The sequence below is a fragment of the Poecile atricapillus genome, chromosome 27, assembly GCF_030490865.1.
Source record: "Poecile atricapillus isolate bPoeAtr1 chromosome 27, bPoeAtr1.hap1, whole genome shotgun sequence".
Lineage (NCBI taxonomy): Eukaryota > Metazoa > Chordata > Aves > Passeriformes > Paridae > Poecile > Poecile atricapillus.
Window position 1 is genome coordinate 2,199,709 of NC_081275.1, and position 53,162 is coordinate 2,252,870.

Sequence of the window (53,162 nt, forward strand, 5' to 3'; positions counted from 1 at the left end):
AAAAATAAACCATTTCTCAGAGCCCGAGCACTGACACCCCAAAGCCTCTGTGTGGTCACACACACCTCAGCTCTCCCAGGACTGGAAGGGGACAGGGCACCAAAATGGGGTGAAAAGCTTTAAATTTGGGACTCGTGCCTCCCGCAGTGGCCGGAGGAGACGTTGTTCCCTCTGTTCCCGCCTTCCACAGGGGGAATTTTGGATACTGAGCTTTGGTCTGGGTGAGGGGAGAGGAAATGAGTGCAGCTTGTTCCTTTAAAACAGGTTTTTGTGTCGATTTTGCTGCTGAACGGGGATTCCCAACTTTTAGCATGCTGCACAGCAGGAAAACACGGCTCTGGCTTAGGACAAGTGCAGGGAGCCATCCTGGGGGGATTCCCAGCCTGGATTCCACTTGAAAAGTGCTTCTTTTGGAAGGCTGGCTGTGCCCTCGGCACAACTCAGAACGGATTGAAGGGGTTTTCATCAAAAAACCGGATTAAATAAAAGCAGGAGAGAGGAGCAGGCAGAGGCTGAGCTGGCACCATTCCCAAGGGAGCCACTGCAGCAGGGTCTCCAGCTGAATTCCTCTGGGATTCCTGGCATCCTCCTTGCAGCACCCCACAGCCGCACGACCCCGACACCGCCTCAGCTGCCGGCCTTTGCTCCAGGTTTGGATTTAGCTCCCATTTTCCTATCAAGCTCTGCTGAGGGGGAGGTTGTGGCGTGCAGGACACCAGGAGCAAGGGATAAATACTGGAAAATAGGAGAAGGGAAAGTTCTCCAGAGCTGGGAGAAATTCAGGCTCCCACGCTCTGCAGGAGCCCTGGAATTAAACTGGAGGAAGGGGTGAAAAATCCCTACAATTAATGGGACAGTTGCCAACCTACTAAAAAGACTTTCCAAAAAAGCTGGAAACCAAAGAGCTTTCCTGGGATATCCCTGGGGTCAGCCCAGGATGGGAAATTTCAGTGGTTTAAAAGAAACTCAAATCCTGGACATCTTTTCATCCCCAAAGGTGAAGCACAACCTCATTCCCACGGGGAAATCCTGGCCTCCAGCACCGACAGCAAAATCCAGTGGGAGCAGGATCCTGCTCAGTACATAATTCCAAAGGAGATGTGTTTGCAGAGCTCCTGATTTCCCACATTCCTCTTCAGTGAATCAGATGAAACTGCTTTTAAAAATAAAACACTCTCCTGAGTCTCTTTTCCTTTCAGGGACCACAAGATCGGCCTGGAGAGGATGCCTGAGTCATGCTCCTAATTCCAGCCAAAAGGGGAAAATCCATCTTTTAAGGAAATCCACACTTCTGCTGCAACTCTGATCCCAGCTGAGCCACTCTGGGACTGTTTTCCAAGCAGGACAAGCTTCCTCAGCCTGACAATCCTTCCCAGGGAAGTGCCCTTGTGTGTGACCACAATTCCCAGCCCAGCAGCACGAGGAGATTCCAGGGAAGCTGCTCGGTGCAGACAGGAGTCCCTTTTCCACTGAGATTTGCTGGGAATGGCACCAAAGCTGCAGAGCTGCCCAAACCCACGGGCTCTACCCAAACTGGGGGAAAACAAGGAGCAGGAGGTGTTCCCAGATGGAGGTGAATAAATAGGTGAAATAAACAGGGAGGCAAAGGCAAGGCAGCAGCAATCCCTCAGAGCTGTGAGCCGAGATCAAATCCTGATTTCCACGAGGAACCAGCGCCCAGCTCGTGCCAGAGGCACCGTGCTGGGCTGGGCATTGAATGAAGGAATGCCGTGGGAATAAAATAAATTAAAAACTTCGTGGTTTTCCTTCTCCCAAAGAATTAAAACCCAGCCTTAAAACGTTTCCTAAAATAATTACTTTAAAACTTCCTACATCCAAAAGGAGCTTATCCTGAATGGGAAGAGGGCAGAGGGACTGGGATGTCCCAGACCAGCCTATGTCTGTTTGCCCCTGTTTGGGAGCTGCTCTCACCTTCCCACACTCGGCTTCATCCCCGTTAATTCCGACAGGGATGATAATACTCAGAAATTCAGCAAGAGTGGAAGTGCCCACAGGATGAAGGCCAGAGCCTGGCTGGTGGCACTCACATCCCTCTGCACAGACCTTGGTGGTCTGAAAATCTTGGAAATACCTTGGAAATACTTATTTTTCCCCCTCTCCAAACACGCCCCGTGAAGATCCGCGTGGCAGGTTTGGGATGAATCCTTCCTTCCTTCCCTCCAGGACCTGCAGACAGCTCAGCAGGGAGAATTAATTACCAATTAGAGCAACATCCATGAGATCATCATCCTCCTCCCCGATCAGGAACTCGGGGCTGGCCCGGGAAGGCCGCTCGGCCGCGAGGATCGCGTTGCTGGCCATGGACAGAGACTGATCCGCCGAGATCGGGGACTTGGACCAGCTCTCGGGCTTCATGCCGTGGGATTTCTTCTTGTCCCTGTCCTTATCCCGCTCCCGCTCTCTGTCCCTGTCTTTGTCCTTCACTTTTTTCTTCTCCTTTTTGTGCTTCTTGTGTTTCTCGGCGCTGTACTCGGGCAGGGGCCGGATGCCGTCGTCGGAGCTGGGGCTGTTCTGGTAGGATTTCTCGGCGATGGAAGAGCCCGACTCGCTCTCGCTGTCGATGTTCTGGGGGGTGTAGGCCGGGGATTTGCTGTGGCTGGGGGAGCAGCGCTCGTGTTTGGGGGTGGAGCCGCTGATCAGGGGGGATCCGTAGCTTTTGGAAGAAGCCATCTGAGGCCTCAGCCCGTCCCCGCCCCCTTCCCCGGGTTTCTGCAGAGTTACTTTGGCTTTAATGCTGGGGGAACCACCATCGTGTTTGCTGATGATAATTTTGGCCACTCCAGTGCTTCCAACGTTTTTGGAATCCGAGTTCTTCTTGGAAGAGTCAACGGATCCTCCCGAAACAGAGACCTTGGATTTCTCCTTGTCGCTCTTCTCCCGCTTTCCCTGGAACTCCCCTCCAGACATGTTGTGTTTGGAGGACATCGTATGGCTTGAGGAATTGGAACTCGGCCCCATCTGTCCATCCATGGGGTCGTCTCCGCCAGGCCCGCTCGTCACCACCCCGTGCTTCAGCTTGTCGATGACTGCCGTCAGAGATGGCTTCTTGTTTCTGCTCGGGGACTTCCCTTTGGAGCTTCCGTGCTGGTTCTGGGATGAGGACATGGAAGACCCGCTGGATGAAAAGGAAGATGAAGATGCCGTGGAGGAATTGGACGAGGGAGGCGGTTTCTGTGACATGGACCCGGAGGATCCCATTCCTGAAGACGATTTCATGCTCGAGCTCGATCCAGTCCCAGACATGTGGGACCCACCAGAACCTGAACTGATGGGCGACTTCGCTTTAGACGAGGGGGGAGTGCCTGGGACAGGCTTCATGGGAGAGGCGAGTTTGTCAGAACCCCCCGAGGGCCTGGAGTGGGACGGGGAGATGTTTGGTTTGCTCATGGAAGGGTTCATGAGGGACGATGGCTTTCCTTGAGGTTTCATCTTGGTGCTGCCAGAGCCGGTGCTGAGGCCGTGCTTGGTGATGGGGGAGGATCCCGGCTTTCCCACCGACTGGGCCGAGCCCTTGGACTGACCCGAACCGGAGCCGCCTTGGCTGGAGTAGAGGCTGCTGCTCATCTTTGAGCCAGAAGACCCTTCTGATTTGCTTTTAATTTTGCCTGAGGTTGAAGAGGAGGAAGAAGAGGAGGAGGAGGAAGAATGGCTATGATGGCTTTTGCTGCTGGAGGAGGTGACAGAACCACTACTCGTGTACTGGCCGTGTGAAGACGGTTTGCCAACAGTCACCGTTCCTTTTGGGATCTGAATGGTTATTTTTGGAATAGGAGGAGTAGCTACCCCGGGAGGAGTCTGGGATCTGCCAGAACTCCCGGGAGATTTGGACCCACCTGTGCTTGCTGGTGGCGTGAAGGGCCTGTTGGACGAACTGTGGGATGGAGATTTCCCATCCGTCTCCTGCTTCTTCCGCTTTGGAAGTTTCTCTTTGCTTTTGCCATCGCTGGACGGCGTCCGGCTGCGCTTCCCTGGCTTCCCATCCATCCCAGCACCTGCCATGGCACTCCCAGACCCATTGCCTTCCTTTACCCGTTTCTGAGACTTCTCTTTTCCTAAATCCCCCGTGTTCAGCAAAGGGCTCTGACCTCCACTGTGGTGCTCCATGATGTCAGAGGACCCCAGTGCTTTGCTGGCAGCTGCAATAATACTAAAATCCACCGTATCGGATGGAGCGCTCCCCTTAAATTTATTTTCCCCCCCGTCAGCCCCCAAGACTTGCACCCCCAAATTAGTTAGAGCCTGGGGGGCATAGCCCTTGAAATCATCGGTGTCCCCGCTCTGACTGCTCTCATCGAAGTATTCCTCCCCAAAACCACTCTGGCTCTGACTGTTCAGCAAGTCAGGGTTGAAATCTACCCCGTCTGGAAAAAAATGGTTGGAGGAGTCGCTGTTGGGGCTCACAGCGGCATCCGCGATCAGGTCTGCGGGGTCTGTGTAGGGGTTCTCACCGCTGTTGGTCTGAAAAACATCGGGGTCAAAGAGGGCACTTTGTGAATGTCCTGAACTAGAAGAGTCTCTGACTGGAGTCCCAATGGGTGGGCAGTCCTCGGTACTGGTGGGCAGCTTGGAAGCCTCCTCCGCTATATCCGAGAGGATGTCGGTGACATCGGCCCCGATGCTGTCCGAGCTGGACAGGCGAACCATCCTCTGGATACTGGGCTGAGCGTGGGGGAGCGCCTGGGGGTAGGTGGTGGGAGGAGTGCTGCACTGGCTGGGTGCTGGAGTAATATGAGGGGTGTCCAGAGTGTCTGCAGTCATGTTGACATCAAAAATGGGGTTCTGGGAGTCAACATCCATGGAAAAGAGCTCCCTCTGGAAATCATCCTCAGTCTGGTGCTTGGGCTTGTCGGCTGGCATGCGGGATTTTTTTTTCTTTTGCTTATTCCCCCCAGGGCCCATTTCCATTCTGGGGGAGCCAGAGGAAGAGTTCTGCCTTTCCAGAGGGCTGCTCCCATACAGAGTGGAGAAATCCTGAGGGGGATTCTCCTTAAGAAGGTTCATGAGCATGGGGTGGTTCTTGGTGTTGCTGGCTGGTGAGGATACTGGTGGTGGTGTGTGGTGGGGGGGGGTTGGACTTGAGCCAATGGTAGACCCCACATTCCCTGTGATCTGCAACAAACTAGTGAGAATAGGGTTCTGAGACACTTTGCTGAAGTCCTCCCCATGGCCCACCGAGTCATGCCTCTCTTTCATGCTTATGCTCATGTTAAACAAAGTAGTGATGGGCCCCCCAGGAAAAGTGTTGGTTGGGGTGGTGGTCCCACTCATTGGGTTGCTGCCTGTGGTCATGCCATACCCTGGGCTGCTGGCCGGGGGCAGGTTTTTCTTCACCATGTCTTCAACTGTCTCTGCAATGAGGGACAGGGCTGGCGTGTCGGCTTGGATGGTTTCTGCTTTCCTGCGGATGGCTCTCATGGTGACAGGGATGGACATGCACCTGCAAGACACAGCACGGGGTCAGCAAAGGTCACCGGGGAGGTTTCACACCCCCAGCACTCGGGGGAGAGCAGCAGCTCCAGGTTTTGTGTCCTGCTGTTCTGCTTGGATCCACGCTTATCCCACCACTCCCAGCCGGCCACGAGACACCTTGCACTTGCAGTCGCAGAGAGAGAATTAATCAATTATCTCTAATAACTGAGAGCTGACAGGTCATCATCTGGCAGTTAAAGAGAACAGGATGCAATAGCAGAATCATGGAATGCTTTGGTTTGGAAGGGGCCCTAAAGCCCATCCAGTCCCACTCTCTGCCATGGGCAGGGACACCTCCCACTGTCCCAGGCTCTCCAAGCCCTGTCCAGCCTGGCCTGGGACACTGCCAGGGATCCAGGGACAGCCACAGCTGCTCTGGGCACCTGTGCCAGGGCCTGCCCACCCTCACAAGGGGGGATTTGCCCCCCATACCCCATCCAGAACTACTGTTCCACTTTAAAGCCATTCCCCCTTGTCCTGTCCTCATGAAGGAATCTGGGTTGTTACTCCAGTTCTGGCAGAAAACACCTTTAGCTAAACTTGGCAAACCGGATTTCCTGCAACCTTATAAAGATCCCAGGATGGGATTGGAAAAGCTTAAAGCCCATCCAGTTCCATCCCTCCACCATGGGCAGGTTTTTGAGCCCAAAAATCAGTGATAACACCACATTTTCCTCAGGGATAACAAGTCCACAATGTGCTGAAAGCAAAACCAGTGGTTGCCACTCAAAAGGTGACAGGAGAGTTGTGCCCTGTGAATGTCCTGCTCTGTTCTGGATGTGACAGAGGTGAGGGAACCCGGATAAAAGTCACGTGCAAACAACAAACTTAAAAATAAGCAGCTACACTTCAACGTTTGGCCTTGAATTTTCAGCATGGCTCTGAGTTCTTCTCTTAAACAAGCACAGAACAGCTCCAGAGCTGCTGGATAAACACGAGATGGAGCAGAGCTCATCTGTGTGACTGGGAGCGTGAGGTGGGACAAAATCCCAGCTTACCTCTGAACAACCTTGGCAATGAAATCATCTGTGCAGATGAGGGCATCGGAGAGCCCTTTGTACAGCTTACAGTTGACATGGCTGGAGTCCTGCACGTCCATCACCACTGCAGGAGAGCAGGGAGAGATCAAAATCCTGCACACAGGGCCAGGAAACCCTGCCAGCCCTCCCAAAAACGCTGCTGCTGCTGCTGCTGCTGCTGCTGCTGCCCCTGAGCCCACTTACCACACACCAGGGAGTCGTTCACAGGGTGCTGGAAGGATACACTGAAACAGGAGTCAGAGAGAGGACAAACTTCAAACTGCAGGATCCCAGGAGAATCTGAAAGACACGGGAACTGTTAACTGAGGGAACAGTGGAGATGAACCAGAGCCTCAAAACACCCACAGAGATGGCAAAAAACCACGGGAATCAGCAGAGACCTCATTTCTTACAAGGAAAACTCCCCAGAGCTCATCATTCCCACTTGATATTCCTCTGGAGGTGGCACCCACCTTCCTTCAGGACTGTCCTCTTGACACAGCTGCCGATGAGGGTGTTGTAGGCCACCTGGTGCCGGATCAAGTTGAGGATGAGGGGCACCCTGCCGGGGTGCTGGAAGGCGATTTTGCTGATCAGAGTTCCCTGGAGGCTTCGTCCGTCCGGGAGAGGAGCGTCTTTGTTCAGGAAGTAACAGTGCTGCTGTCCTGGAAGGGCCTGACAAACAATCCCTGCTTTAGCCCAGCTGGGTACGAGGGGAGAACAGGCATCCAGTGCCCTGACACCACATCACCTTTCTGCCTGACAGGGACAAACACTGACAACATTTTCCTTCCACTCTGAACAAGGAAAAGGTGATTTTTCTTTTTACTTCTAGCTCCTCAGAAGCAGTACTGCCCAACAGCATTCACTGCTCCCACTAAAGCAGTTTCACACTTCCACAGAAAGGAGATTCTCTCCTTTCTGGGGAGAGAATCCTCTGGAGTCAACACTCATCCACAGATTTAAGGATTTCTCCCAAAATGCTGCAATTCATTCAGCCACGCCTCACTGGAGAGAAGGAAGGGACAGATGCTGGGAAGGCTCAGCCCCTCTGCTCTCCTCCCTGCAGCTGCACTCCAACAGCAAAACATCTTTCAATACCTAATTTTCCTCAGTACCATCACAGAATCATGGATTGGTTTGGGTTGGGAGGACCTTAAACCCCATCCAGCGCCACAGACTGGGACACTTCCAAATATCCCAGATTGCTCCAAGCCCTGTCCAACCTGGCACTGGACACTGCCAGGGACGGAGCAGCCACAGCTTCTCTGGGAACCCATACCTGAATCCTAATGCTTGGAGAACAAGTTTTGTCTGTGAATACAGAACCCATTTTGTTTATCCCACTTGGAGGACAGCTGAAACCCCCCGAGATGCTGCTGGGGAGGTGTCCCAGGCGGGCTGGGAGCGCACACTTACGGCGTAGAAGCGCATGTTGTGGTTCAGGGGCAGGGGATCAGCCTCCTTGGACAGCTCAAACTGCGTGATCAGCTCGTACAGGGGCACAAACGTGGGTGGTGTGTCCAACAGTGGGATACCTGAGGGGACAAGACAGCCTGGAATGATGGCACCTGGGAGCCAGGGTTTTCCTGGGTGGGAAAACTTGTCCAGGTTTTACTGAAAACCCCAAGTAACTCCCTTGGCACATGTTAAAAACCACCAGTATTTACTGACAGAAACGAGGGAACATCAATAAAACCCTAGAGACGTGTCTGACAGGTCTGCAACCCACCTGTGCAGCTCTGGAGTTTCTGGATGAAAGCTCGAGACACTGGAATGGGACGTGGGAATTTCAGGAAGAAACAAGCGGGCAAGTCCACGCTGTTGGCACTGGTGATCGAGGAGAAAGATGGAGTTCTGGAAAATTGGGGGTACAAAAGGTCCTGTGAGCTGCAGGGCTTCTGCTGCCACCTGACACAACATTTATGTTTGCTCTAACACACACTGTCACACCTTAAAAACGAAGGCACCGCTCAGAAGCACCTGCCAGCCCTGAAACAGGGTTTTTTTAGCCTAAAAAACATGTGGAATTCCCATCACGCTGTGACAATCCCCCAGCTGAGTGCTGGCCTCGTGCCCTGCCCTTACCCTTTGCTGTCCACGGGGTGGGAGCCCATGATCAGTGGAGCAATTGGAAGTTTGTGCATTGCCATGGTTCCCTCCACCGTCACCGACACGTTCATCCCCAGAGAGCGAGGAACTGCGGGGGGAAGCAGGAGAAGAACCCAACAAGGACGTGAGCTGATGGAGGGGAAAAGAAACAAACCCCACCAGTGGCAAGTTTTGTGGATTAAATATGAATTAAATATATTCTCCATCCCTGAAAGTGTTCAAGGCCAAGTTGGATGGGGTTTGGAGCAACCTGGGTCCCTGCCCATGGAACTGGATGAGCCTTAGGGTCTCTTACAACACAAAATATTCTGTGATTCCATAAATTACCACTCTCGCTTCCCCTACAAGGCACTGAGCTCACTGCTCACCTTCAGGACCAAATAGACAACAGCCAAACTCACTGTTCTACCCATTTCCCTCCATTTCCACCCATTTCCCTCCATTTCCACCCATTTCCACCCATTTCCCTCCATTTCCCTCCATTTCCACCCATTTCCCTCCATTTCCCTCCATTTCCCTCCATTTCCACCCATTTCCCTCCATTTCCCTCTTGCCAGGTGCACCAATTGTGTCACTCTCAAAATATTTTCCAAATGCATTTCTGAGTTTGTAGTTTGCTCTTTGCAAAGCAAAACAAATAATGATTTTGGATAATTTCCCCCTTGTTTTTCCTGACAACTGGAGCTTGGTTTTGGCTTTGGAACAAGAGCCAGATGTCCATGCATAAAAACAATTTTCCAGTGTGATGGGAGAGGCTGGATGGGGCTCTGAGGAACCTGGGATGGATGGAAGGTGTCCCTGCCCATAGCAGGGGATTGGAACTGGGTGAGATTTAAGGCCCCTCCAAACCCAAACCATTCTGGGATTCTGTTTTTATTCTGACAACAAAACGTTTCACAAACTTTAAAATGAGATTCACTGCAAGGGAAAAGGCTCTGCCTGCAAACTCTCACCCCATGAGCCCACAGGAGCCCAGCTCCAGCACAGCCACAAGGTCCAGTGGTCACCTGGGGCCAGTGTCACACCACAGGACAGCCTGTGATTGTCCTGCTGGACAGGGTGACAGCAGAAGGGAGCTGGGCTGGAAATCTGCTTCCTCCCCTCCTTCAGGCAGCCCCCAGCAGTTCCACAGCTGACCTACCATTGTTCTCGTGCAAAACCACAGGGGCTCCAGTGCCATCCTCAAATAAATCATAGGGGGAGATGTAATATTTGAGGTTCATCAGGAGACCTGGGGGAGAGAAACTCCTGGTGAGGCTTCCTGAGAGGTCAACCTGATCATCCCCCACCCCACAAAGCCACACAAACACCCAAAGGCTTATTTGTCCCTCTTTTACTTTATTATTTTCCATCAGTTAATGAACAATCACCCATACTGGGGGCCAGGAGCAATTAAATTTTTGTTAATTCATTTTATTTAAGAGTGAATCACGGGTACCTCCACTCCTGGGGGTGAGATAGCCAACACTGCCATGGAGGATCTTGTCCAGGGGGTTTGCGTTGGTGGCTTGCCTGCAAGAGAGGCAGTCACAGGCTGAAACAAGCCACAGCCACACCTGAAGCCAAAATTCACCTGCTGAGACTAATTTCAACTCAAAATTCACACCTCTGGGACCCAAAGAGGGATGGATCCTAAACTTCACAAAACAAAAGCTGCTTTACCCTCTGCAGCGTGGCTGGTTCATCACTGAATCTACAGCAGTGAAACGTGGCCAAAGCTTCCCCAATTTAAAACACAGAATCACTGAATCCACCTAGTTACAAACTTGTTATTTTGCCTTTTAGACTCTCTTCCAACCAAATCCTGCGGTTAAAAAGGAATTTCTCAGAGCTCCAAGCATTTATAGATATTTACAAAACCACACAGACACCACAAACTTACCAATACATCCCAGCCATCTTTTGGAGATCCAACTCCAAGGACTGCAGAGCCAAGTACATTTTAGTTTTAAGTTTGCTTAGGGGAAAAAAAACAAAACAACAAATAATAAAACATAATGTAAGAAAACTTGAAAGGAACTGTGCAGTGCAAACCTACAAGCTTGGAGGTTTCTTTTTTTTCATTTTATATGTGGGGATATAAATAAATGTATTCTAGACTTTTTATTTAATTTTATATATGGGGATATAAATATATCCTGGACTTACTTGTCCCCTGGCAGCTTATACAGGTTCACAAGTCCCCTCAAATGCTTTGAAAACTCATCAAAATTTTTCTCTCTGAAAAGAAAAAGAGAAGAAAAGTTATCAAGTATTGGAATTAGTAACAGAGAGGTTTCATTTTAAAAAGTGACATTAATAAAGATGCTGAGCCACTTAAAACAAAATACTTTTAAAGAACACATGAAAATGTGTTCTTTAAATGATTCAGCTTTAATGTGCTGTGGGCTTTGAAGATACCTTGCACAGCAGCCAGAATCACAAGATCTGAGCCAAAGCCAGAAAATCCCCTGGAGAAGTGAAGACACTTTGTGGGGAAGGAGCAGTTGTGAAGAATTTTGTGTTTCCAGACATCAAATAGCATCAGATCATTACAGCAAAGAGAAAGCTGTGAGAAAACACAACAACCCACCCCTGTCACTCACCTCAGATGCTGCACCAGCTCTGGACAGCTCTGAAAAGGAAAGAACACACAAGGATGTCAGTGTGGAATGCAGCCACTCCAGGCTTTGTGCAGCTCTGCAGCTGGGGAAAATCAGGACAGGGAAATTCCCAAACATCAGCTTTTCCTGGGAAGCCACACAGCGTTCACAACCACACCTTGCTGTGGATCTACTTCTGCTCCACAAGCCCTGCTGGGACAAGCAGCAGCTAATAACATTTCCTCTTAAATTATTAATTTGAAATAAATTTCTCAAACTGTGAAGCTGTAGGTTGAAAATCTGATATTACACAGGGAAACCAAAGATGGGCTGGTTTGAGGAGAGGCAGATCAAACACCAAGCTCAAACTCTCCACCTGAAGAAGGGCAGTAAAACCATTTTCTCCCAGCATTCCACATTTTAGAACTTTCCATTCTCAGATCTGAGCTTCCTAAGAGAAATTTCCCTTTGCTTTCCTTGGAAACACAGCAGTAACTTCCACAAAATTCTCAGAAACATTGAGCTAACTTCCTCAAACAATTTTGCAAGTTGTGAATCCATAGTGTGCATTGATTAGAAAATCCCAGAGGAGCAAACCACTTGCATGGAAGGTTTTACTTCCCACTAGAACGAGCAGCAAGGCTGGAACTCTGGGTCAAAGGGAATGTTAAATAAAACCCATTTCCTCTGCTCACAATGAAGGGAGACAAACAGGAATCCCAAAAGCACAATTCCTCTTTCCCAGGAATACACACCACAGGGTTTTCTCCGTGGTGAGCCACCTTGACATCACAGAGCAGCCCTGTAGGGTCCAGCTGCACTTCCACATAAAACATGTCTGAGGTGATGTAACACTCGGTGCCGTTCGCACTCAGGTGGGATCCGAGGCTTCCAGAGGAAACACAACAAAAACTGCTGTGAGATGAACAGAAAACCCCCAGAAAACCCCACAAACCCAGCACACAAAACCCCCAGAAAGCCCCACAAACCCAGCACACAAAACCTCCACAAAGCCCCCACAAACCCAGCACACGAAAACCCCACAAACCCAGCACACAAAACCCTCACAATCCAAGCACACAAAATCCTACAATCCATTACAAAAACGCCACAGTCCATGGACACAAACCCCCCAATCCAAGCACATAAAACCCCCCAGTCCAAGCACACAAAATCCCACAGTCCAAGCACAAAACCTTCTCAACCTAAGCAAACAAAATCCCCAATCCAAGCACACAAACCCTACACTCCATCACACAAACTGCACACTCTATCACACAAACCCCACAACCCATCACACAAACCCCACAATCCAAGCACACAAAATCCCCAATCCAAGCACATAAAACCCCCCAATCCAAGCACACAAAATCCCCAATCCAAGCACACAAAACCCCCCAATCCAACACACAAAACCCCCCAATCCAAGCACATAAAACCCCCCAATCCAAGCACACAAAATCCCCAATCCAAGCACACAAAACCCCCCAATCCAACACACAAAACCCCCCAATCCAAGCACACAAAACCCCCCAATCCCAGCACATAAAACCCCCCAATCCCAGCACACAATCCCCCCAATCCAACACACAAAACCCCCCAGTTCAAGCACACAAAATCCCCCAATCCAAGCACACAAACCCTACACTCCATCACACAAACTGCACACTCTATCACACAAACCCCACAACCCATCACACAAACCCCACAATCCAAGCACACAAAATCCCCAATCCAAGCACACAAAACCCCCCAATCCAACACACAAAACCCCCCAATCCAACACACAAAACCCCCCAGTTCAAGCACACAATACCCCCAATCCAAGCACACAAAACCCCCCAATCCAAGCACACAAAACCCCCCAATCCAAGCACACAAAACCCCCCAATCCAAGCACACAATACCCCCAATCCAAGCACACAAAACCCCCCAGTCCAAGCACACAATCCCCCCAGTCCAAGCACCACAAGGTTCTGGTGTGGTCAGGGAACCAGCAGAACCCTTTGCCATGAGTCAAAGTTGGAGACCCACCCGTTCTGCCTGGCGATGGACTCCAAGCGATCGGTCATGGCAGGCAGAGATGACACTGGATGGAGGGAGCAAAATCCAAACTTTAGGGCAATGATCCAGCATTCCCTAAGGAATGAGGCACCAGCAGTAAACCAAATCTCAGCTGGTTACTCCCTCCCATGCCTGCTCACCCTGTCCCATGTGCAACTACACAGGACCATGAGGGTCTGCACAGAGAAACCCGAATATTCCCAAACTGCAAGGAGAGAATGGAATTTCTTCTGCAAGTGGGATCCAGGTATGGGCACTCACAGAATCATGGAATGGTTTGGGTTGGGAGGGACCTTAAAGCTCAGCCAGTCCCACCCCAGCCATGGGCAAGACACCTTCCACTATCCCAGGTTGCTCCAAGCCCTGTCCAACCTGGCCTTGGACACTTCCAGGGATCCAGGGGCAGCCCCAGCTTCTCTGGACAAGGAGAGGATTTCCCCAATAAAAACAGCACAGCCAATCCTGTTGCCCTGCCTGGCACTGAGCTCAGCGTTCTGATGAACCCCTGAGCACCAGGAACAGTGTGAAACACACCAGCAACACCCTGTGTGTTTTTTATGGAGCACTTCCATAGGAATTTTCCAGCCTGCAGCAGCCTGTGGAGAGCACACAGGGAACACACCAACCTTTCAGGGCCTTCTGCAGAGTCTCCAAGCAGCTCACCAGGTGCTGGTGTCCCCCCGAGTTCAGCACCACTCGCTTTTCCTTGGGCAGACAGAAGGAAAAAAAAGTCATTTTTCCTCATCCCTCAGTAGGAGGGAATTACACCAACCTTTGTGCAGGTAAAACAAAAGCTTTTGTTTTATTTAGTTTTATTAGGTTTTATTTTATTGAGGTTTATTTAGATAATTAAAAGCAGGTTAGATTTCATCCCCAAATTACATCATTCCTGTAGGTGAACAGTATCTGTCTGCAAGCAGATTAAAAATAATTGATTTACTGTCTTATAAGCAACTTGCTCAGCTGGAAGAACGGAATGTAGCAACTTTTTATAGGTCTAAGCTGAGAGTTTTAGAAGAGGTGACATAAAAATAAAGAGCCAGGTAAACTTTTAACACCTGAGTATGGGCAGGAGGCTTTGCTGCAGCTCTCCCCTGCTTCCTGCTCCTCCTTCCCCCACCCAATATTTCAAACCCATTTTTGACTAAGCCAACAGGAAATGTGGAGTGTGACTGAACAAACTACTCCACAAAACAATATCCTGGGAGGGTGAGTAGCAGAAAATACAAGTTTGACTCTTTTCCTGGCATTGAGCTGGTAATTAATCTGTAATTAGTGGAGGGAAAGGCACATCAGGCAGAGATGGTTTGGACATTCGCCTGAGTCCCATGGGGACCCCCAACCACAGTGATCCAGGAGAGACTGAAGTGTTTGTTGACACAACAAAAACACCTTGAAGAGATCTGAAAATCCAACACAAAATCATCACCAGAGCAGCCCCATGCAGCTCCTGCTCAGAGCCCAGCAATCCTCACCATGACCTGACGGACCAACTTCATGGTTTCTGTCCAGGGCCGGTTCTGGCTGTACTTGGCGTGGAGCCTTTCCAGGAGGGAGCTCATCTTGTTCAGCTTCTCCGCCTCTGTGAGACAGGAACGTTCAGGAAAGAGAATGAGCCACTATTGGAAGTTTTACAAATCAGTTTAGGAGTACAACACTTCCCACCTTTAAGCTGAAGGTGACTTCAAAGAATTTACTTACTGCTGGTTTAACCCCAGACCTCCAGGTGAGGTAAATGCTATGGAATATCCCAGGCTGTTAAAACTAAAGGACCATGAAAATCCTGTGGAATGCCTGTTTGGAAAATGCCCAGCTGCTGCTCTGCATGATCCCTGAGTGATGTGGCCCCAGCAGGTTCAGTTCCACCAGGACAGGATCCCCAGGGTCTGAGGATGATGTTTCCCTGGGGCAGGAAACTGAGGGTGTGGGAAACATGGGGTTAAAGCAGTGAGGTGGGGTTTTGTGTCCTGGATTCCCCCTCTGCTCTCTCACCCAACTTCTGGAAAGGTCTTCACACCTTCCATCATCAAAAACCTCAACCAAGTCATTCCAATTGCCAGCTGTCACAAATTCTGTGCTCAGACACACTCCTGCCTCACAGCAGGACTCGGGGCAGTGGCTGCAGCTGTGCCAGGGAGGTTCAGGTTGGATTTTGGGAAAGGTTCTTCCCCCAGAGAGTGGCTGGGCACTGCCCAGGTTCCCCAGGGAATGGTCACCAAGGCTGCCAGAGCTCCAGGAGCGTTTGGACAACGCTCTCAGGCACAGGGTGGGAGTGCTGGGGTGCCTGTGCAGGGATGGGAGCTGGACTTTGATGATCCTGTGGGTCCCTTCCAGCTCAGGACATTCCATGACTCCACAATCAGCTCAAAGCTGAGGGCTGGTGTGCTCCAGAGCCAGGACATGGCTCTGTGTGCTGGGAGGGGATGAAGCAGTGGGTGAGTGACTGGAAGGAACACTCAAATCCTGTATTTTATCACCAAGAGACAGAGTTTTCCACACTTCCACGTCAAAAAAAATCCTGGTGGACAACATTCCAGAATAAACCCTGCCACTGGCACCGGAGGGTCCGAGGCAAACATGACATTTTAGTGTCACCTCACAGAATCCTGTGACTTCCACCTGCCAAACTTCCACGGTTTGGGTTCCTTATTGATGCTCTCCCAGCCCACAGACTTCACACTGAGCCCTCCAAATCCACGTATAAGGAAGGAATTAATGTGTGCTGGATGTTTTGGAGTCTCCTGCTCTGGAGACATTCCAAACCCACTTGCTCCAGGTGACGCTGCCTTGGCAGAGGGGTTGGACTGGATGATCTCCAGAGGTCCCAGCTATTCTGGCATTTTGTTTTCAGGCTCTTTATACCTCCCAGCTACATCAACACAGGATGCTGGAGGTGGGAAGGGACCCCTGGAGCTCAGCTGGTCCAAGTTCCCTCTCCAACCACCAGCAAGTTGTCCAGAATCACAGGAGAGAGTTGTAAGGGAGCTCTGCAGATCAGCCCAATCCCCCTGACAAGGCAGGAATGTGCCCAGGCTGGTGTGAAACATCTCCAGAGAGGGAGACTCCACACGCTCCCTGGGGAGCTGATCCAGCGCTCTGACACCCTCCTGCAAAGAAGCTCTTCCTCGTGTCGACGAGGAACTTGTTGTGTTTGAGTTTCTGACTATTGCTCCTCGTCCTGCCGCTGAGCAGCACCGAACAGAGTCCGGCAGCATCCTCTGACACGGCCTGGAGACATCTGTACGGATTGACGGGACCCCTCTCAGCCTCCTCTTCTCCAACCAGGCCCGGCTCCGCGGTCCCTCCTCATCGCAGACATGCCCCAGACCTCAAACCAGCTTTGTGATCCTCTCCCGTTTCACCTTCCGGGGCGACACCTCAGCCCCAGCCCGGGGCTGCCCAGAGCCGCAGCCGCCAATCCACAGGGCCCCCCCGGTTCCCTCACGGGGCCGGCGGGAACCCCCGCGTCCCTCGCGCTGTACTCACCCTCGGCGCTGCCCGGTGCTGCCTTCATATTGCAGGTGGGGGGCCGGGATCGAGAGAGGAAGAGGGGCTGGGAGAGGGATCGGGAGCGGGCGGGGAGCGGGGGCGGCGGCCGGGCCGCCCTCGCCCTCACACGGCGGCGGCCGCCGCCATCGCTGCGCCCGCGGCTGCGCTCCCGCGCTCTCGCGAGACTCCGCCGCGCCCGCGCGCGCAGGGGTGGGCGTGGCCCGAGCGGCAGCACGCCCCGCCCCCTCAGCCGCCTGGAAGCGCGGCGGCGGTCGCTGTGGAGCCCTAACGGAGCTTTAACCGCCCGTTAGCCGGTGGTGCGCCGGAACGGGCTCGACAGCGACCCGCCAGCGGCTTTAGAGCGCAGCGCGGCGGAGCGGGAGAGCGGCGGGAAGCCGGGCCGGTGGGGCGGCGGCGCCGCCATGGAGCTTTGTTGCGGGCCGGGCGCTAGGGGGCGATGTCCCCGCCCCGCGCCCCAGTAAAGTTCTCTGGGAAGCCGCCGGCCGCGCGACACCGCGGCTCTCGCGAGAGGACGAGCGCGCGCCCCCGCCCATCTCCGAGAGGACTCGCGGACGAGGAGGACTCGCGCTGAGGGAGGGAGGGGTGGTGGCGGCGGCACTATCGCGAGAGTTGCGGGCGGGTCTCGCGAGAGTTGGCGGTGCCCCCGGACGGCGCCGCTCCGGTTCGGGCAGAGCGCGGGGGCCGGGCCGGGGGCGGCGGCGGCTCCGGGGCCCTTTGGCCGGGGATCCGCGCCCAGGCCCCGCCACCGCCGCTGAGGCCGCGGGCAGCGCTCCGGGCCCGGGCCCCGCCTTCCCGGGGCGCCCCCGCGGCCGCGCTGCCCGCCGGGCCTGGGCCCCTCGGATGAGGCGGTGAGGCCGCGGCGCTTCCCCCTCCCCTCCCGGGTCCTTCCCCCCTCCCCTCCCCGTCCCTCCCGCCTCCTCCGGGGCCTCGGGCCCCGCTCCCCATGTAGGAGGGAGGACCGAGGCCGGGGTGGATGGTGCGAGGGGCGGGCGCGGAGGGAGTTTGAAGTTCGGGGCTTTCGCGGAGTCCCCCCCTCGCCGTTCCCGAGCGCAGCGGGGGAGGAATGCCAAATCCGGAGAGACATGGGGGCAAGAAGGACGGCGGCGGGGGGTCCTCGCAGCCGGGCAGCGGGAGCTCCAACAGCAAGGAGAGGCACCGGGCGGGCTCCAGGCACAAGAGGCACAAGTCCAGGCACTCCAAGGAGTCCCCGCTGGCGGCCCAGGAAGCGGCGGCGCCCCTGGGAGCGGTGATCAAGCCGCTGGTGGAGTACGATGACATCAGCTCGGACTCGGACACCTTCTCGGACGATGTGGCCCTCAAGCTGGACAGGAGGGACAACGAGGAGAGGAGGGCGGAGAGGAGCGAGAGGGCCCAGAAGCACCGGCACCACCAGCACAAACGACTCCGGGAGCTGATGAAGAGCAAACAGGCGGAGAAAGACAGGAAGTTGGAAAAGAGCCTGGATGCTTCCAGCAGGTCCACCAAGGAGAGGATATCGGGATCCTCCAAGAGGCTCCTGGAGAGCGAGGAGCACCCCAAGGCGCTCTCCTCCAAGAGCAGCAACAAGGAATCGCGCTCGGCCAAGGCGCACAAGGAGAAATCCAGGAAGGAGCGGGAGCTCAAGTCCAGCCACAAAGAGCGCAGCAAAAGCCATCGGAAAAGGGATGCTCCCAAAAGTTACAAAACCATCGACAGCCCGAAGAGGAAATCCAGGAGCCCTCACAGGAAATGGTCGGACAGCCCCAAACTGGACGACAGCCCTTCGGGAGCCTCCTACGTGCAGGAGTACGACCTCAGCCCGCCCCGCTCGCACACCTCCAGCACCTACGATCCCTACAGGAAGAGCCCCGGCGGCTCCTCACGCCGCCAGTCCCTCAGCCCGCCCTACAAGGAGCCCGTGGGCTACCAGTCCAACGCCCGCTCGCCCAGCCCCTACAGCCGGCGGCAGCGCTCCGTCAGCCCCTACGGCCGGAGGCGCTCGTCCAGCTACGAGCGGGGCAGCGGCTCCTACGGCGGGAGGTCCCCGAGCCCCTACGGCCGCCGCCGCTCCAGCAGCCCCTTCGCCTCCAAGCGCTCCGTGAGCCGGAGCCCCATCGCCAGGTGCGTGTGCCCCGCCCTGGGAGCCGGGAAAGGGTCGGGATGGAGCTGGGAATGCGAGGAGAGTACGGGAAGGGAGTTCCAGGGAAGGCTGTTGAGAGTTTGGGGTGATGGGATAACGGGGGGTGGGTTCAGATTGAAGGAGAGGGGGTTAAGTTTGGGGTATTGGGAAAGAATTCTTCCCTGTGAGGGCCTGGCGTGGGTTGCCCAGGGAAGTGGTGGGTGCCCCATCCCTGGAATTGTCCAAACTTGGACAGGGCTTGGAGCAACCTGGGACAGTGGAAGGTGTTCCTACCCATGGGATGGTCTTGAGGGCCCTTTCCAACCCAAACCATTCCATGATTCGGTGATTCCTTTCCTCCCCACTGGTTCCAAATTTGGCCCCGGAGTGACGTGTGTGGAGTTGCTTTGGTTAGAGCCTTGACAATTCCCTTGGAAATGGAGTTGACACTTTGGGAAACGCCTCTGTGCGTGGCGAGAGGCAGCGTCCATGTTGGCTCTGGGCAGGGAGGGAGGCTGGAAGAGCTCCTGGGATTAAGTTACACCCACCTCTGGAGTGGCCTCTGCGTGGAGAGGCTCCAGGAGCGGGATCTAAGGCGCTTACCTGGCGGGAAGTTCAGCCACGGGGAATGTTTTCACCTATTTCTGGAAGCCTTTATCTGTTTACTGCATGTGGGAACTTGATCCCGCTTTTCAGGAGGGCTGGTTTGGGGTGGATTTTGCTCTTTCTGAACTGACTTGTCTTTTCTTTCCCCTTGGATTAGAGACAACCACGTGCAAACTCCATCTCTCAGCCTAAACTTTCTTTTCTCAGCACTAGAGTTTCTTCCCTTCCCTTCTGAAATCTGGGCAGTCTGGAAGGGCGAGGAGCAACCAGCTGGATTTTGGCTTACCTCTAATTTTCTCTCTTTTTCCCCTTTTACTCAGTAACTTTGCTACAGAAGGAAACAATTACTTCAAGGTAGCTCTGTGTGTTTTATTTCAGGTGTTCATTAATCATCCTGTGACATAGTCTAATGTTGATTTTTCTTTCTCTAGCCCTGGCTTGCATTCAGTGAGTTTCCAGTTGTCTCCATGGATGCTGTGGAGCTTTGCTTGGAGCTCCATGGCAATTCAGATGTGACCTGGAATGTAATAGCCATAGGAATGCTCTGCTCCGTGGTTGCTGTGCTGCATCCTCCAGCTCAGCACTTCCCAAAGCACACAGGGCTTTTGGAATTTGGTCTTTGTTACTAAAACTCTGAACTTCAGGAACGCTGTCTTCCATGGAGAACTTGCCTTTGTCCTTGCTGGCAGTTCCGTGTTGGTTTCAGCCCCCCTGGAAGGTCTGACGTAAAAATCTGCGTATTCCACTGTGATTTTACAGTGAAAATTTCCTGCAGGCTGCTCCTCCTCTGGCCTGTTTTCTCTGGGTACACCTGGGAGGTTCTCAGGGACAGGCCTTCATGGTTTTCTCCTCCTTCCCTTCAATCCTTGTGCTGCTCTGACACAATATTTCCTAATCCTTTGGAAGAGTAAGGGTGCAGGGCTAGGAGGTGTCTGTTCACTGGTACAGCTCTGAGTTGTGGCACTGGATAAATGTCCTGCCCTGAGCAGGGAGAAGCCATTGGGAACTGCAGAAAACTCCTAAGATTTTTCCCCCAGGTTACTCCACTTCCAGGAGAACCTCTCTCTGTAAGCGGCTGGCTGCTTCTGAGCTGAGAAATCCAGCACTTCCATTTCCCTGATTTATGGGAGCAACTTCAGAGCACTTTGTGCTGCTTCCCTAAACTTTCTGAGCTACTTTTTAAGGATATCTTTGACTCTTGGCTAAATGCTGGACCCCAAACCAGATGAGTTCCAAAGGTTACTCACTGTTTACACTCAGCTTGTACCAAACTCTCTGAACCTCTGGCTTGATAACTTACTCCTCTCTCTTTCCTGGGCAGATAACTCACTGGCTGTGTGAGGTATTCCAGCCCCTTTGGAAAACACCTGCCTGCAGTGATTGTAGTAAAGGAACAGAGGGAATTTCACGTGTTTTCCATGTGTCAGGTGATGTCTTGAGTTGTAATTCACACGTTTAGTTTTGCTTTGTGCAGCTCCCAGGCTGTGATGTGAGACTGGAGGAGAGGGACTCTTGGTCAGGTGTGTCCAGGAGACAAAGAGGGGCTCACCTGGAGGCTGGGGGTGCTCAGGGCTCACCTGGAGGGGCTCAGGGCTCGCCTGGGGGTGCTCAGGGCTCACCTGGGGGTGCTCAGGGCTCACCTGGGGGTGCTCAGGGCTCGCCTGGGGGTGCTCAGGGCTCGCCTGGGGGTGCTCAGGGCTCACCTGGAGGGGCTCAGGGCTCACCTGGGGGTGCTCAGGGCTCACCTGGGAGTGCTCAGGGCTCACCTGGGGGTGCTCAGGGCTCACCTGGGGGTGCTCAGGGCACATCAGATGGAGAAGGTGAGCTGAGCCCTCCTCACCTTGACGTGCTGCAGATGAGTGTGAAAGGAGGCAGCTGACTCTGGGCAGTGACTGAGCCCTTCTGTGCTTCCTGTGGAGGGGCAGGAACATTTTTGGGAGCAAAAACCTCTTTAACTGGCACACTCAGGCAGGGAACACCTGACCACGGCTTGCATTCCTTCGGGCTTTTCTGGGACACTCCTTTATTTCCCCTGATTGACAATATGGGGGTTTTTTTAGTGCATTCTGTGTTTTCTTTCATCTCCATGTCCAAAACACATCGTTAGGGAACTGAACCCGTGTGCTGTGCTGGTTGGAGGAAACCCAGAGTGTTTGCATTTCCAGTGGAAAACAACTCACTTCCCATCGAGGAGGGAAACCAGGATGATTTGGTCAGTGGGGAAAATAACAGATGTGCTTTGCCATTCTGAGTGGCAACTGTTGTCACTGCAGCTAAAAGAAGGAGATGGAATTCCAGAGTCCCTCAGCTTGCTGGAGGTGGGATGTGTGAGTCTGCATGTGCTGTGTCCTTGCTGTGGTGGAAGGTTGCAGGGCGTTCAAAAATAAGAATTAAAGCTTGTTTCCTGAGCAGTTGGCACAGTCAGGCTTCCCAGATAGGATTTTCTGCTTTATCCTTAACTCTGTCTTGTTCAGAGCAGATAAAATACTGAAATATCCATCACTGATCCTGGGTGGATGTCATGGAATTGTGTGGAGTGGGGCTTTGCAGGTTACCTCTGCTGACACCTGTTAACCGTGGCCATCTCAGCATGGAAGGTTCTAGCATTCCCTTCTCCAAAGACCATCCCAATCTTCTGATTTTATGACTTAAACAAGTCTTATAGTGCATTTTAATTTGGCTTTTTAGATGGAATAGTTTCTTTGTTAATTCACAGCTGTCGTGGTTGGTATCTTTTATCTCTGTTTTCCAGTTCTGGAGGGACAGCAGGGTGGGTTTTAATCCCACAACATTTTTATCCAGGAAGAGGAAGGAATATGAGGCTGAATTTCCCCTCATCCATCCTGGATAACCTTGACAAAGCAAGTAAGGTGTGGAACGTTACACCAAGGCTTAACAAAGGTGAAAAGGTTTAAAAGTGCTATTAATTGGCTGCAGGTAAAGCCACAAAAAAATCATTCCAGAGGATGGAAATGGTTTTCTTCCAGAAGCAAAACCTGCCTGTGCATCTCCTGTACTTTATTGCCTATTTTTTTTTTTGAGTTATGCAGCAGTAAAAGCCCCCTGAGGTGCTGTGTTGGTGGTTTTGGGGCCGTTGCTGCTCTGAGGATGGGAGATGAGGTTTCCTGCAGTGCTGGTGGAGCTGGAGGAGCAGGAAAACTTCTGGATGTGGGACCTTTTTCAGCTCTCACAAAGCAGCTGTGAACACCAGCCTGGAAAATGGGCTTGGAAGCAGCAGTTGGTCCCTGTAGGAAGTGAGTGAAGAGGACTGGGAGGGAACAGGAGGATTTATCCCTGGTGGAACAGAGCACTGTGCAGATCTGCTGCTGGAGGATCAGGAAGTCATTCCAGCACTTGCTCATCCTCACCTGGTCCAGGCAGGTGTCCCTGGTGGCTGTTTCTAAATTAGCACCATTAAATAAGGTCAAATTTGACTTTTGGAGAAGTTTACTTTGGCTCTGGTGAGTGATCTGGTTTGATTGCTCTGCATCCAGCTGGATTAAACTCTGGTGAGGCTGGGTGCCCAGAGCAGCTGTGGCTTCCCCTGGATCCCTCTCAGTGTCCCAGGCCAGGTTGGACAGGGCTTGGAGCAGCCTGGGATGATGGAATTTGTCCCTGCCATGGCTGGGGTGGGACTGGATGAGCTCTGAGGTCTCTTCCAACCCAAACCATTCCATGATTCCACAAATTGGAGTAACTCTTGGGGGTTAATCATGGGGCAGGATAAGACAGGGAGCAGCAGAAGGGGAATTGCAGCATCTTGAACAATCCATCCTGGATGAATTGCAGTAGGGAACATTAACCCCAACACTGTTTGTGGTTGCAGTAGGTGACATCCTACAGGATTCACTGGGAATGTTTCCCATAAACAAATGTCTTGGAGCTGCTGAAAAGGTAACTGCTCTCCCAGCTCGTGGAGGCAGGCAAACTGCAGCCCAGACTGTGAGTTCACTGAGAAACCTTGGAAAAACTGCAAACTGCAGCCCAGACTGTGAGTTCACTGAGAAACCTTGGAAAAAGAGGTGATCCCGAGGCAGCATTCCTGGGACAGAGCAGTTTGTTGAGGAGGGAAACAGCTCTGTGGCTGCAGACCCTGATTTTTTTTCTCCTGATTGCAGATTTATTTTGCTGGGCTAAAGGTAAGGCCTTACCTGCAGCCCTGGTGTTGTTGGATCACTGTCAGGATGAGGCTTGGGGTTGTACTTCCGAGTGGGAGAGAGGAATGCTGATCCTTGGAGTAGGGATCCTTCACCTCCCTCCCTCACAGCTGCTCCTCCTGCAAGGTGCTGCTGCTGCTGCTGTTGGGACAGGAACTTCCTGTTGTCTCACTCCTCCAGTTTTATTTTCCAAATGTTTATTGTCTTGGGATAATACTAATTGGTGTTGTTAATTATGTTCTGAGTATGGTTACAAGGGAGCCGGTGTCACCTGTGTTTGAGCTGCTGCAGTTAAGCGTGTTTTATAGCTACAGTTTGGAGGGAATTCCGTGTTTTCCACATTAGATGTGTCCTGAGTGATAAATCGTGGAGTAAAAATCTGTTACAGTATTTGTAGGGTCTGAACTCAAAATTTTTGATTGTCCTGTTGGCATCAGAGCCCAGCACACCACTAAAGCCTCGTGCCTCACCCTGCCCAATCCTCATTCCTCCTGGAGTGGAGGGAACAGTTCTGGCTTCTCAGGAATTTGCTATGGGCACTGGAAGCATCACTTTCCACTTCCATTTTGGTGTTTATCTGGTTTCCCCATCGGTTTCCCCTCTCTCCTGAGCAGGTTCATGTGGGGGGAACCCTGACTGTGGGAGGTGTTTCCTGCCTTGCTTCTCTCCCAGCACAGATTTTCCGTGATTATTTTTGCACACACACCTGTTTTAGAGCCTATTCTTTGTACAGGAAGACCAAGAGAGTTAAAATTCTTGGGTTTTATTTTTCCTTCAAGTCACACTGGGCAAATTTGAGTTTTGATGGCAGTGAAACAACCAGGGGGGTTAAAAGGAGTTTGAAGTGCCTGATTTCCTGAAGCAGCATTCCCTTGAGGACAGAATCCATGCTTTCCTTTAAAGTTTCACATAATTCCTGTAAAAGATTCCCAAACTGCCAGCTCATCCTCTTGACTGCAGCCTCCTATTGGGTGTGTGAGCTGTGATCTCCTCGTTCCCTCGGGGCTTTTCCAGCCTTGATCCTTCCCTTCTCCTCCCGGTGTGACTGGCACAAGAAGGGTGGATGATGACGATGTCAAACTGCTCCTGACTGACTCAGAAACTCCTTTCAGTACTTTGAGTCTCTCCTGCCAGGTGCTGTGGACTCTCTGAGCTGAGCAGTAATGGATTCAGCTGTCGGTGAGTAGCTCAGAGGGCGAGTGAATCTCCGTTTCATTTCTCCCCCTGCCGTTCTCTCCCCAGGAAATCCGTCAAGTCCCGGAGCCGCAGTCCTGGCTACTCGAGACACTCATCTCACAGCAAAAAGCAGAGGTCTGGCTCCCGCAGTCGCCATTCCAGCATCTCCCCGACCAGGCTCCCGCTCAACTCCAGCCTCGGAGCAGAGCTCAGCAGGAAGAAGAAGGAGCGAGCGGCCGCGGCAGCCGCTGCGGCCAAGGTGGACGGGAAGGAGGCGAAAGGCTCCCCTGTTTTCCTGGCTAGGAAGGAGAACAGCTTGGCTGAACTGAAGGAGGCTGGGACGGAGTCTAAAAAGGTCACCAAAAGTGTTAAATCTGAGAAAGCTCCGGACACGGACTCGGTTAATTTACTGTACACGAACGCAGAGCCGAAAGCCCCTGCGGAGACAACGAAATCCAAGGCAGAGGAGAACTCGGAGAGGAAACATCCTGTTCCAGTCAGGGATTCCAAACCCACGGGAACAAAGGACTCGAAGCCTGTAACGGTGGTAGAGGACCTGATATCTCCAAAGGAGACAGACACAGCGGAGAAGGAGATCCCACCCCCTCTCCCCAGCATCAAATCCCCTCCTCCACCTCTGCCCACCACCACCCCTCCGCCTCCCACGCCGCCGCTGCCGCCGCTGCCTCCGTCACCCGCTGTCCCACCTTTGCCTCCAGCCCCAGTGACTCCTGTTCAGGCCCCTCCTTCGGCCCCAACGTCTTTGCCATCTTCTTCCCACCCAAGGACGTCTACTTTATCCTCTCAGGTGAACTCCCAGTCCTCTGTCCAGGTGGCTACAAAAACCCAAGTGTCTGTGACGGCTGCTATCCCACACCTGAAAACTTCCACCTTGCCTCCGCTTCCGCTCCCCCCTATTTTAGTTGGGGAAGATGACTTGGATAGGTAAGGTCACACACAGAGCATCATCCCCTTTGCATTTAAGGGCAAAGCCTTGAATAAAGAGGGGTTTTTATTTTTGGGTTTAGTTTTATGGTTATGAGCTTATCCTGCAGAATACAACTGTGGTGCTGCTATGAAGGAGTTATCCCGGGGCTGGTGTAGGTGTTGGCCCTGCCAGGTTTGTGTGGAGAGTTTTATGATTTCATGCAGGTTTTTGCCTCTTAATCTCTGTGGGAAACAGAAAGGTTTGGCTGCTGCTTTAGTGCTGCTTGGTGAGGGTTTCACATCACTCCTTGCTCGTGTTTTATTACAGGGGTGGAACGTGGATCTGGGATTTTGCCTCTCCGTGTTGGAGCTGTTTGCACAATTACTTCAAAATTACTCTTTCATTTTTGTTGTTTGCTTAATTCTTTAGAAACTTGTACTCAAGGAACAGGAAAAAGTTTAACAATTCCAATACAAGACCACAAACCAGAGCTTTTTCTGTTCCAGATTCCCCAGCCACACAGGCCATGCCCACATGTAAAAACCAGCATCGGTTTAACTCGAGTCTTGTCTTAATTCTTGAGTAATTGATGCAATCCTTTCTTGCTTGAGAAGTAGGTGTTGTTTGTTTGAAAAAGTTTAAAAATGAGTGAAACTGCACCTGCTTCAACTTTATTTCCTGATCATTTCTGATCAAAACGTGCAGACTTGAGTCTGTCCTGTAATTGTAGCTCTGGCTGGGCTGGGGGTGGTTGTGACTTTTGTGATGAGCTTGTCTGAAAACCCCACCCTGGGGGTTTCTTTTGGTGGGAAGAAAAGAGCAGAATATCCAGAATGGAGTGGAGAAAAAAAAAAACCAAACCCAGATACTTGTTTTTTATCTCCTTTACTAGCTGTTAGTATGTTGGAGTGCTGTTAACTGAAGGTCATCAGTGATATTTTTCCTTTTTTCACTTGACCTGCTTAGCTTGTAATTCCCTGAAAACTCCTCAATCTTCCCAGCCATCACTAAAGATGTGCTGGGATTGGGGACTAAATCCCAATTTTTAGTGACCAGTGTGGTATCCCACAGTTGTGACTCCATACAATCACCCTGTGCTGAAGCGTTACAAATTCTGAATAATTGAATTTATTCTCAGGGGTGATTGTGGTATTGATGGCAAGCAGGGAAATGTTCTCACTGCCTCCAGCCTAAAAGTGAGGCTGCTGTGTGTTTGTTGCTTTCCCTGAGCAGTGTGACGTTGTTCAGCAATTACTGGTTTGAAATGTGTGCTGAGCAGGAGTTTTGAGCTGCCTGCTGATTTTCACAGCCCAAACGTCAGGCAAAGCAAATCCTGCTGCACTATTCCCTCTTTTCCAATCCCAGGAGTTTTCCTGCAAATTTCTATTTTATTTTTTTTCAACCACTCACACCTAGAGCTCTTTTTTTTTTTTACCCACCCAGGTGTGGCTTAGCTCTGTGAAAGTGTTTTATGCCTGACCTCAAGGCTGGGGTGATGAGGGTGATGCTGGGGCTCAGTAAATGGCTCTGTGTGACTTTTTCCCAATAAAAGGATGGGAAATCCCTCTTGTTTTGCTGAGTCTGGTGGCAGTTCCATGTGGCCCTGACTGTGCAGAATCTCACCCTTCACCAGTTGCCTTCGTTTTTAGGAGCAAAACTCTTTGAGCTGGACTTTTGCTGAGCCTGGGGAACATTCCAGCCCCAAGCCCATGGCAAATACATGGTTGGAAATCGGGCTTTGAAGTGTCCAAGGACAGAACACACCTTGTCCAAGGGGTGAACCTCTCCAGAACAGCCATCTCCTGGAATGCTTTTAGGCCTGGTTCACCAGCAGAGGAGGAAATTTAGGAAATTTCTGTTTAGGAAGAATTGGTAGAAATTTTGTCCTGGTTTGACACAGCTCTCCAAAGGTGCAGAGCTTGTGCAGCTTCCTGGGCACACAGAAATCACCTGGTGTCACCCCCGATGCTTTTGGGGAGGCACCCCCAGTGTTTTTGGGGTGGCACCCCCGGTGTTTTTGGGGTGACATCCCCGGTGCTTTTGGGGCGGCACCCCCAGTGTTTTTGGGGTGTCACCCCCAGTGTTTTTGGGGCGTCACCCCCAGTGCTTTTGGGGCGGCACCCCCAGTGCTTTTGGGGCGGCACCCCCAGTGTTTTTGGGGCGTCACCCCCAGTGCTTTTGGGGAGGCACCCCCAGTGTTTTTGGGGTGACACCCCCAATGTTTTTGGGGTGACACCCCTGGTGCTTTTGGGGTGGAACCCCCGGTGGTTTTGGGGTGGAACCCCCGGTGGTTTTGGGGTGGAACCCCCGGTGGTTTTGGGGTGGAACCCCCGGTGGTTTTGGGGTGGAACCCCCGGTGGTTTTGGGGTGGAACCCCCGGTGCTTTTGGGGTGACATCCCCGGTGCTTTTGGGGTGACATCCCTGGTGTTTTTGGGGTGACACCCCTGGTGCTTTTGGGGTGACATCCCTGGTGCTTTTGGGGTGACATCCCTGGTGCTTTTGGGGTGGCAGCCCTGCTGGTTCAGAGGAGAGGAGGAAAGGAGCTCCACAGAGGTTTTGTTGTGTTCTTGCTGTTCACTCTTGGTCTTTTCCCTGCTCGGGCAGCTCTGAAGGCTCTGTTTGGTTTCCTCCCCCTGGTGACCAGCCCAGGGGTCCTGGGGGAGCTGAGCTTAGAGGAACCAACTGCTGATGTGCAAATAGAGAATTGAACAGATAAAAGGCAAGAAAATGGGAATTTTGGGTAAAAGGGCAAGAGCTGGGCACTGCAGGTTCACTCTCCAGACACACCTTTGCTCTTCCTGCTGTGGGCTTACAAAGAAGTTGTTTTTGAGAGATGTCTGGACACAGACTGAGTCTTTTTGTGGTTTAGTAGTGAGTGTGGCAGTGTTGATGGCTGGACTCCATCTTTTCCAGCCTTAACAATTCCATCTGATTCTCTGTAGATATTTGAATACAGTTTTCCTGCTCCTAAGGATTTTGCTGTCAATGAGGGGAGAGTTTCAGCCCATCTACCTCTCCCATTTCTGGTGTTTTTTCTCCTCCTCCTTCCTTAAGTAGATTTCACAAGAGATTGTCGTGCAGATTAGGCAGCTTCTAATAAAATAATTGGGATAAAACGACCTACTTCCATCAGTTCATTTATTCTGAAGTGTTAGACCTGATGGTGCAGACTCCAAACCTGCTCCCTGCCCTAAAAACAGACCTGGGAAGGCTGTTTGGATCTCTTGATTTATTTTTTTTTTTCCTTTTCCTGGTGAATCAGAGATTTGCATGGAGAATTCGTGACTACTCAAACCTAGGAATTCTCCTCACTGAATACATGAAAGGGAAAGTAGGTTCTGCTCATGCAGCTCCTGCCAGCCTAAACCAAACTCTTGATGCCCTTGGTAATTGGATTTTAAAAATCAACTTTTGGTTCCTCAGCAGCGTTTGGGAGTGAAAGCCACATCTCAGTCCTTGCTAAGAGGTTAAGAAGTTTCTTGTGGAGGAAGGTTTAACTCTGGGTCTGTATTTATAGAGGCCCTCACCAAGTCAAGCACTTAATTTCATGGTGATAAATGGAGTAAATAGAGGAAGTGGAGGTCAGAAAGTGGGTGCTGGCTGATCCCCTGAGCTGCCTCAGAGGAAACTCTGAATTACTGGTTCTGATTTGTGCAAATTGGGCAAGTTCTAGTGCAGACCTGTGTGTTCATTTCATGATGCGTTCAACTCTCACACTTCTCTCTCCCGGTGTTATTAGCATTGTAAATTTAAACTGTCTCATTTTATATTTGAATGTGCTTATTTTGACACTTAAACCTCACATTGTCAACCAGAGCTGCTGTCCTGCAGTAGCTTTTTTTGTTTGTTTGTTGAGCTGGCTGTCGAGTCTGACTTTTGTGTTGTATTAACTTTTCGGAGTTTAGTCCAAAAGAGATTCTTCCTCCAAAACCTGTGAAGAAAGACAGAGAGCAGAGACCACGACACTTACTCACGGACCTCCCGCTCCCCCCAGAGCTCCCTGGGGGGGACCCATCTCCTCCCGACTCCCCGGAACCAAAGGCAGCCACACCACCTCAGCAACCCTTCAAAAAGAGACCAAAGTAAGGCTGACTTCTTTTTTTTATTTATTTTTTTAATTTTTTTTAATTTTTTTTAATTTTTTTTAATTTTTTTTAATTTTATTTTTTTTTTTTAATTTTTTTTTAATTTTTTTTATTTTTTAATCTTTGAGTTTCTCAGGTCCTCGCACTGGTTTGAGAGCTTTTTATTGAGGGAAGTGAAATAAGAGAGAAAACAAGTTCCTGTTTCTGTGTTATTCAGTGTAATGACTGTTTCCTGTGAGTGGTTTCACATTTGGACCCTCAGCTAAAGGCAGCTTGCCCCATTTATCTGAGAATTAAAGGCAGAAGTTGCTGGAATGTGTCCTGTGTCTTCAGACACATCTACCCCAAAAGCTCTTTTCTCTTTGATTTAGCCAGAAGAAACCTCTGGATGAGCATCTCTGTATAAAGCTCTTGTTGCTTTCAAAAGCTGGTTGTTCCAAAATGGGAAATTTGGATTTTTCATGCACTTCATGATTGAAGTGGTGGCCCTGGAGCTGCACTGGCACAGGGTGTCCGGAAAAACTGTGGCTGCCCCACCCCTGGGAGTGTCCAAGGCCAGGTTGGAGGGGATTTGGAGCACCCTGGGATAGTGAAAGGTGTCCCTGCCCATGGCAGGGGGTGGGACTGGATCATATTTCATGTCCCTTCCAACCCAAAACATTTCTGGGATTCCATGTTCAAGGCATAGAGAACTCTCCCTGATAACAAATTAAAGCAGTTGTTGAGGGAGCAAAATCCCCTGATGTTTTCAATAAAAACCAAACCTCCAGCACCCTGCTGGATATCCCAGACATTTATTTTTGTCCTGCTGTAGTGTGATGATGCCATCCAAGATAATATTTCTGTTCAGCCTGGATTGGGAGCAGCTGGGATTACACAGCAAAAATACATTAAACTGAACATTCCAATTCCTGGAGCGCAAAGCCAGCGGTGCCTGAGCTTTGCTTTTAGCTTTTAGGGGTTAACCCAGTGGAAGCAGGTGTTTTTTTGTGGGGTGACACTGAGCTGGAGCCCTGAGGTGTGTCACAGAGCTGTTCCCTCCTGCAGAATCTGTTGTCCTCGCTACGGGGAGAGGAGACAGACGGAGAGCGACTGGGGCAAGCGCTGCGTGGACAAGTTCGACATCATCGGGATAATCGGAGAAGGGACGTACGGGCAGGTGTACAAAGCCAAGGACAAGGACACAGGTGAGGATGGCTGCAGGTAAATTCCACTGCAAGGATTTGGGGTGTGCTCAGCTCCCTGCCAGTGCTGCTCCACAGTGACAAATACCTGCAGGACCAGAAGGGACTGCAGCCCCGGGAGAAGCTTTTCCAGAGCGGGCAGAAGGGCAGGAGCTCTGGAATCTTGAGTTTATCCCTGTTGTTAAGTGTGTGTATCCCTATTGTTGAGTTCAGTGTCCAGGTTCCTGCTCTGCTGGTGAGATCCTGTGCCCTGGGGTGTGGATTGAGGTCTGGTCAGAAGATTGTGGTGGCTGCAGGTGCCAGATGAACCCCTGCTTTTTAAATTGTCAGACTTTATTGCAGCAGAGCTTGTGAGAAATTCCAGGGTAAACTTCAGTTCCCCCTTTCTGCTGGAGCAGGTTAGGAAAAGCACAGGTGAGAACTCCTAGCAGAGCAATTGAGCTAAAATGAGCAGGGAGGTAACCAAAGCTGCTTTTGCTGTCCCTCAGTGGGGCATTTTCCATGCTGGGGGCTGCTCCCAGCTGCCCTGGGAGTGCAGGTGAGCAGGCTGTGACCCCGCTGTGCCCGGCAGGTGAGCTGGTGGCTCTGAAGAAGGTGCGCCTGGACAATGAGAAGGAAGGATTCCCCATCACAGCCATCCGCGAGATCAAAATCCTGCGGCAGCTCATCCACCGCAGCGTCGTCAACATGAAGGAGATCGTCACGGACAAGCAAGATGCACTGGATTTCAAGAAGGACAAAGGTAAAGCTGTGGCTGCAGGGGTGGTGTGCATTTAGTGTGGGTTTAGTGTAAAACTCTGGAGTCACTTTGCTCCTTTGTGTTCCTCCTCCTGAGGTTGGATCTCACCTCAAAGGACAGGTTGCAGTCTCATGAGTTGATCAAAGGATGATTGCATTCCTGCAGAGTCACAGGAGAGCAGTCTGAAAAAATAAAAAATAGCCTTTACAGGGTCACTTTGAACACTGACTAGTGGCAACAAATTTATTATTAGTGTGAAAAGTTCTTTGTCCTCAGTCACTGTGTCAAAAGTTTCAGCAGCCCACTGGCTCTTGTTTGGGACCTTCTCTTCCAGGAGGAGAACCCAAATACAAATTCAAGCCATGCATGGCAGGGATCCCTCAACAAACTCTCTTGTAAAAAATAACCAAGGCATGGAGGTAAATGTGTCCAGAGCTTCAGAGGAATTGATTTTGAATGTTATTTAATTTCAGATGTCAGCTTGGTGAGGCTGCTTTGTTGTTTGCTGGGAAAACAAAGGAGGGAAAAGGACACCCAGTAAGCCCAAAACAGCACAGGGCTGCTAAAACAAAAAACAACTCCAGCAGAATTGTGCACAATGAAGACTCTTTGAACAATTTAATCTCCTTTCATTCCTCCTCTTTTTTTTGTGCCTCTCCTTTTGTTTTCATCCATTTCTCTGTTTATTATCCCAGGTGCCTTTTACCTTGTGTTTGAGTACATGGACCATGACCTAATGGGGCTGCTAGAATCTGGCTTGGTACATTTCTCAGAGGACCATATCAAGTCTTTCATGAAACAGTTAATGGAGGGTCTGGATTACTGTCACAAAAAGAATTTCCTTCATCGAGACATCAAGTGCTCCAACATCTTACTGAACAACAGGTAACCTGGGAGTGGATCCTCTTGCAGATCTCTCCAAGCTCTTTTCCCTGGGTTCAGCTGTGAGCACACAGTGTTGTCCTCACCCTCAGGAGCAGGAGGTGTGAGAAGAATCTTGCTCATAATTACACCCAAATGTCTGAATATTCACCTAAAAAAATTCTCTGGGACATTGGCCTGTTGGGGGAAGGGTTTGTGATACAGATGACACTGAATTATTTGTGATTTTTTTTTTTTTTCCCCCCAAACTTTGCATTCCTTTGAAGCATTCAATCAGAACTAGAGAGTTAAGCTTGGCAGTAATTCTGCAAATGTGGCTTTGTCAGGCTTTTCTGCTTCAGGGGTGGGTTTCCTCACCCTTTAACTGGGGTTTAAGTAGGAGTTGGGTTCTGATGGGTCCCTTACAGTTCATTCCATAATTGTGTGGATTAACTGATTTTTGGTTTTTGTCTTTCAGTGGGCAGATCAAACTTGCAGATTTTGGGCTCGCCCGGCTCTACAGCTCGGAGGAGAGGTGAGGAAAAAGGAAAAGGGTTTATCTGGGTGGGATGAGCTTCCTTCTTCTTAGTATCCACATAAGCCCTCACTTGGAAGTCCTGACAAATCATTTTCAGTGGTATCACCCAGCTCCAGCTGTTGGACAAATACACTCCTGGCTGGTTCTAATAACTTTTCATTAGAAGAGCAGCTCAGAATGAGCCAAAACAACTTCTCTGCTTGCCTTTGACCTGCCCTGGAGTGGGTTTTGCTCCAAGATCAGTCACCATTCAGTGATGGCAGCCTGCTGAGGGTCAGGAATTTTCAGCCTTGGGTACCTACAATGAGTTGTGATTCCTGTAAAATCCCTGGTGCCTCCTCAGCTGTTTTTAACTCAGCCTGGTGCTCTGCAAGTGCAGACACTTGAAACCCCCCCTTCTGCCACCAACAGGTGTAAGTGCAGCTGGGAAGTAAAAACAAGCAGTTTTTCAGGGTTTTGTGGCTCTTGGGATGAGTTTATATTTATTTTTTTTTTGCTTTGCAGCCGTCCCTACACCAACAAAGTCATCACGTTGTGGTACCGACCCCCGGAGCTGCTGCTGGGGGAGGAGCGTTACACCCCTGCCATCGACGTGTGGAGCTGTGGGTGAGTCCTGCCGAGCTTCCCTGCCTCTGGAAGCAGCTCCTGAGCATTCCTCTGGGAATTCTGCTCCTTGCTTTGTGCCAATTCCCACAGCTGGACGTGTCCCAGAGTGTTGGGATGAGACAGGAATGCTTCCCAGTCAGGGGCAGGGGTCTGTCCCCTCACTGAAACCACTTAGTAAAAACTCCTAGAATGAGGTTTGCCTTGGTTTTGAAGTGAGAAAGTGTAATGATCAAATTTTTTACTATTTAAAATGCAAGCCAACCTGATACTGATGTACTCTTGGGATCAAGAGGGGTGACACATTTGCCCTGGGCTGCTCACTCCTTCAGTGTATTTTTTGGAGAATTTTTCTCTCTTTAAGTTGCTGTTTGCCACTGATTGGTTTTGGGTTTGTTGGGGTTTTTTTTCCAGCTAAAACATTTTAAAGTAAAAATTTCAGGTTTTAGGAAGTGTGAGTAGTACAGGAAGCCTGGGGAACAAGAGTCTGGGCATTTCAGCCACAAAGATGGAACATTTCTCCAGGTGATTGAGAGGCAGAGACTGGAGGATTCAACAGTAGAGCTGAGGATTCCCCAGAGCGTGCACTTCCCACTGGGATGTTCCCAACCAAACTTGAGCAGGGTTTAAAACACAAAGAGCAGTTGGGAAAACCAGTAATTAATCCTAATTAGTGACTGTGAGGCCCAGTTGCTGCTCAGTTCCTGTTCCACACACACGGGGTTATTCCCATTGCAGCCTGCATCCCCCAGCTGCTTCTGGCACTGATTCCTGCTGGCTTGAGGAGAGATGTGGAGGGCTGCAGGAGCCAGGGGTGCTGCCTCTCTCCTCTCCTTCCCTCCCAGCTGTTCCAGAGCTCTGTGTGCACAAACCCAGCTCCTCTGCTGGCCCTGACAGCCACAGGCAGCTGGGCATGGCTTGGGCCAGCAGAGGGAAGTTGGAAATGCAAACAAAAGCTGAAGCTGGGAGGAAATGGGAGCTGTGGCTCCTGTCACACTGACACATCCTCCTTTCCCTGCAAAGAGTTAACGTGTCAGGGGCTTCCTGCTCCAAGCAGCCACTTGCAGGAGGTGATTCCCAGGAGCCCAGGGCTGGGGACTCCTACACACAGGTCACTTTGTCACTACAAGCCCTGATGCAAATCACTCTCCTCAGGCAAAGCTGCTCCCGAGCACAAACGCTGCCGTGTTCAGACGCTCATCCCCAGGGTTTGCTGTCGTGACCTCTTGCTTTTCCTCCTTCCAGCTGTATCCTCGGGGAACTGTTTACAAAGAAGCCTATTTTTCAAGCCAATCTGGAACTGGCTCAGCTTGAATTAATCAGGTAAAGCTTTGCACACGCATGTCTGCGAGGGGAGGTGCTGCAGGAGCTGCTCGTGCACACAGGCAGCGAGTTAGGAGAGCCCTTGTTCTCTGACCTGCCTGGAAAAACAGGGCCAGGAATGCCTGGGAATGCAAATGGGAATGGTCAGGTGTCCACACCTACATCAGGTGTGTGGTTGCTGATTGATGTACCCTCAGTGAACCTTGCTGTGTGTTGAGTCCAAAAATTACGAAGCTGAATTAATTCTCAGGCTGGAAGTTTTAATCCTGGAATGGTTTGGGATGGGAGGGACCTTCAAGCCCATCCAGTGCCACCCCTGACATGGACAGGGACACCTTCCACTGTCCCAGGGTGTTCCAAGCCCCGTCCAACCTGGCCTTGGACACTTCCAGGGGTGTAAACTCCACAGCCTCTCTGGGCAACCTCTTCCAAAACCTCACCACCAGTATTGTAAAAATACTAAAATACAGTTTTAGGAAAAACTATGGAAACTATGGAAAGTTTAAAGTAAGAAACATCAAAATTTTAACATTTGTAGTAAGAAAAAAAACCAAAACAAAGACATTATTTTGAATGGTTTATAAACTCAAGCTCAGCATTTTCCTTTTCCTGATACCTCCTTTTTTCAACACCTCACCTGAGCCGTGCCCAGCCCTGGGTTTATTCCTACGGGGTGTAGCTGTTTTCCCTGGGGTGGGTGGCTCTGCTCTTCCTGGCTGAATTCCACCTGGCTGACTGTTCTTCCCTGCTGCCCAGCCGGCTCTGTGGGAGCCCCTGCCCAGCCGTGTGGCCAGATGTCATCAAGCTGCCCTACTTCAACACTATGAAGCCCAAGAAGCAATACCGGCGGCGCCTGCGCGAGGAGTTCTCCTTGTGAGTCGTGCTGGGCTCCCTGTCCCCTCTCCAAACACCTCATCCCCCTCCAGAGAGGGGCTCCAGGCTGGGAGATCTCCTGGAAGGGTGGTGTCTTCAAGGGGATGTTGTCTGGGGTCTGGTTGTGGGTTTGCCTCGTGCTTCTCATGGTAAAAATCAGAGTGGAAATGTTATGGAATGTCCTCAGCTGGAAGTGATCCACGAGGATCATCCAGTGCAGCTCCTGGCCCTGCACAGACCCCTCAGCACTCCCACCCTGTGCTGAGAGCATTGTCCAAACACTCCTGGAGCTCTGCCAGCCTTGGGGGCTGTGCCCATTGCCTGGGGAGCCTGTTCAGTGCCTGAGCACCCTCTGGGGGGGGAAAACCTTTCCCAAAATCCAGCCTAAACCTGCCTGGCACAGCTCCAGCCACTCCCCACACCTGCTGGTGCCTTAGAGCTGCTGCATCATCACAAACAGCAAACTCTGTGTGCATTCCCCTTGGGCCTGAGGTGTCCTTCTGACACTGAGCTTTTCCACACATTTTCCATGAACTCATCCCTGTTTCCCCACTCTCCCCACAGCATTCCCTCCTCTGCCCTGGACCTGCTGGACCACATGCTGACGCTGGACCCCGGCAAGCGCTGCACAGCAGAGCAGGCCCTGCACAGTGACTTCCTGAAGGACGTTGACCTCAGCAAAATGGCACCTCCAGAGTAAGTCCCAGCTGCCATCCCCCACCGTGAGCTTTGGGAGGGAGACAAGGCGGTTTTTTCAGTCAAAATTAAGATTTCTGGGGTTTTCTGTCGACTCTGCCCTTGTATTTCGTCGTGTGGTTGAGCAAATGGCTTTTCCTGTGCTGTTGTTTTTCTGCCTGACGACAGGCTGTGTTTATAAATCCCAGTTTAATGTTTGTGAGATGCTCTGAAGCTCTGCTGGAAGATGTGCAGTAGATGTAGCACACCCCTGTCTCTGCCCTGGAGAACTACTCAGGCCTCATTAAGGCTGTGTGTTAATTGACTGCCAGGGTTGAGCAGTGTCACTCAATTTTCCACCATTCCAGTCATGCAGGTGATAAAATTTTGTTTTGTGTGCAAGTGGAGCCACAGCTTTTGAGATCCCTTTTTCCTTCAGTTTCTTTTCTCAAGGAAAGGCCTTTCCAGACACTCCCAGACTCCCAGAGCTTGCTGGATTTGCACTCACTGGTTTTGTGTTTCCTGCAGTGAGATCCCAGTGCAAAGTAAATTATTTTTACACTGCCTCTCCTGGCTCTAGGACCTACCCCTTGCTGTGACAGCCTGGCTGCAGTCAGGGATCATGGAATCCCAGGATGGTTTGGTTGGAAGGGACCTTAAAACTCACCCAGTCCCACCCCTGCCATGGGCAGGGACATGTTTCACTAGCCCAGGTTGCTCCAGCCTGGCCTTGGACACTTCCCAGCTTCTCTGGGAAATCCATTCCAGCCCTTCAGCACCCTCACTGGGAGGAATTCCTTCCCAATATCCCTTCCTGAGTCCATTTCTCCATCTGTAAAAGCGGAGCAACATTACAGAGATCTAAAAAGTCGCATCATGGAATGGTTTGGGTGGGAAGGAACCTTAAATCCCATCCAGTGCCACCCCTGCCATGGGCAGGGACAAATTCCAGCATCCCAGGTGTCCCCAAACCCCATCCAGCCTGGCCTTGGACACTTGCAGTGATGCAGAGGCAGCCACAGCAGCTCTGGGATGTGTTCTGAGGAGCTTCCCGTGGGTTTTGAGGCTTTCCCTTGTTTTCCCTGCCGTGTTTCTCACTCGTTGCTCTCTTGCAGCCTCCCCCACTGGCAGGATTGCCACGAGCTGTGGAGCAAGAAGCGCCGGCGGCAGCGGCAGAGCGGGATGGCCGTGGAGGAGCCTCCGGTATCAAAAGTTTCTCGGAAAGAAACTACCTCTGTTACCAGCACAGACACTGTGAAAAACAACAGCAGTCCTGTGCCCCCCCAGCCTGCCCAGCTCAAAGCAGAGCCTGGTGCTGCAGATGCAGTAGGTCAGTGCCCACCTGGGTCTGGAAAAGGCTCCCGGTGTGTTCCCTCCCTGGGTGTGGGAGGTTTGTGTCTGTTTTTTTTAAGCCAGTCTGGTTCTTTTCACCTCTAATTCTGCAGAAAGGGCATTCCAGGCTCTTCTTGTCCTCATTTCATTTATTTTTTTTTTTTTTTTTCCCCTCCTCTCTCTGCTGTGAAGACGCAGAAGGTTCTGTCTGGTCTTCAGAAGTCACTGATGAGCTGACTGTGAATTTGTTCTGAGCTGTGTTATTAGTTCTAAAAGAGGCTGAATGATGAAAGGAGTCGTTGAGTCACTTCAGCCAGTGGAGGAACAAATCATAGGAGTCATAGGCTGGAAGGTGGAGCCGTGTCCAGGGTGTGCAAATGAGCTGAAGTTTGATCTTGTTGATAAATTATATGAAGATGAGGTGTGGGAAGTGTCAGGCTGGTGGGCAAAAAATTAACATTATTGCACTTTGGTGCAGAAAAGATCATCCAGACTGGCAGGACCTGGGCTTGTGCACTGTTCCAAGCAGTGACCAACCCTCCTGTGTCCAGAAAATAGTTGGAGGGGAGGAATGTGGATTTACACAAAGCTGCCCTGATTGTTGTGTAGAAGCCTTACAAAAACCCAGCTATGGGCTGAGGCTTCCTTTGTGTCCAATGCCGTGCTGACAAGTAACGGGGAAGACAGTTCTTGCTCCAGGGAATGCACAATCCATGTGTTCAGTGAAACATGGCAGATGGACAAAAGGTGGTGCTCGGATTAACAAACAGCTGGGAAAAGAATGTCCCGTTCTCCACTGCCTACCAGCAAGAGAAGCTCCATTTTAAGCTGCTGAAACCAAAGCCTTGCACCCTTATTCCCAAAAAGTTCCAGCGTCACTGGCAGTGTGAAGGGACACCCTTGTCACTTGTCACTGGGCTGTGAAGGGAGGTGATGCCACTCCCAGGATGTATTTTAGGATAACCTGGATCCTTGCAGGTCAGGACAGAGTCCTGTGATCCCAGGCCAGCTCCCAGCAAGGAATTGCCTTCTGCTTGACCTAATTCCTTGTGCTGTGTCAGGGAACACGCCCTTCCTCCATCCCAAAGATCTCCATCCTGGAAAACCTTCCGGGTGCAGGAAGGGGTGATCTGGATCTGTGGGGATCTCAGGAGGGGCCGTGCTGTGATTTTTCTGCTGTGGGTTCAGGGCTTCCCTTTCCCCCTCACCCTCCCCACCATGGCCTGGTATCCTCGGGACATTTCCCAAACCCAGGAACGGGGCAGTGGGGCTTGGCTGAGCTGTTTGTGAGCAGCAGCCACGTGTGCTGTGTTTTTGGGGAGGTTTTGGGAGCAGTGCAGCAGCAGCAGCAGCAGCTCTGTGGGTGCAGTGTGTGTGCAGTACCACGGGGTGCTGCTGCCGTGCCGTCGGAGCGGGGGCTGGGAGCGCCGGCACCGCATCCCAAAACCCTCCTCAGCGAGCATCCCTGCCCCCCCCCGGGCTGGGGACACGGACAGGGGGTCCCCAAGTGCCCTGGGACGTGGAAAAGGGGTCCCCAAGTGCTGTGGGACGTGGAGAAGGGGTCTTCAGTGCTGTGGGACGTGGAAAAGAGGTGTTCCTTGCTATGGGATGTAGAAAAGGGTTGTTTAGTGCTGCAGGATGTGAAGGCAGGATGTTCCTTGCTGTGGGATGTGGAGAAGGGGTGTTCAGTGCTGTGGGATGTGGAAAAGGGGTTTTCCTGGTTGTGGGACATGGAGAAGGGGTGTTCAGTGCTGTTCAGAGCTGTGGGACATGGAAAAGGGGGTTTTCCTGGCTGTGGGACATGGAAAAGGGGGTTTTCCTGGCTGTGGGACATGCAGAAGAGGTGTTCAGTGCTGTGGGATGTGGATCGTGGCCGTGGGATGTGGGGAGCAGGTGTTCCTGGCTATGGGACGTGGAGAAGGGCTGCTCCTTGCTGTCAGATGTGGATCATGGCTCTAGGGCATGGAGAAGGGGGTTTTCCTGGCTATGGGATGTGAAGAAGGGATATTTATTGCTGTGGGATGTAGATCATGGCTCGGGGACACAGGGAAGCTATGGGATATGGAAAAGGGGGTGTTCATTGCTGGGTGATGTGGATTGTGGCTGTGGGACATGGGGACAAGGTGTTCCTGGCTGTAGGATGTGGAAAAGGGATGTTCCTGGCTGTGGGATGTGAATCGTGGCTTTGGGACATAGGGAAGGGATGTTCCTGGCTGTGGGACATGGGGAAGGGCTGGTCCTGGCTGTGGGACATGGGCACCAGGTGTTCCTGGCTGTGGGACATGGACACGTGCAGTGCCAGAACCCCAAACCTCACGTCCCCACCGGTGCTCCCCGTGTGTCCCGCAGGCCTGGGCGACATCACCCAGCAGCTGAACCAGAGCGAGCTGGCCGTGCTCCTGAACCTGCTGCAGAGCCAGACCGACCTGAGCGTGCCGCAGATGGCCCAGCTGCTCAACGTCCACTCCAACCCCGAGATGCAGCAGCAGCTGGAGGCTCTCAACCAGTCCATCACGGCCCTGACCGAGGCCACGGCGCAGCACCACGAGCCCCCGGCGGCGGCGGCGGCGGCGGAGGAAGCCGTGGAGGAGCCGCCCGCGGAGGTGGCGGAGGAGCAGCAGACTCCGGACGCAGGCAGCGCTCAGGGAGACATGCAGAACGTGCTGGCCGTTCTGCTGAGCCAGCTGATGAAGAGCCAGGAGCCTGGGATAACCCTGGAGGAGAGCAACGGGGAGAAGAGCAACGAGCAGCGGGGGCCCAGGAAAACCCCGACGAGGCATCCCGAGGACAGCACAGGTAAATAAAACACACCTGATGCGAGCAGTGAGAGCATCCCGGCTGCTGGTTGAGCTGCAGCCAGGAGTGAGGCCTTGGAGTGCTGGGAGAGAGGCAGCAGGGAGGGGATGGGAGGAGGGAAGGGGGTAGGATGTGGTCGGACATCAGGAAAAAGGACCCTTGACCCCATCCCTGTGGTAAGTACTGGACTGCTCAGGAGGCTGAACAGCTGCAAACAGCCCAAACAGGCAAATAAATGCCCTAAAATTCATGAGTGTTCTACTGTCAGTGAGTCAGTGAAGATGAATTGGAGGTTTTGGGGTTTGCCCAAAAATGCAAGGGAAGTTTGGAGGGTCAGTTCTTCCTCAAGCCCCCCACAGCAATCAGTTTAGACATGCAGGGAGTTTTTTTTTGCACAGGATGCTGCTGCGTCTCTGCATTTTTTCCCCAGCTCTTTTTCACCATCCCCTCCCTGCTCTCTTAAAAAAAAAATATATATAAATAAATAAACCTGCAGAGATGATTTTAAAGAGCTGAAATAGCGGTGAGTGCTGAAGGGAGGGATAGTGGCAGCTGTGTAGGTAAAACCTGAGCATCCACAACTGCCTGGTTCTACCTGGAGCTAATTTTTGAGCCCTGAAAAACTCAGCATCTCCTGAAGCTGAACCCAACTGCTGCTTCTTATAGTTTAAAAAAAAAACCCTGCTTGTGTCAGTGAGCTCTCGGATTTCTTTCCAAAGGTGAGTGTAAATGTCTCCATGTCTTTTTTTTTTTTTTTTTTTTTTGTTTCTGTTGATTTTTTGAATTTATTAGCAACAGCCTGTGACGACCTCACCAAATTGTAGAAGTGCCTCCTGAGTATGTCTCAGACTCTCCGGGGAGCCTGTTTTGGCCCGATCCCACCTCCTGCAATGTAGCTGAACGTGCTGTGTTCTCGTGCCTTCAACACCCGCCCACCACGAGCCAGTTGTGATCGTGCTTTTTTTTTTATTTTTATTTTATTTTTTTTTTTTCTCCTCCTCCTTTTTTTTCTTTTTATTTTTTTTTTTTGTTGTTGTTGCCCTAGTCCTGGAAGATAACTAGGTTACTGTAGAGCAGATGGAATTCGATGCCGTTGTTCTCTGTTGATAATTCTTTGGAATGATTTGCTGTCCCCCAGATCAGCTTGGCTTTACAAATTTTACCTGAAGATTGTTTGTTTTTTTGTTTTATTTTTTTTTTTTCCGTTGTTGTTTTATTTTTCTGGATTTCAATACAATCTAGTTTTCAAAGTGGACTGACGGATACGGGTGGAGGGGTGGTCCTGGAAGACTACTGGTTTTCACAATAAAGTTTGACCTTTTTAATAACCAGTTTTGCCAATGATTTGAGGATCTGATTCCAACGAGGTGTGCACGGGGCTCTGCCATCGCCAGTAATCCCTTCCCCCGTGCTCAGGTGTGTGGCAGGGCTGGTTTTGGGGAGCAGGTGGTGTCCCCTCCCTGCTGTCACCTGTGTCACCCTCAGGGGACAACGGGCAGTGCTCTGCTCCCTCTCCCTCCTCCCAGGCCGGGACAGAGCAGGGGCGCCGGGGGTCACCCAGCTTTGTTCTTCCAGCAGGGAAACGAATCCTGATGTGGGGAGGAAATCAGGGGTGATGGAGAAGAGGGGGGGAGGAAGCAGAAGGCTTTTCTCGTGCTCAGAACAATGCAGATCCTCGGGGGGCGAGCTTGTTTTGACTCTTGGCAAGGTGGGGCAGCAGGGCTGGGGTGGGTGGGAGGGACAGGGTGCCGTGGGGACACCCAGGAGCTGGCAGCCGTGTGCTGGGCTGGCTTTTGTGGCTGTCCCATCCTGGAGCCACCCTGGAAGCGGGGCCGGGCTGTGCCGCATCCCTCCAGCCCCGGGGGGAGCTGGGGCGGCTCCACTTCTGCCTCCTGCTCGGAATCAGCCTTTGACCCGGGAGCGGGAGTTCCCGGCTGTTGGGACAGCTCTTACCGGCGAGTTGGGTGCTCAGAGCCGGGGCCAAAGCGTTAATGAACGTTGTTAACGAACGTTGTTAACGGATATTGTTAATGAACGTTTTTAACGAACGTTGTTAGCGAACGTTGTTAGCGAACGTTGATCTCCCAGCCAGCGTTCAGTTCAAACTCTCCCTCCGCGTCTTCCCAGAGCATCCCAGAGCGGGCGGCCTCGGCAGGGATTGGTTTGGTTTGCTTAGAAATGTCTTTGTGTGTGTTTGAAACGGTGTTTAAAAGGAGTCACCCTTCCACAGCGTGTCCTCCTGGCATTGTCCCACCAGAGAAGAGACCCCCCGAGCCCCCCGGACCGCCGCCGCCTCCTCCGGTGCCCGAAGGGGATCCCTGCGGTGCAGCCCAGGAGTTGAACCCGGCCGTGACGGCTGCGCTGCTCCAGCTCCTTTCCCAGCCCGACCCGGAGCCGCTCGGCCTCGCCGCGCAGGAGCCCCCGGCCCCGCCAGCCCCGGACTACGGCCGCTCCCACCCCACCAGGACTTACAGCACCGACAGCTCCGAGGGGGGATTCGGTGCCGAGGAGCTCAGTGCTGGCCAGACTCTGCTAGAACCTTCTTGTGCCCAACCCCTGGGGAAAAGCAGGACCTTCTTGGGCTCCGTGAGCCACCTCGGGGAGAGCAGCAGCTACCAGGGCACGGGCTCGCTGCAGTTCCCGGGGGACCAGGACCTGCGCTTCGCCAGAGCCCCCGTCAGCATCCACTCGCTCGGGCAATCCTTCACCAAATCCGAGGGGAGCAACAGCAACGCGCTGCTACATCCAGAGGCCAAAATGCAGAGTTACAGCGAGCTGGGGCCGGGAGCAGCCGCTTCCAGTGGGGCAGGAACAGGTCACAGCTGGGGTGCCCCAACCCAGGCACCGTCTTCCTATGGGAAGGCGTTCCGAGGGCCTGGCCGAGTGCCTCCACGGGGGGGCCGGGGCCGGGGGGTTCCCTACTGAGATTCCTGGGATTTCCCCCCTTGCCTCTCCTCCTTTAGCCACAGGACTTGATATTTTTTTTTTTTTTTTTATTTTAGTATTATTCCCTTTTTTTTTTTTCTTTTTTTTTTTAATTTTTTTTTTTGGCCAGAGCAAGGTCTCGTCCGCATTTCAGCTGCTGCAGAGCTCCCTGGGCCATCCCTCCCTCGCTCAGGAGCTGCCAGAGGGTCCCCACTGGCCTCCCGTGCTTGGTTAGTGACAAAAATAATCCCAACCCCCAGCAAACTGAGCCAGGAGAGGGGGGGATTGATGGAAAAGTAGGAATGGAAGGAAGAAGGAATTAAAAAAATGCTGTTTCCCCAAGCTGGGCACTGGAGTTTGCCGCTGGGTCAGGGAGGGCTGGGGGGAGGCCGCTTCCCAAGGCATTTTTTATTTTTTTCTGTCGTCGTTGTTTTGTTTGTTTTCCCCATTTCCTCAAGGGAAAAAAAAGAAATAAAAATGAAAAAGGGGAATTTATTGCTGCAGAGGCACCTGGATGGGTTATCCCAGTAGTGGGGAGCTGGGATGTGACACTGGTTGTGTTTTCATTTCTTTGATGTTGTTTTCTTTCCATAAAACATCCGGTTTTCCCTCTGCTCCAGGGCCAGTCCTGTCCCCTGTGACAGCAGCCTTAGTACATTGATTTTTGGGAAGGGTCTCCAGGTGTTGGATCCCTCCTGCTGTAACTTGGCAGTGAGAATTGTCTTTTTTTCTTTTTTCTTTTTTTTGTGGATTTTTTTTTTTTTAATTTTTGTTTTTTTAAGAGCCGAGGAGAACACCTCCCTGAAAAAAAAAACAAAAAACGGGGATTTCTGTCATTTGGAACTTCCAGAACACTTCAAGAATTAAAAAAAAAAAAGGAAACAAAAATCCCAACACCTGGTGGGATTTGCCACCAGATGGGAGTGATTTGTCCCCGGAATCCTGAGCTGGTGCTGCCCATCCTGCCAAGGTCGGTTGCATCTCAGCCCTTTGAGGTTTCCCAGGTGTTCCTGTGTCATTTCCATGAGCATATTTCTATTTTTGTTGTTGTCAAGGAAGTATTTACGATGGATTTTCTCCTCCCACAGACCCTTGCGCTGTTCATTTCAATGAGACTTAAAAAGAGATGAATAAAACAAAGGTACCTATTTATCAGCTTTTTTTTTTTCCCCCAAGTAGGCCTTTCCTATGGAAAACATTTAATTTTAGAGCCGACAGTTCCGGAGTGTTAAAGGGGAAGGGAATTTTGGGGTGGACCGAGAGATCTTCTTGCTACTAACAGGATTTAATTTCTATTTTATACAGAGAGATAAATTTAAATAAATGCACCTGAACAGGTGATGCTTCTCCACTTGGGGAGATCCTGCCTTACCCAGCTTTGCCGTGGGAGGAAGGAAGGGAGAGAAATTAAATATATTGATAATATTTTTTATTTTTATTTGCTGGTGATGTGCAGGGACTGGTGGCTCCCAGCACTGAGGGGCAACGTTATTTGCAGAATTCCACTGGAAATTTGTAGGGGTTTGGGATTTTTATGATTTTTTCTTGTCATTGTTGGCTTTGTTTTGTTTTGTTTTTTTAAACTTAGTTCGTACCTGATGTGCAGAGAGAAGTTCTGTGAGACACTGAACCCACCAAGGGGCTTTAGGGGGGTTGAATTTCTCGATTTTCCCTTTCCCTCTGGGCTGCTGTTCCTTTTCTTCCCAATCCCATCCCCTTTGGAAGGAAAAGTCTCCTGGTTCCTGTGCTGAATCCTCTTAGGAAGCCGATGCCTGTTCATTGTCTCTCCAGACTGGCACATTCCCAGGAAAGCTGCTGGGAACGAGCCGTCCTCAGCCTCCTCCTGTCGGTGTCACCCCCGCTCTGGGGCCCCAGTTTGGGGGTGCTCAGTCCCAGTTTGGGGGTGCTCAGTCCCAGTTTGGGGGTGCTCGGGCACAGTTTGGGGTGCTCAGTCCCAGTTTGGGGTCACCAGTCCCAGTTTGGGGTGCTCAGTGCCAGTTTGGGGTGCTCAGTCCCAGTTTGGGGTCACCAGTCCCAGTTTGGGGTGCTCAGTGCCAGCTTGGGGGTGCTCAGGCACAGTTTTGGGGTGCTCAGTCCTAGTTTGGGGTGCTCAGGCACAGTTTGGGGGTGCTCAGTCCCAGTCTGGGAGTCACCAGTCCCAGTTTGGGGTCACCAGTCCCAGTTTGGGGGTCACCAGTCCCAGTTTGGGGGTGCTCAGTGCCAGTTTGGGGTGCTCAGTCCCAGTTTGGAGTGCTCAGTGCCAGTTTGGGGGTGCTCAGGCACAGTTTTGGGGTGCTCAGTCCCAGTTTGGGGGTCACCAGTCCCAGTTTGGGATGCTCAGTCCCAGTTTGGGGGTGCTCAGTCCCAGTTTGCAGGTGCTCAGTCCCAGTTTGGGGGTCACCAGTCCCAGTTTGGGGTGCTCAGTGCCAGTTTGGGGGTCACCAGTCCCAGTTTGGGGGTCACCAGTCCCCATTTGGGGGTCACCAGTCCCAGTTTGGGGGTCACCAGTCCCCGTTTGGGGTCACCAGTCCCAGTTTGGGGTCACCAGTCCCAGTTTGGGGTCACCAGTCCCAGTTTGAGCGTCACCAGTCCCAGTTTGGGGTCACCAGTCCCAGTTTGGGGTGGCCTCTCCCAGCTGGCTCCAGCTCCTGTGCAGGGCTGGGCAGGGCCGGCCCTGGGGGCTCCTGTCCCAGCTCCAGCCAGGGATGGACACTCCAGGCACTGTCCCTGCTCCTGGCCGGTGGCAGCTGCCAGCTGTCCCCAGGGACCCTCGGGGCTCCTCTGGAAGGTGATTCCTCCATTCCCTTCTCCGAACCCCCAGGCAGGGACTGGTTATTCCTCTCCCAGTAGCTTTTCCTAACTGGTCCCAGCAGGAACCTTTCAATCCCTGACCAGCCTGGCCAGGGCCTGTGGGGCTGTGCCACCGCTCCTCCCTTCCATCACCTCTTTTATTTCCCCACTTTTTTTTTTAATTTTTTTTTTTTTAATTTTTTACCCTTTTTTACAACGCTCTGCACAAGGAAGACAAAAGGATTCACGGAGTCGGGTGGGATTTCTGCATTTGGAAGGATTTAATCCGGACAAGGGGGGTGAGGGCAGCTCCCCCCTCCTTCCCCCCATCCCAGCTCTGGGTTCAATCCCAAATTCTCCCGCTGTAGCAGTTCCCAGCAGAGCAGCCTCTGCTCAGACTCTTGCTGTACCTCTCCCGAGTTTCCTTCGGAGACCGAGCGCGCCTTTTTTCGGTTGTACCTTTGTCTCTGTACAGATATTTTGTAATATATTAAATTTTTTTTTTGTTTTCTTTTCAGTTTATAAAAATGGAGAAGTGAAGATTGGAAAATTAAATATTTCCTGTTACTGTATCTTGCTTGCCTTTTGCTTCCCGTTGCCTTTGGAATCACACGGTAACTTGTGTTTTCCTTGGAAAGCCTTTTATTCCCTCCCGGTGAGAGGGGTGGGATTTGGCATTGCCAGCCTCTGCAAGCCCCCAAATTCCACTCTCTAATTAAGCTCCGAGCCATCATTAGCCCTGGGTTTCCCCCGGCTGGAAGATGCGGTGGGGGATGCCCCAGCTGGAGCAGGGCATGGTTTGGTTGAGGTGTGAGAGAGGGGGAGAACGGTGCTGCAGGGATCGCAAAGGGAAGGATTGAGGTTGAGATTTGGCCCCAAACCTTCTGCCAGCTCCTGGCAGCCCTTTGGGCAGCGGGGAGGATCCCGGAGGGGATGGATTGTGCTCCAGCCTGAGCCAGCAGGGCAGGGAAAGGGATCTGTGTCATCTCCCCATCCATCCCTTCCTCCGCACAAACCCCTCCGTGCCTTTTCTCTCTGCTGCTCCCAACCCCATCGCGGCTCCTGAAGGGCTCGGGAGGGTCTGTCCCACCCCTCGTGCGCCGGGCAGGAATTTGGGATGGTGGGAGCCAGAGCTGCTCCTGGAATCGCCTCCTTCCAGCTCGGCTGAGGCTGGGGCAGACCCTCCCTGAGGCTCGGGGATGCTCTGTGTCCCCCGGGCCGTGTCGGTGCCTCGATCCCCGCAGAGCCCGGCCGCCGTCTCCCGCTCCAGCCCCGGCTTTCTCGCTCTCCTTTCGCCTGGTTCCGATCCCTGCGCTGACACGTCTTAAAATATATCCCTGTGCAGATGGTGGGGGGGTGGCGGCGGCGCCGGGCGCTTCCCGGTGCCTGGGAAAGCAGGAGCGAGCCCCCAGCGCCCACCCTGATTTATGGAGGGGGCAGCTGGGCCCCGTGCACTCGGCTGGATCCCTAATCCAGCCCTGCTGGTCCCTGCCCGCGGCTCCGCCGGGCTCCGGAGCCTCTCCCGGCGCGGCAGAAGGGACGCGATGCCATCCCGAGCATCCTCACATCCCACCTTCCCTTCCCGCTGCCGCCAGACAAAGCCCCACGTGGCCCCGGCTCCTGCGGCATCCCGATCCAAAGGTGACCAGGCCGTTTTATGCCATTTAATTTATTTTGGCATTGAACTTCCTCGGCAGCAGCTGCCGTGCCAAATGGCCGGGGGCTGCCCGGAGCCGGCGCTGTAAATCTCCGGCGTTCCCGCTTGGAATATGCTCGTTGGAGCGGCGGCTGCTCCATCCCGACATTCCTGGCTGCTCCATCCCACCGTTCCCAGCTCCATCGGCTCGAAATGCGGGATCTGGCGCCGTTCTCCTCCCTCCTCATGCCCGCGGTGCTCTCGGGGCCTTGGGGATGTGGTGGCGGCACCATCCAACCCCGCTGGCTTCGGGAATATCCCGGTGCTCCGGGCACGGCCTGCTCCGGGAATGGGGATGGAGATGGGATGAGGAGGAGGATGAGGAGGAGGAGGAGGAGGATGGAGCCTTCCCATGGAGCGGATCACCCGCGTCCCACGGGCTCCTGCCGGAATCTCCAGCTGGAGGAGGCCTCGCACGTCCCGGGTGGGTGTCCCGGGGTGCGCACACACACCTGGGTGCCACACGCGTGTTCACACGTGTCCGGGGGGGGTGACTGTCACCAGGTGTCGCTCTCGGCACGGCCACCACCTCCCACCGCGTCCCCGTCCTCCTCCTCCTCCTCCTCTCCGGCTATATTTGTCCTTCCAGCTGCTCCGGCTGTCGGCATTAAAGGTTTTTCATCCAATTTAGACGTTTCCTTCCAAAAATCCGTTCACACCTTTCCCTGGCATTTGGAAAGGGGAAAGAAGAAAAGGATTGAGAAGGATAAAACCACCCAAAGAAAAAAAAACAAACCCTTGGAGGTGTTGGAGGCCACGGATGGGGGGTGGAGGAGGTGTTGGGGTTGGGTTTTGGGGGGAAGGATGGGGGTGGAGGAGGTGTTGGGGTTGGGTTTTGGGGGGAAGGATGGGGGTGGAGGAGGTGTTGGGGTTGGGTTTTGGGGGGAAGGATGGGGGTGGAGGAGGAGTTGGGGTTGGGTTTTGGGGGGAAGGATGGGGGTGGAGGAGGTGTTGGGGTTGGGTTTTGGGGGGTAGGATGGGGGTGTGAGCCCCCCCCAACATTACCCATCCCTTGGCATCCCGCATTTTCCATCCCTTGGCATCAAGATGCCGCGTTCTGCGGGCACGGGCGGCTTTTTGGCACAGGCGTGGATGGGGTGCGGATTCCTCGGGCAGGGTCTGGGGGTGCGGGAGGAGGATGGCGGAGGGGGTGGCACCGTCCCTGTGCCATGGGGCCACCTGGCCCTGTCCCCTGGCCCTGGCAGCTTGATGAAAGCGGCGGCGCTGGCGGTGGCACAGCTGGTGCCTGCTGCCAGCACCCGGAGCGGGAAGCGCCCGCCATTAGCGGCTCCAATTAACGGGAACGCGGAGCCGCCGCCGCCGCCCCGGGGGGTTCCCCGGTGGGCACCCCCCGGTGCCACCCCCCAGGGACATCCCAGCCCCCGTGCCGAGGAGGTGGCAGTGCCACCACGTTCCGCAGAGCCGGGGGTGAGCGCGCCTCGATTTTGGGGACGTTCCCCTGGCGGCTGCCACCAAATGCCACCTGCCACGGCCGGCCTGTGGGAGGGGGACAGGCGGGGTGACCCCACCCCAGCGCCCCAAAGAACGTCCCGGAGGGGACAGGGCCTGGCGTGGCGGCGGTGGCAGCGGGGACAGGACCTGGCACCGCACCCCGGGCGGGCACATCGCCCTCCCCGCTGCCACCGGCGCAGCTGAGCCAAGGCGCGGGGGGACTGCGCCTGCACGCTTTCACCTGCCATTTAATTGGATGTATTTTTAATTAATGGCGCCTCTGGGACCAACATGAGACAACATGATCTCTGAATAGGGGCAGGGGAGGAATTGGGGCCGCGGGAGGATTGGGCCGCCGGGTGCCCTTACGCGCCAAACGCTGCCATCAATCACCCCCTACTTTTCGGCTCTGGACTTTTGGCGGAGGCTCAAGGCGGGCGCCGGGGCCACCCCCGCTGTCGCCTGGCACACGAGTGACGAGCGCCACGTCCTCAGCCGCGCCTGGCGACCGTGGTGGCGGAGGCAGAGCCGCTCGCCGCTGCTTTTGCCAGCAAATCCTGCCCCAAATCTGCTCTTGGGAGGATTCTCGGGTCATGGGCGGCATCTGGGGAGCTCCCAGCCCCTCTTCCCTCCGCCCCAGCACCAGCGCTCTCGGTGCTCCCCGTGCCTTCATCGTTTTGTCCCTCCCGCCTGGCTCTGGGGAGGGGACACAGCTGGGTCTGGCGTGTCCCCCCCACCTTCTGGCGCAGTCCCGGTGGTGCCGGGGCAGCCGCTCACCCCCGCGAGGGCCGGCGGGGCTCGCCCGTGGCAGGTGCCGCGGCGCAATGTAGGGCAGCATTAATATTTAGCGGCACTGGGGGGTGGCACAGCTGCCTCCTGCGCAGGAATGCAGGCGGCAGCCAGCGGGGACAGCGGCCACCACTGCCACCACCTCGGTCACCACTGCCACAACCTCGGCCACCACTGCCACCACCTCGGTCACCACTGCCACCACCTCGGCCACCACTGTCACCCCCTTGGACACTGCTGCCACCCCCTCGGCCACCACTGCCACCCCCTCGGTCACCACTGCCACCTCCTCGGCCACCACTGCCACCTCCTCGGTCACCACTGCCACCCCCTCGGCCACCACTGCCACCCCCTCGGCCACCGCGGCCACCCCCTCGGCCACCATTCCCACAACCTCGGCCACTGCGGCCACCACACCCCCTTGGACGCTGCTGCCACCACTCCCCTCGGCCACCGCGGTCCCCATGGCCCCGTGCACCCCCAGCCTGCCTGGGGGACATCACGGAGGGGGCACAGCCCCCACAGATCCCAGCTCTTGGCACATGGTGGCCAAACTCCAGGCCCTAAAAGCCACATGAGGGGGGATAGGAGGATGCTGGGGATCGTAGCCTGGCCCTGGGCCCGCTCCCCGCTGCTGGGGCAGCCAGCCACAAAGCCACCGTGGTGTCAGGGTGACGGTGGCACATGGTGGCCTTGGCGTTTTCCAGGGACGTGTGGTGTCACCAGAGCCTGGCCCTGTGACACCGGTGACAGTGGCCATGGCTGGGGGGGTTGGACCCATCTTGTCTGGCATCCCTGGACGCTCTGCCGGGAGCAGGAGGGGCCTGGGCCACCAGCCCTTCTCCCAGGTGAGTGGGGGTGGCACGTGAGCCCTGGGGGTGGCCCTCGCCATGGCTGGACCCTGAGCATGGCCAGACCCTGACCATGGCTGGACCCTCACCATGGCCAAACCTTCACCATGTCCAGACCCTGACCATGGCTAGACCCTCACAGTGGCCAGACGCTGACCATGGCCAAACCCTGACCATGGCTGGACCCTCACCATGCCCAGAACCCTCACCATGGCCAAACCTTTACCATGTCCAGACCCTCGCCATGGCCAAACCTTCACCATGGCTAGACCCTCACGGTGGCCAGACTCTGAGCATGGCCAAACCTTCACCATGGCTGGACCCTCACTGTGGCCAGACCCTCACCATGGCTGGACCATCATCACAGCCGGACCCTCGCCCTGACCAGACCCTCGCCATAGCTGGACCCTCACCATGTCCAAACCTCCTCATGGCCACATCCTCAGTAGCCAAACCCTCCCCATGGCGGGACCCCCACCCCAGTCAGGCCCTCACCACGGCCATCCCCTGCCCAGGGCCGGAGCCCGGCGGTGCCCGGGCGGTGCGGGCGCGGTGCGGGCGGTTGATTAGCGTGATTCCGGCATTGTGATGCAGAGGCGGTCGGGGCACCAGCTGCTCCTGCCCGGGTGTTTATTGTTACCTAGAGACGCCCCTGGCTCCCGCCCAGCTCCCCCCAGCCCCGCACGATGCAAAATTTATAGCGCGGCGGGTCCCGCGTTAACTCTCTGCCTCCCGGGCGGGGGGCGGCGGGGGAGGCTGCGGGAGCCCACCGGGGTGGGCACGGGCGGGGGGCAGCGGCCGAGCAAAGCCACCACGGGCGGTGCCACACGGGGGGATGGATGGCAGGCTGCACCGTGCCGTATCGTGCCGTGCCACCGTGCCGTGCCGTGCCGTGCCACCGGAGCCTCAGGCCTGCAGCACAGCGTTCCCTGCGGAGTCCGTATCCATGGCACGGCTAATCCTCCGGCCGGGCAGGGAGCCAGCCCGTCCGCGGTGCCCGCCGGCTGCCAGCCCGGCTGCTGGAGAGGACACGGCCCCGGCTACCCCCTGTCCCGGCCGGGCGGTGCCAGCCCAGCGCTGCGGTGCCTCAGCCCGGCCACCCCAGCCCTGCTCAGGGGGACAAGAGTGTCCCCACACGGCCCAGAATGTCACCGGGCGGGCAGAGGGGACGCGGCCGGGAGGGACGGGCAGGACGGGCTCTCACCGCTGGGATCCGCTCGGTGCCCCGGTTCTGCTCCTTCCCGCTGCCGTGGGGCGGCACAGCCCGGCGGGGAAGGGCTCAGCGAGGCTCCGCTCCGCACCGAGCACGGAGCGGCACAGGCGGTGCCATCTGCCCCCGCGTGACCCCGAGCGCGGCCACTCCCTCCGTGTCCCCGGCCAGCCCCGGTGACACCGGTGTCGCCGTCACCTGCCGCCCCCAGCCGAGCCCCGCCACACCGGGGGCCACCGGGACCCCGCCGTGTCCCCCCGCCGTGTCCCCCCGCCACCGCTCCCGCTCCCCCCCCTCCGCTCCCTCCACCTCTCAGCAAGTTTTTTATGTGATTACAGGCACTGCATGGTAATTAGTGCTAAACTCATTTGCACAACTACAGTTAATTGGCTACAACAATTAATTAATGTGTTGGAAATTTGGCACTGGAAAAAAAAAAAAAAAAGAGAGAAAAGGAAAAAAAAAGTTTGTCATCAGAGGGGAAGAAGGGGGGAGAGGGGAGGATGCACCCACCTGCACCCACCTGCAGCCCCGCTTCTTCCCCTAAGTTTCCCCCAGAGCTGCAGTTCCTGCCTTGCTCTGTGCTTTGTTTTCCGGTTTTTTTTCCTTCTTTTCCGTTTTTCCCCTTTTGTTGTTGTTTCTTTTTTATTTCCTCCCTTTTTTTTCCTGTTTTCCTGCTTTCTTTCACCCCTTTTCC

General features: G+C 53.3%; 2 protein-coding genes across 5 annotated transcripts; one reads left to right on the plus strand and one right to left on the minus strand.

Moving 5' to 3' along the window:
• Window positions 1-643: 643 nt before the first annotated feature.
• MED1 (mediator complex subunit 1) lies at window positions 644-16,924 on the minus strand. Its single transcript, XM_058857853.1, has 17 exons — window positions 16,754-16,924; window positions 14,743-14,849; window positions 13,894-13,972; window positions 13,238-13,292; window positions 11,959-12,091; window positions 11,207-11,235; window positions 10,770-10,841; window positions 10,504-10,578; window positions 10,060-10,133; window positions 9,763-9,852; window positions 8,598-8,709; window positions 8,242-8,366; window positions 7,929-8,047; window positions 6,983-7,184; window positions 6,714-6,809; window positions 6,489-6,594; window positions 644-5,458 (listed from the first exon to the last, which is right to left on the minus strand). Exons 1-17 carry the CDS (start codon window positions 16,779-16,781, stop codon window positions 2,212-2,214), a joined length of 4,749 nt encoding a protein of 1,582 aa, XP_058713836.1. The 5' UTR covers window positions 16,782-16,924; the 3' UTR covers window positions 644-2,211.
• Window positions 16,925-17,817: 893 nt separating this feature from the next.
• CDK12 (cyclin dependent kinase 12) lies at window positions 17,818-47,010 on the plus strand. Of its 4 annotated transcripts, XR_009279660.1 has the most exons (16): window positions 17,818-18,877; window positions 24,881-25,759; window positions 29,649-29,825; window positions 30,876-31,015; window positions 31,584-31,754; window positions 32,447-32,636; window positions 33,091-33,147; window positions 33,655-33,756; window positions 34,999-35,076; window positions 35,833-35,949; window positions 36,514-36,645; window positions 37,740-37,954; window positions 40,306-40,752; window positions 42,983-44,647; window positions 44,766-44,818; window positions 46,986-47,010. XR_009279660.1 is itself a non-coding variant. In XM_058857854.1 (14 exons), exons 1-14 carry the CDS (start codon window positions 17,841-17,843, stop codon window positions 43,675-43,677), a joined length of 4,437 nt encoding a protein of 1,478 aa, XP_058713837.1. In that variant the 5' UTR covers window positions 17,818-17,840; the 3' UTR covers window positions 43,678-44,827. The 4 variants fall into 4 exon arrangements, 2 of the variants coding, with proteins under 2 accessions (XP_058713837.1, XP_058713838.1); XR_009279659.1 differs by lacking the exon at window positions 46,986-47,010 and having other exon boundaries at window positions 44,766-44,827; XM_058857854.1 differs by lacking the exon at window positions 46,986-47,010 and having other exon boundaries at window positions 42,983-44,827.
• Window positions 47,011-53,162: the final 6,152 nt, after the last annotated feature.

Bases quoted from the DNA above. Each gene is read 5' to 3' on its own strand.
- MED1 (XM_058857853.1), bottom strand. From the start codon at position 16,781: ATGAAGGCAGCACCGGGCAGCGCCGAGG. The intron at 10,134-10,503 runs GTAAGTTTGTGG...CCTCTCTTGCAG, and splicing joins AAGATGGCTGGGATGTATTG to GCAAGCCACCAACGCAAACC. The intron at 9,853-10,059 runs GTACCCGTGATT...TCTCTCCCCCAG, and splicing joins TCTCACCCCCAGGAGTGGAG to GTCTCCTGATGAACCTCAAA.
- CDK12 (XM_058857854.1), top strand. From the start codon at position 17,841: ATGCCAAATCCGGAGAGACATGGGGGCAAGAAGGACGGCGGCGGGGGG. The intron at 29,826-30,875 runs GTAAGGCTGACT...TCCCTCCTGCAG, and splicing joins CCCTTCAAAAAGAGACCAAA to AATCTGTTGTCCTCGCTACG. The intron at 40,753-42,982 runs GTAAATAAAACA...ACCCTTCCACAG, and splicing joins GCATCCCGAGGACAGCACAG to CGTGTCCTCCTGGCATTGTC.